The 70,409-nt window shown below is 37.9% G+C and overlaps 8 protein-coding genes across 8 annotated transcripts in view; 6 read left to right on the top strand and 2 right to left on the bottom strand.

Annotated features, from left to right (window-relative positions):
• The first annotated feature begins 17,061 nt into the window (after positions 1–17,061).
• On the top strand, positions 17,062–18,151 carry LOC6039237. Its single transcript, XM_001848822.2, has 4 exons — positions 17,062–17,250; positions 17,318–17,524; positions 17,579–17,775; positions 17,838–18,151. Exons 1-4 carry the CDS (start codon positions 17,248–17,250, stop codon positions 18,118–18,120), a joined length of 690 nt encoding a protein of 229 aa, XP_001848874.2. The 5' UTR covers positions 17,062–17,247; the 3' UTR covers positions 18,121–18,151.
• A 4,788-nt stretch (positions 18,152–22,939) lies between these two features.
• LOC6048016 lies at positions 22,940–24,105 on the top strand. Its single transcript, XM_001864944.2, has 4 exons — positions 22,940–23,077; positions 23,148–23,737; positions 23,796–23,906; positions 23,967–24,105. The coding sequence occupies exons 1-4, from the start codon at positions 22,940–22,942 to the stop codon at positions 24,103–24,105; spliced, it is 978 nt and encodes a 325-aa protein (XP_001864979.2).
• Positions 24,106–29,044: 4,939 nt separating this feature from the next.
• On the top strand, positions 29,045–30,230 carry LOC6048006. Its single transcript, XM_038264463.1, has 3 exons — positions 29,045–29,261; positions 29,326–29,924; positions 29,981–30,230. The coding sequence occupies exons 1-3, from the start codon at positions 29,106–29,108 to the stop codon at positions 30,228–30,230; spliced, it is 1,005 nt and encodes a 334-aa protein (XP_038120391.1). The 5' UTR covers positions 29,045–29,105.
• Positions 30,231–34,247: 4,017 nt separating this feature from the next.
• Positions 34,248–35,538, top strand: LOC6048008. The gene is made up of 4 exons (XM_038264832.1): positions 34,248–34,402; positions 34,492–35,147; positions 35,203–35,313; positions 35,374–35,538. The coding sequence occupies exons 1-4, from the start codon at positions 34,259–34,261 to the stop codon at positions 35,510–35,512; spliced, it is 1,050 nt and encodes a 349-aa protein (XP_038120760.1). The 5' UTR covers positions 34,248–34,258; the 3' UTR covers positions 35,513–35,538.
• Positions 35,539–46,331: 10,793 nt separating this feature from the next.
• LOC6048007 lies at positions 46,332–47,600 on the bottom strand. Its single transcript, XM_038264252.1, has 4 exons — positions 47,416–47,600; positions 47,201–47,352; positions 47,035–47,142; positions 46,332–46,937 (listed from the first exon to the last, which is right to left on the bottom strand). Exons 1-4 carry the CDS (start codon positions 47,560–47,562, stop codon positions 46,766–46,768), a joined length of 579 nt encoding a protein of 192 aa, XP_038120180.1. The 5' UTR covers positions 47,563–47,600; the 3' UTR covers positions 46,332–46,765.
• A 3,820-nt stretch (positions 47,601–51,420) lies between these two features.
• On the bottom strand, positions 51,421–55,565 carry LOC6048010. Its single transcript, XM_001864949.2, has 5 exons — positions 55,224–55,565; positions 54,672–55,140; positions 52,076–52,258; positions 51,729–51,842; positions 51,421–51,672 (listed from the first exon to the last, which is right to left on the bottom strand). Exons 1-5 carry the CDS (start codon positions 55,444–55,446, stop codon positions 51,537–51,539), a joined length of 1,125 nt encoding a protein of 374 aa, XP_001864984.2. The 5' UTR covers positions 55,447–55,565; the 3' UTR covers positions 51,421–51,536.
• A 10,385-nt stretch (positions 55,566–65,950) lies between these two features.
• LOC6048011 lies at positions 65,951–66,818 on the top strand. The gene is made up of 3 exons (XM_038260868.1): positions 65,951–66,115; positions 66,191–66,582; positions 66,638–66,818. Exons 1-3 carry the CDS (start codon positions 65,966–65,968, stop codon positions 66,816–66,818), a joined length of 723 nt encoding a protein of 240 aa, XP_038116796.1. The 5' UTR covers positions 65,951–65,965.
• A 2,508-nt stretch (positions 66,819–69,326) lies between these two features.
• The window catches only part of LOC6048012 (tRNA modification GTPase GTPBP3, mitochondrial), a 1,631-nt gene continuing 548 nt past the window's right edge, over positions 69,327–70,409 (top strand). Inside the window, exons 1-2 of the mRNA XM_001864951.2 lie at positions 69,327–69,488; positions 69,544–70,409. The exon at positions 69,544–70,409 is cut by the window's right edge and continues 548 nt beyond it. Of these exons, the coding sequence (XP_001864986.2) occupies positions 69,407–69,488; positions 69,544–70,409 (948 nt within the window). The 5' untranslated portion in view covers positions 69,327–69,406. The remainder of the gene's footprint in view (positions 69,489–69,543) is intronic.

The following is a 70,409-nucleotide window of genomic DNA, read 5'->3' as shown; positions in this document are numbered from 1 at the left end:
GCGGGTGAGGAAAGTTTGACAGAAGTTCAAACAATGATTCTTTATACACTCAACCCCCCGGTTGGTCACTTTTTCGTTTGACACTTTTTTAGTTTGTACCCCGTTGGTCGGTCAAAGTCAAACTAAAAAGTGACGAACTGTCACTTTTTACACGGCGTTCACGCACACTATCAAACAAACGTTTGGTATTGTGTGTGAACTCCGTGTAAAAGTGGTGTCAAAATAAAACTTGATCCCGCTCGTTTGACAACAGTTGGTGTCAAACCATCGGGGTTTGAGTGTATATGAGTCACTCGCGAACAAACAGAATAATTTTCAATGTTCTATGTCGATTTTTTTTATCTCTTTGAAAAAATGTTTTGTAATACCTACTAACTACGTTGTATCAAACTGAGTCAGTTGCTGATACCAGTTTAAATTGATAAATTAAGTTTTTCGATAAAGGATTCCTTTAATATAATCAACAATGACTTTTGCAGCAGTTTGTTCTAAATGTTTCACAAACAAAACAAAAATGCTGTTTTTTTAAATAGTACTTGTTTATTTTTTTAACACATTCGCTCCACCTTTTAATAAAATTGTTGCACATTCCAGATTCGTTTATCTGAAGTTCGATTTTTCGAAAAAATTAAAAAAAATCAAATGATTTTAGAGTAGTTTACTGCCCATTTTCGCATAAATGTCTCATATGCAAAAACAGCATGCTGAGAAAAATGTATTTGAAGTTTGACCTACACATAAGGCTACGTGTTAATCTTTCGTGAAAAAAAAATTGGATTTCCTACTGATTTCTCGAAAAAAGTACTGGATGGACACGATTTTGAACCAAAGTGCACTCAAAATTGATGAAAATGCTGCTTGGAAAATGAACTTCTTTCAGAAACGTCGTAGACCCGCTTTCATGTATAAATCGGCTCGAATCGAATCGAAAAACTGAACAAATGTGTGTGTGTGTGTGTGTGTGACCAAAATTCTTACTTAGTTACTGGCTTAACCGTTTTGTTCAAACTGGTCGCATTCGACTCGGTTTAGGGTCCCATACATCGCTTTTGAGTTATTTGAAATTATTTTAAATTTTGATAAGTACTTCAAAAGTTACATAAAAATGTGTTATCACAAATATCCGGATCTCACATAAATGTAAGTAAACTATGTCCGGATCTATCAACCGACCCATCGTTGGTTAGGTAATCGAAAGACCATTCAAACGAGTCTAAAATATTGATGATCTGGCAAACCTGTCTCGAGTTACGATCACTTAAGTGATATTTATGCACCTTTTTTCCGGATCTAATAAATATGTAATATGTTAGTGGCAGTGCGTGGCCGAATGGTTACGCTGTCCGCTTTGTAAGCGGATGATTCTGGGTTCGATTCCCATCTGCTCCAACCTTCCATCGGATGAGGAAGTAAAATGTCGGTCCCGGCCTTAGTTGTTAGGCCGTTAAGTCAGTCCAGGTGTAGGAGTCGTCTCCATGCCATAAGTACAAACAACATACCAAACCAAGCCTACTCCGGTGGAATCGCTGGCGGCAGTTGGACTCGCAATCCAAAGGTCGTCAGTTCAAACACTGGGGTGGAAGGTTCCTTGGAGTAGAAAGAGGTTTGGGTGCTCTCCCCATTCAAGCCTTCGGACTCCTAGGTTCGAGCAGAAACTTGCAATAGAGACCACAAAAGACCCGGGGGTCGTTAATGTGGTTGGTTTGATTTTTGACAAAGAACTTTGTCCTAAGGGCTCTATTCTGGTGAGGTGTCAATCCAGAAAAACGAAAAATGTCGCGCGTTACGAAAATGTTGCATGCTTGGTACTGCGGAAGGGGTCAGCAACGAATGAAGTGTGGCAACAATGGTGCAACATCCTCGCGTGACAGTTCCAAGAAAGCAGGAGACAGGGTTGCGAATGAGCGAGCGCTCACGGAAGGAGTGCTCGCTCCAGCTGGAGCGTGAGTTTTTATCAGGTAGCTCGTGCTCGCTCACGCTCACCGGAGCGTTTTGCGCTCACGTGAGCTGGTGAGCAAAAGTAGGTAGTTGTTTTTCCCTGTTGAAGCATCTGCCTGGTTGAAACGAAGTTTCTAGAACTATCTCAGTACAGGCAGCAAAAACAATCAAGAAAGTGGTCAAACAAACAAAAGTATGCAATGAAATGGATTTAGTCGGCGAACCGAAATATACGTTCTATTTTAAATTCAGAATTAGCCAAGGGGCAGAATGATTCTTTCTTGAGTTTTTATGTTGTAAAACAAAACAATGACAATGGCGTCATCCATAAAGTACGTCACGCTCTAGGGGGGAGGGGGGGGTTGTCGCAAGTGTGACAAAGTGTGACAAGGGGGAGAGGGGGGGTACGTGAGACTGTGACGTCACGCTAGACTATTTATCTAATATTGAACTTTTTTTTAAATATAGCTTTAAAAATTTAATGTTTGACTCATAAATCACTCATAAATCAAACACGATTCAAGGCTCTATGAAACAGAGTTTTTTATGATAGATTTAATATGCTTCAAAAAACTGTGATGGTGATTTTTATCACTACAACATTGAACAAAATTTAAAAAATCCAAACGCAACCTGTAAAAATTAAACACATTCTCGAATGAATTCCGAATTTCAAAATCATCCTTTTTATAAATCATGCCACACAGTGTAATGTGTAAATTTCGAAGCTGTGATTTCTGAAGGTATAATTTTACAGATTTAATGATGTAAATTTAACTCAATTTAGACTCAAAAAGTGTCATTACACCAGAAAAGTGGTAAAATTACTCATTTTCAGAGGTAAAATTACACATTTTTTCTGACATAAAAGATGTACTCCTTCCCAGATGTTATATTACCATGATTTTTTTACTGTGTAAAATTGTACAAAAAACAATATAGTGCGGAGGGGGGGGGGGGGTCCGACAAAACGTGACGTACTTTCTGAGGGGGGGTCAGAGCCAGCGTGACAAAGTGTGACATAGGGGGGAGGGGGGGTTAATTTTGGCCGATTTTAGCGTGACATACTTTATGGATGACGCCCATCTTATATTCAAAATCAAACCATCCACAAGTTTCAAGTTTCTGCTCGAACCTAGGAGTCCGAAGGCTTGAACCCCAGTGTTTGAACTGACGACCTATGGATTGCGATTCCAACCGCCGCCAGCGATTCCACCGGAGTAGGCTTGGTTTGGTGTGTTGTTTGTACTTATGGCATGGAGACGACTCCTACACCTGGAATGACTTAACGGCCTAACAACCAAAACCGGGACCGACATTTGACTTCCTCATCCGATGGAAGGTTGGAGCAGATGGGAATCGAACCCAGAATCATCCGCTTACAAAGCGGACAGCGTAACCATTCGGCCACGCACTGCTTCTATTGTTTTATTCAAATGGCTGATTTCAAACACTAGCAATTTGGAGTTTTTTTTTTGTAAAAATAGAACTGTTTCAACAATTTTACCCTTTTTTCTAGAATGAGAAAGAGAAAGTTAACCTTTATAAAAAAATATCAGCCGTTCCCAAGCACTGAACGATTTATTTAACGGAATGACTTTTTTAATGGTTGCTCATTCTGACCTGGAAAGGAAGTCAACAGGTGTTTAGGTACATAAAACAGTTTAATGTTATATTTTAATCAACCAAGCACATAACACTGAATCGAACTTACCACAGCATAAATCTTCTTGAATTAATTCATTGTTTAGTAAGTTTTTATAAGGTTTTCAGTCATTTTTGTTTATGCGCTCATACCCATCCCCCAAAAATTGTTTCTGCTTACCTTAACTATTATTAAGGAAAGACCGATTAATTCGAAAATATTTATATTTTCAACTCTGACTGTAGGTCTCCAATATGATTTGACCCTTGCGAATTCAATTTATTATTCAAAAACATATTTAATGAAAATAAGCTATTCCAATTAATAAATATATAAAAAAATGTCCCTAAGTGATGTTTCCACTGACATGCTGCGCCTTATGCAAAAAATCTAACAAGGATTGAAAAACAAAAACTTTCTCAAAAACGAAAAACGATTCGATTCGCGATACTTCCAAAGTGAGCGCTCAATGAGCGAAAAATGAGCGTGAGCGCGAGCGTGGGGCAAACGCGAGCTGAAAAAATCGGAGCAAACGTGAGCGCGGGCAAACGTGAGCTAGCTCGCACAGCGCTCCTCCTCACGAATGAGCGAAAAATGAGCGCTCACGAGCGCGTGAGCGCGTGAGGAACGCAACACTGGCAGGAGACCAGGCAAAATTTGCACCATGTTGCCACATTTCATGCGGACTATATAAGCTAACAGATAGCCTCTGAACAGTTAGTTTTGACTGAAAATCCGTCAGAGACGGATCGACGGTGGTAATTTTATTGCTCACACACACATACACACATACACACATTGAAAGACACAGGTTGTGCACCAGAATGATTCAAAATTCATGGTTTTTGATACTGGTGATGAAAATGGCCGTTTTGACAGGATTGGCCACACCCGGAGTGGCCATGGCCCTGAGGGAAGGTTCTACCGGGGGGACATTTATCGAACCATACGACTTGGGGCAATATGGGTATCAAAATTCATGGTTTTTGATACTGGTGATGAAAATGGCCGTTTTGACAGGATTGGCCATACCCGGAGTGGCCATGGCCCTGAGGGAAGGTTCTACCGGGGGGACATTTATCAAACCATACGACTTGGGGCAATATGGGTATCAAAATTCATGGTTTTTGATACTGGTGATGAAAATGGCCGTTTTGACAGGATTGGCCACACCCGGAGTGGCCATGGCCCTGAGGGAAGGTTCTACCGGGGGGACATTTATCGAACCATACGACTTGGGGCAATATGGGTATCAAAATTCATGGTTTTTGATACTGGTGATGAAAATGGCCGTTTTGACAGGATTGGCCATACCCGGAGTGGCCATGGCCCTGAGGGAAGGTTCTACCGGGGGGACATTTATCGAACCATACGACTTGGGGCAATATGGGTATCAAAATTCATGGTTTTTGATACTGGTAATGAAAATGGCCATTTTGACAGGATTGGCCACACCCGGAGTGGGCAGTGCCTTGGGGATGGTTCTACCGGGGATACATCTATCGAACCATACGACTTGGGACAATATAGGTATCAAAATTCATGGTTTTTGATACTGGCCATGGCCCTGAGGGAAGGTTCTACCGGGGGGACATTTATCGAACCATACGACTTGGGGCAATATGGGTATCAAAATTCATGGTTTTTGGTACCGTCCCAAGTCGTATGGTTCGATAAATGTCCCCTGTAGAACCTTCCCCAGGGCCATGGGCACTTCGGTTGAGGCCAATCCTGCCAAAATGTCCATTTTCATTACCAGTATCAAAAGCCATGAATTTTGATACCCATATTGCCCCAATTTATATGGTTCGATAAATATCCCCCCGGTAAAACCTTCCCTCAGGGCAATTGAATAAATTGATTACTCCTTTATTTGACCTCCTAGCCAAATGGTGTCTTCGGAAGAGTTGTTGTACTTGATAAGGGCTATCTTTTAAAGTTATTGACATACAGGGTGACGACCTTCCAGGGTGTCAACCAAAAACTAACTCTGTTGGATGACGTTGTAGGGCTTTGGTGTATTGCGCAAAGTTGTAGAGGAGAAAAATTCATGAAAGTTTGTCAAAGGCGCCAAATTTGTAGCTCTTAATCTACTACGTCATTTTTGCAAAAATGGTAAAAAAGCACTTTTTTGTGATAACTTAAAATGTTAGCATTTTAGCGGCCTACTATGTTCTGAAGAGTTGTTTATGACATAAAATTACACATCTTTGCCCAAGACAGCAAAATGTTGTGAGCCTTTATTGAGGAGTTATAACCGGGTAATTCTCTGCCAACTCACACAGCAGTTGCCCCGACCCCTCTTCGATTTGCGTGAAACTTTGTCCTAAGGGGTAACTTTTGTCCCTGATCACGAATCCGAGGTCCGTTTTTTGATATCTCGTGACGGAGGGGCGGTACGACCCCTTCCATTTTTGCACATGCGAAAAAGAGGTGTTTTCAATAATTTGCAGCCTGAAACGGTGATGAGATAGAAATTTGGTGTCAAAGGGACTTTTATGTAAAATTAGACGCCCGATTTGATGGCGTACTCAAATTCGAAAAACGTATTTTCATCGAAAAACACTAAAAAGTTTTAAAATTCTCCCATTTTCCGTTACTCGACTGTAAAAATTGGAACATGTCATTTTATGGGAAATTTAATGTACTTTTCGAATCTACATTGTCCCAGAAGGTCATTTTTCATTTAGAACAAAATTTTTCATTTTAAAATTTCGTGTTTTTCTAACTTTGCAGGGTTATTTTTTAGAGTGTAACAATGTTCTACAAAGTTGTAGAGCAGACAATTACAAAAATTTTGATATACATACATAAGGGGTTTGCTTATAAACATCACAAATTATCACGATTTTACGAAAAAAAGTTTTAAAAAAGTTGGTCGTCATCGATCATGGCCGTTCATGGTCACCCGCGACAGACACGGACGACGAAACAAAGAGAAACAAAAAGTAACTTTTTCAAAACTTTTTTCGTAAAATCGCGATAACTTGTGATGTTTATAAGCAAACCCTTATGTCTATATATCAAATTTTTGTAATTGTCTGCTCTACAACTTTGTAGAACATTGTTACACTCTAAAAATTAGAAAAAACACGAAATTTTAAAATGAAAAATTTGTTCTAGAAAAAATGACCCTTCTGGGACAATGTAGATTCGAAAAGTACATTAAATTTCCCATAAACATGTTTCAAAATTTTACAGTCGAGTAACGGAAAATGGGAGAAAAACTTTGTTTTTTTCGATGAAAATACGTTTTTCGGAATTCTGAGTACGCCATCAAATCGGGCGTCTTACATAAAAGTCCCTTTGACTTTTCTCATCACCGTTTCAGGCTGCAAATTATTGAAAAACACCTCTTTTTCGCATGTTCAAAAATGGAAGGGGTCGTGCCCACGAGATATCAAAAACGGACCTCGGATTCGTGATCAGGGACAAAAGTTACCCCTTAGGACAAAGTTTCACGCAAATCGAAGAGGGGTCGGGGCAACTTTTCCCGATTTCGTGTGAGTTGGTAGAGAATTACCCAACCATTTGTAAATGATTTTGAGCATATTTTTAAGTTGCAATGTTTTCGAAATGGCGAATTTTGTCGCAAAACCGAACAATGCACATGAAAGTACACACTTTCAACTACATTTTCTGAAAATATTTCCGTGTCTATCGGTGTCGATTTAGAGATACAGTGGACTCTCTCGTTGTCGATCTTCTCGATATCAATATTACTCCAGCTGTCAATAAATTTTTCAGTCCCTTCAAATAGATTGCTTTGATTTTTTGTTCAATAATTTCATAACTCCTGCTCTCGACGGTCCCTTCAATATCGAAAAGAGTTCACTGTATCTCAATTTGAATTTGACGGTTTTCAATCAATTTATTTATAATTTTTAAGCGGAATCTTATTGAAACGTGGTAATAATCGGTAAATTGAAAGGGTAAATTGATCGATTTTAATATTGCTTATTGCGAGATAAAATCACGTTTCTCCTTCGCTGTGAGTGACAAGAGATTATTGCCGCCTTATTACCGCAGTGTAAAAATCAGCAAGTTGAACTGAAATTCTGGTTGATTTGGCTGTCAACTTGGTTTGTTTTGAATATTTTCCAAAAAGTCAGCTCAAAACTCAAGGCAACCTTTGACAACAGCCAAAAATGTGTTCTGCGGTTGTCTTGCGGCTGTCATGCGACCATTATCTTGCGGTCGTATCACCGCACGTGAACTCTAATTATTGACGCCCGCAGTAAAACATTGTTCATGCTTAAAATTATGATACACATTTTAAAATTTTGAATAAATACATGTTTTTCCCAAAAAAAATGTAAGTGAAAATTTTAAATAATTGTTCGTATTTAAAATTAAGTATTTCCTTTTATATGTGGTCACTCTGGAAAGGTTGTCGTATTTTTTCATAGACAATGTAATTTCCATAAAAATCGATCAATTAACCCTTCAATTTACCGATTTTCACCTTGTATTCATTATGATTTCGAATAACATTTATAAATGAATTGATTAAAAATCGGCAAATTCAAATTGAGATATCTAAAAATATATACACGGAGATATTTTTAGGAAATGTAGTTAAAAGTGTGTACTTTCAGGTGCATTGTTCGGTTTTGCGTCAAAATGTAAAAAAAAATGCTGACGTCACTTTAAAATGGTTATAACTCTTAAATAAAGGCTCCAAACATTTTGCTGTTTTCGGCAAAGATATGTAATTTTATGTCATAAAAAACTCTCCAGAACATAGTAGGCCGCTAAAACGCTAACATTTTAAGTTATCACAAAAAAGTTCTTTTTGGACCATTTTTGCAAAACTGGTGTATATTTCGAGTAGATTAAGAGCTACAAATTTGGCGCCTTCGAACAACTTTCATGAATTTTTCTCCTCTACAACTTTGCCCAAGACACCAAAGCCCTACAACGTCATCCAACAAAGTTAATTATGGTTGACACCCTGAAAGGTCGTCACCCTGTATGTCAATAACTTCAAAAGATAGCCCTTATTAAGTACAACAACTCTTCCGAAGACACCATTTGGCTAGGACGTCAAATAAAAGAGTTATCAATTTATTCCACTTAATTTTGCCATTCCGAACACTGTGCAATGGCCACTCCGGGTGTGGCCAATCCTGTCAAAATGGCCATTTTCATTACCAGTATCAAAAACCATGAATTTTAATACCCATATTGCCCCAAGTCGGATGGTTCGATAAATGTCCCCCCGGTAGAACCTTCCCTCAGGGCCATGGCCACTCCGGGTGTGGCCAATATCCTACCAGTTTGGTCCCAACCCCATTGCCTTGAATCATTCTGGTTTCCGAGTGACCGTTCTAACAATGTTCTTTAGAACAGGATTCCTCCCAAGTTGGTGCACAACCTGTGTCCTTTAATGTGTGTATGTGTGTGTGAGCAATAAAATTACCACCGTCGATCCGTCTCTGACGGATTTTCGGTCAAAACTAACTGTTCAGAGGCTATCTGTTAGCTTATATAGTCCGCATGAAATGTGGCAACATGGTGCAACATTCTCGCGTGACAGTTCCAAGAAAGCAGGAGACCAGGCAAAATTTGCACCATGTTGCCACATTTCATGCGGAATATATAAGCTAACAGATAGCCTCTGAACAGTTAGTTTTGACCGAAAATCCGTCAGAGACGGATCGACGGTGGTAATTTTATTGCTCACACACATATACACACATACACACATTGAAAGACACAGGTTGTGCACCACCTTGGGAGGAATTCTGTTCTAAAGAATATTGTTAGAACGGTCACTCGGAAACCAGAATGATTCAAGGCAATGGGGTTGGGACCAAACTGGTAGGATATTGGCCACACCCGGAGTGGCTACGGCCCTGAGGGAAGGTTCTACCGGGGGACATTTATCGAACCATACGACTTGGGGCAATATGGGTATCAAAATTCATGGTTTTTGATACTGGTGATGAAAATGGCCATTTTGACAGGATAGGCCACACCCGGAGTGGCCATGGTTTTGATACTGGTAATGAAAATGGCCATTTTGACAGGATAGGCCACACCGGAGTGGCCATGGCCCTGAGGAAGGTTCTACCGTGGGACATTTATCGAACCATACGACTTGGGCAATATGGGTATCAAAATTCATGGTTTTTGATACTGGTGATGAAAATGGCCATTTTGACAGGATAGGCCACACCCGGAGTGGCCATGGTTTTTGATACTGGTAATGAAAATGGCCATTTTGACAGGATAGGCCACACCCGGAGTGGCCATGGCCCTGAGGAAGGTTCTACCGGGGACATTTATCGAACCATACGACTTGGGGCAATATGGGTATCAAAATTCATGGTTTTTGATACTGGTGATGAAAATGGCCATTTTGACAGGATAGGCCACACCCGGAGTGGCCATGGCCCTGAGGGAAGGTTCTACCGGGGGACATTTATCGAACCATACGACTTGGGGCAATATGGGTATCAAAATTCATGGTTTTTGATACTGGTAATGAAAATGGCCATTTTGACAGGATAGGCCACACCCGGAGTGGCCATGGCCCTGAGGGAAGGTTCTACCGTGGGACATTTATCGAACCATACGACTTGGGGCAATATGGGTATCAAAATTCATGGTTTTTGATACTGGTGATGAAAATGGCCATTTTGACAGGATAGGCCACACCCGGAGTGGCCATGGTTTTTGATACTGGTTATGAAAATGGCCATTTTGACAGGATAGGCCATACCCGGAGTGGCCATGGTTTTGATACTGGTAATGAAAATGGCCATTTTGACAGGATAGGCCACACCCGGAGTGGCCATGGTTTTTGATACTGGTAATGAAAATGGCCATTTTGACAGGATAGGCCACACCCGGAGTGGCCATGGTTTTTGATACTGGTAATGAAAATGGCCATTTTGACAGGATAGGCCACACCCGGAGTGGCCATGGCCCTGAGGGAAGGTTCTACCGGGGGACATTTATCGAACCATACGACTTGGGGCAATACGGGTATCAAAATTCATGGTTTTTGATACTGGTGATGAAAATGGCCATTTTGACAGGATAGGCCACACCCGGAGTGGCCATGGTTTTTGATACTGGTAATGAAAATGGCCATTTTGACAGGATAGGCCACACCCGGAGTGGCCATGGTTTTTGATACTGGTAATGAAAATGGCCATTTTGACAGGATAGGCCACACCCGGAGTGGCCATGGTTTTTGATACTGGTAATGAAAATGGCCATTTTGACAGGATAGGCCACACCCGGAGTGGCCATGGCCCTGAGGGAAGGTTCTACCGTGGGACATTTATCGAACCATACGACTTGGGGCAATATGGGTATCAAAATTCATGGTTTTTGATACTGGTGATGAAAATGGCCATTTTGACAGGATAGGCCACACCCGGAGTGGCCATGGTTTTTGATACTGGTTATGAAAATGGCCATTTTGACAGGATAGGCCATACCCGGAGTGGCCATGGTTTTTGATACTGGTAATGAAAATGGCCATTTTGACAGGATAGGCCACACCCGGAGTGGCCATGGTTTTTGATACTGGTAATGAAAATGGCCATTTTGACAGGATAGGCCACACCCGGAGTGGCCATGGCCCTGAGGGAAGGTTCTACCGTGGGACATTTATCGAACCATACGACTTGGGGCAATATGGGTATCAAAATTCATGGTTTTTGATACTGGTGATGAAAATGGCCATTTTGACAGGATAGGCCACACCCGGAGTGGCCATGGTTTTTGATACTGGTTATGAAAATGGCCATTTTGACAGGATAGGCCATACCCGGAGTGGCCATGGTTTTTGATACTGGTAATGAAAATGGCCATTTTGACAGGATAGGCCACACCCGGAGTGGCCATGGTTTTTGATACTGGTAATGAAAATGGCCATTTTGACAGGATAGGCCACACCCGGAGTGGCCATGGCCCTGAGGGAAGGTTCTACCGGGGGGACATTTATCGAACCATACGACTTGGGGCAATACGGGTATCAAAATTCATGGTTTTTGATACTGGTGATGAAAATGGCCATTTTGACAGGATAGGCCACACCCGGAGTGGCCATGGCCCTGAGGGAAGGTTCTACCGGGGGGACATTTATTGAACCATACGACTTGGGGCAATATGGGTATCAAAATTCATGGTTTTTGAAAGTGGTAATGAAAATGGTTATTTTGACAGGTTTGGCCACACCCGGAGTGGCCATGGCCCTGAGGGAAGGTTCTACCGGGGGGACATTTATCGAACCATACGACTTGGGGCAATATGGGTATCAAAATTCATGGTTTTTGATACTGGTAATGAAAATGGCCATTTTGACAGGATAGGCCACACCCGGAGTGGCCATGGCCCTGAGGGAAGGTTCTACCGGGGGGACATTTATCGAACCATATGACTTGGGGCAATATGGGTATCAAAATTCATGGTTTTTGGTGGTTGGTTCTACCGGGTGGTGCCATTGATTGAATAAATTTAATTAGAATTAATTATTCAGGATTAAATAAATAGGCGAAGAATTAAAAAATATTATTAAAAATAGCATGATTTTTAGAGTTTTGTACAAAGTTCTTTGTCATATTGGTCATGTAGAACATAACCACCTGCACCTTTTTTTATATATATTTTTGTAATTTGTGTTCAAATGTGTGTGTTTCATCAAGTCACCCACTGTTTGTGAACAGTGAGGAAGGGATCAACCACAAAGTTGAATTAAGTTAGTTTTTTTTGTGATTCGATTATCCGAAGTGAAGGTTTTCCGAGGTCTACAAATAATAGAGTCTGGACTGTAATATACAAAAAAAATCATCAATTTGGATGCAGAGCATTTTCAGCTCAAAACAGTATTTTTCAGGTACTTGTTCAAACGACCCTCTTCGATATCAATGCAACTTTTGTATATGGAGCACTCGAGCTCTCGAAAATGACATTTGAGAAGGGCGTATGTTATTTAAATATTTTGGTATAAGGTAATTTAAACATTGCTGTGTCTCAAAGCCGTTGCATTGGATCAAATAGTGATAAGAGACAAACTTGTAGGAAATATGACGGGCTTTTCAAATCGTTTATTAAAATATAATAATGTATGAAATGTTTGATACATTCACTATTCAATCGACTAATGTTGAACAAAAAGTTCTTTAACTAATCCCAGCCTTTTCGGAAATCATTAGCTCTATTGAGTAAAAGCCTTGTTTGCCAACGCCATGACAAATCCATACTCTCCCTACTTTCCACTTGTTTACGCTGGATCTGGTGGGTACGCTAATTGAAACGATAATTCCCTCAACAATCTAGATTACCTACTTCTGGGCCAAAGAAAACAAGCGAGCAAAAGTAAAAAAAAAACATCGTCATTCGCCCACCACCCGGCTTGATTCTTCCGCGGACGGATCAGAATCGTGGCGGTTGGCACCAGGTTGTGCAAGGTAGCAGCCAGCAGTGACGAATGGCTATAATTATCACCTTTTGCCATTCGAGGGCACTTACCAAAGAGAGAGGTTCGAACTCATTACACACACACACACCGCCGCAGTCTTCGGTCCACATTTCACCTGCTAACCAACAGGTCACAGTTCCGGCCAAAGTCAGACGAGAAAGTCGAGCACGTGAGAAATTATTTTAAATCGAGAGCTTTCCATTGCCTGCCCGCTGTGGCAGGGTTCTAATTGATGGATGAAAGCAAAGTTTTCCGAGCGGGATTTTTTGCCTTTCTTTGCTGTGCGGTATGTTTTTATTTTATTAGAATAAAATGAGACAAGTATTGCAATTTATACTTGTTTGTGTTCATTTTTAACAAACATAGTAATAAATTCCAGTGAGATCACGGAAAGTGGATCCAGCGTCAAATAAGCAAAAAGAATTCACTGGTTTGATTTTGCTAATATTTGCAGAAAAAATCGCTAATCCAGAGAAATGATTCTAGCAACCCGTAACTTAGTTTTGACATCCCAAATTCTAGCAAGAACTCTAGCAGAAATTACACTGCAAGAGGTAGCTGCACAAATAGCATTTGTCACTTTCTTCTGAAAGTTTATTAAGGCCCATTCAAATATTTTTCCAACAACGTTCTAAAACTGGGCGAATAGAGCGAATGCGTAACGTAATTTTTGAATGATCCCACTTTTTTTACATCTACAAATTAGGAAGCTGTTCAAGCACAAGCATGACTTTTTTCTTACTGATAAATAAGCTATTTTATAATTAGTTGTTTGTGTTTCTCTTTGGCTAGATTTTTGATATTTTTTGCTGGAAAATTGTGTGTGTTGAAGGTTTTCAAACGGAATCAAATCAAGATTCAGACAGCTTCTGTATGGATACAACCGCAACGACTCCATAAACAACTTCAATCCATAATTATGAAAAAATGACGTTCTCGCCTTCAACTTTTAAATATTTCTTGACTTCAACTTCAGGTCCTCAAAAGCCAAAAAATCATTCTTGAAAAAAAAAAAACATTTTTTAATGATCGATAACAATACTCTCTACTTTTGGCGAACGGTAAATTGGTTCCACTTTGACAGTTCAAAATTGAGGCCGTTTTGCGAACCACTATTCAGCACCCAGTTCTAAAACGTTCCGAAAAATAAGGTGACCATTTTTTTTTTCAAAAAATTTCAAAGCTTAGTTAGAATTAGAAGTCTAATCAACTGATGCTTTTTCCTGCGTTTAGAATCATTTTCAGCATGTGAGCAATATCCTGAGATTTCGGTCAAGAAACTTTTTTAGTGCCTTCGGTATGCCCAAAGAAGCCATTTTGTATCATTAGTTTGTCCATATAATTTTACATGCATAGTTGGCAGCTGTCCATACAAAAATGATGTATAAAAATTCAAAAAACTGTATCTTTCGAAGGATTTTTTTGATCGATTTGGTGTCTTCGCCAAAGTTGAAGGTATGAATAAGGACTACACTGAAAAAAATGATACACGGTAGCATCTGTCGTCACACTGAAAAAAAAAATGAAACACGGTAAGAAAAACATGGAGATTTTTTATTTCACTTTTTGTCACGTGATTTGCAAAAAAAACACTATTTTTTATATGTTTTAGGGGACATCATATGCCAAAATTTCAGAAACTTCCAGAATTCGCAAAAAATCTTTGACCGAGTTATGAATTTTAGAATTAATACTGACTTATTTTTCAAAAAAAAATAAATATTGATCGCAAAAACTTTTCAACTTCATTTTTTTATTAAAAATCAAATTTGCAATCAAAAAGTACAGTAATGAAATTTTTGATAAATTGCACCGATTTCAAGTATTAGTCATTTTCAAGTTACTTTTTGGAAAATAGTGCAGTTATTACTTTTTTTAAGTTTGTCAAACTTGTTTTTGCATGAAACTTCGATTTTTTCCAAAAATCACTATTTTTTCAAAAATTCATAACTCGCCGGCAGATTTTTTGACCATGTTTCTCTATGGCTCAAAAGTTGCGGATTTTTTTCCCCTAAAACATATCAAAAAATCTCGAAAATCAAAAAATACGTATTTTGGGAAATTGAGTTTTAGTGCTAAAAAAGTTGAGAAAAAAATATGCAAATTTTTTTTCCGTGTACCTATTTTTTCTCAAAAGTCCTCAACAATACCTACAACTTTGCTGAAGACACCAAATCGATCAAAAAATCCTTAAAAAGTCACAGATTTTTTAATTTTGATTTATCATTTTTGTATGGACAGCTCCCAAATTTGTATGGAAGATTATATGGACAAACTTTTGATGAAAAATGGCTTCTTTAGACGTTTCAAAATAGCTTCAGCCGCATTAAAAATAACAAAATTTAAATCATGAAAAAATACCTATTTTGTAGAGATTTGCTCGTTTGCCTTAAAATCGGACCGTTGATTTTTTCTCAAGTGTTTTGTTTGCGATATTTTTCGAATTTTCCATTACGGGGTGTGTCTTCCGGTATCACCTAAGATCGCTCTTGGTAACCTCCGGGGTACTTGTAGAGTAAACCGAAGCGCGAGGTTTTTTGCCGGGCTGATTTTTCAAAAAATACCAAACTTTGAAGGGCTGTACCGAGCTCCAGGGTGCTCCAAATTTCAATGTTATATATGCCAAAAGATGCGCAAGGATCTGGCCTACTCGCCAATGATTTTGAAATTAAACGTTTTAGAGGCCAAAATGCCTCAAAAAGTAACATTTTTGAAAAATTCTTTTTTTACGGGTTAAACCCCATTTAAAATTCAAATGAAAAGCTCATATTTTGGATTTGGGCTAAGTATGCCCACCGCAACAAACCCTTGAATACCGGCTAAAAAGTCATTTTGTTACATCCTAATGTGCACTAGCCTTTTCTGGCTTTAATTGAAATGAAAATTTCCAATATTTGGCTGGTGAATGTGTCTACGGTTATGCTGTATGCTCGCGAAAAAGAAATTGAAAAAAATTAGGCGTATTATTTTTGCGGGCAAAAATAATGTTTTCGCTGGATTGTTAGTAAATTTCTTGTTTGATATACAAGGTTTACATCACCTAAAATTAACCAAATAAAAAAAACTGGTTTGCAGATTGGTAACTGAGATAACTACAAATAAAATCGTATAAAAATATGCACTGTATTGTTTCTCTAAGTTGTTCTATGACCTTTTCAAACATAAAGAGGTGTACGGGGCAAGTGTGCGCACTTAAAATTCCCAATCAATTTTATATGAATAAAAAAAAAATATCAAATCGATTGATTCATAACAAAAATATGTTGAAACGATGTAAAAGTTGCGCCCTTGCAAAAAACATAAAAGTTTTAAAGAAATAACCCAAATATGAAGTTTTCTAAAATTCAAATTATGAAAACATTGAACTACTTGTTACAAAAAAAAAATCACTTAATTTTTTTTTGAAAAACTCTAGCAAAACGTTTTGAAGGAAATTGATATAGCTTACTTTTGATAACAAGGTCGAACAATAAACGATAAATTTCAGTATAAACCAGAACGTTGTATGTTAGGTGCGCACACTTGCCTCGGGCCACTCTAGCCCAGGTTAACAACTCGATTCCTCTGTGCTCTCTTATACTAAGCTTGCTGGTTTTCCTATCTTGTTAGCATAAGAGAGCACAGAGGCATCGAACTGCTGCAATACAGGAAAACCCAATTTATTTCAAAGACCAATTTTGATTCGATTTTAATTGAGATTTGATATATTGGATTCGATATGCTTCTAAGGTATGCATTTAGTTAGATTTTATTAATTTGAGTAATTCTGTAATAATTTGGCCAACACATGTACCAAAGTTTACATTCAAGCGAATGCATGCTGATGGACTGCATAAATCAGATAAATTATGTAAATTTTACCAAACTTATCGTACGAAATGGTGTTCTAAGCTCAAACGTTGCCTCCTAGTTGAATCGATCGCATCTTCCATCCCGTTTGCTTCCCGCTTTTCGCTCCCAGTTTTCTAGATCGGTGAATATTTAATTTCTCAACCTCCCCATTCTCAGCTTTTTTTTCCTCCCGCTCTGGACTCTGGAGAGCTTTCTGGGCGTGGGGAATCCGTTCGCGGCGCGCAGTTGAAGCTGTACGTCGGCAGCCGAAAGTGGCTGACTTGGTGCGCTTGTTTGCGCTCAACTTCTGGACGATTAAATATCAATAGCATTTATAGTTTTGTGTGCACGGCCAACTTTTGCGAGCTGGGAAGAGTAATTGATACATGCCAAAATGGTGCTCGATTGTTGGTTGGAAGTTTGTAATGGAACATAGTTTTAATGGCTGTTCACTAATTTTGCAGCAGCAGGACCAGCTGAGGTGGACTCGATGGTTGGTGATAGTTTTGGCATCGATTGGCCAGTGTTTGTCACAGGCAGTGGCCGCAAATGGCACCGATTTGGGGACAAACGCCACAACGGAGGTGGAAGCTTCACTTGGTGCCGATTCGTCGGGGCTGTTGTCCAGAAAGAAGAGATTCGTCGTTTTTCCAGAAGGTGCAAGTTTTTCGGTAAGTTTTTAAACAGTAAAATCATGATTATCTAAAGTTCATACTTTTTTTCAGGTTGCGGTGTGCATGACGGTCGGAGTGTACGGCAATCCCAACTACCAGATGTTCAGTTGGGCGTTGAACTGGGGCATCGCGTACAACTTGCCGAACCAGACCCTGACCTACCAGCAGGACCTGATGATGCCGAAGCCGATGGCCCAGCGCAGAAACCGCCGGGATCTGTACCACAAGCTGGAAGTGGCCATGAATAGGTAAAGTAACACTAACTTTTCAACGAAAGTAATCAAACACAAACTTCTCGCGTCGTCCCCAGCATGGGTTACGACGGTCGCAACTGTATCCTGAGGGCGCTGTGCGAAAGTTCGCAGTACTTTGGCCGCAAGGGAACCAACATGGTCGCGGAGATGCTCCGGTCGCTGTTCAGCTTTCCCAAGTCGAAGGTGCTGTCGATGGAGCACGAGGATACGCGCATCTACGACGCGGCCCACCGGAAGGGCAAAAACCGGGTGATGTGTCAGTCGTTGTACCCGGAGTGCGGGTTTTCGCTGCTCGAGCTGGGCCTCGGCAAGTACGCTAGCCCGTACAGCTTTATGTGATTGAGACTGAAATAAATGGTGTTTTATAGAACGATTTTGAGTCATTTTTTGTGAAATCATTTGCTGTTGTTAATTTTTTTTTTAATATGTTGAGTTTCAAAAACTGATCAGCTACGATTCTACAAATTTTCGAAATTTACTAAGCAAAGTCAAGTAGAATTTGGCTATCAGGAAAATTGTGCAATTACATAGTAGAGTATAACAAAATTGACTTTTTGGCGGGCATTCAGGGGTTTGTTCCGGTGGGCATACTGAGCCCAAGTCCCAAATATGAGCTTGATTGGACGTAACAGGAGCTGGCGCTCCGCCCTTCAATTTCAAATGGGATTTAACCCGTAAAAATACTTTTTTTCAAAAATGTCTATTTTTGAGGCACTTTGGCCACCAATGCGTTTACCAAAAACATCATTGGCGTGTAGGCCAGATCCTTGCGCATCTTTTGGTGTATATAACATTGAAGTTTGGAGAACCCTGGAGCTCGGTACAGACCTTCAAAGTTTGGCATTTTTTCGAAAAATCGGCCCCAGCAAACGCGACGCTATTTGATTTTGCCGGGGCCGATTTGTCGAAAAAATGCCAAACTTTGAAGGTCTGTACCGAGCTCCAGGGTGCTCCAAACTTCAATGTTATATACACCAAAAGATGAGCAAGGATCTGGTCTACACGCCAATGATGTTTTTGGTAAACGCATAATGCCAAAATATTTTACGAGTTAAATCCCATTTAAAATTGAAGGCGGAGCGCCAGCTCCTGTTGCGTCCAATCAAGCTCATATTTGGGATTTGGGCTCAATATGCCCACCGGAACAAACCCCCGAATGCCCGCCAAAAAGTCATTTTTGTTACATTCTATTACATAGCTTTCATGTCTTTGAAATAGTTACTGCAAATTTAATGGGAAAACTAACGTAATTTATTGAAGGCACCTATGTTTTGTTTGTGAAATATTTTCCAGAAGATCATGAAGATTTTTTATAGCATTAGTAACAAATAATAAATCAGACCAGTTGGCATAAATCAATACCATTTGGACTTATCTTCTTGATTGTTATTGGGTAATTCTCCGCCAAATCACACAGCAGTTGCCCCGACCCCTCTTCGATTTGTGTGAAACTCTGTCCTAAGGGATAACTTTTGTCCCTGATCACGAATCCGAGGTCCGTTTTTTTATATCTCCGGACGGAGGGGCGGTACGACCCCTTTCAATTTTGAATATGAGCAACTCTCTACAAAATCGGCCGATTTCGACCATTTTTATTTTTTGTATTTTTTTATTTGACTCAAACTTTGTGGGGGCCTTCCCTATGACCAAAAAAGCTTTTTTGCGTCCTTGGTTCACCCATACAAGTCTCCATACAATTTTGGCAGCTGTCCATACAAAAATGGTATGTAAATATTCAAACAGCTGTTACTTTTGAGTGAATTTTCTGATCAATTTGGTGTCTTCCGCAAAGTTGTAGGTATTGTTGAGGACTGTTGAGAAAAAAATAGGTACACGGAAAAAAAATTGAGGATTTTTTTATCAACTTTTTTTTCACTAAAACTCAATTTCCCAAAATATGTATTTTTTGATTTTCGAGATTTTTTGATATGTTTTAGGGGACAAATCCGCAACTTTTGAGCCATAGAGAAACATGGTCAAAAAATCTGCCGCCGAGTTATGATTTTTTGAAAAAATAGTGATTTTTCGAAAAAATCGAAGTTTCATGCATAAACAAGTTTGAGATTTTTTTTTAATGCAAAATTGAATTTGCAATCGAAAAGAAATCTACATATAAAGGGCTCCGTTTTCAAGATATAGCCACTGAATGTTTGATTTTAGCGAAATATTTGCAGTTTTTCAATTTTTAAAAATAGTGACCATAAGTGACTATTTCTAAAAATATTTTTTTTAAGAAGTTCAGAAAATTTGCTATAAAATTGTCTAAGAGACATTGAAGATTGGACCTCGGGTTGCTGAAATAGAGCCGCTTTAAGAAAAAGAAACACGAAAATTGAAGTCACCAAAAAACACACCATTTTCTAATGACGATATCTCAGCAAGTAATGGTCCGATTTTCAATGTTAATACATGCAACATTCGTGAAATTTTCCGATCTAGCATTTTAAATGGGCGTAATATTGAATGTTTGGCCCTTTTAAAATGTTGATTTAAAAATTTTCAAAATATTTTTTTCGAAAAGATCGGAAAATTTCACGAATGTTTCATGTATTAACATTGAAAATCGGACCATTAATTGCTGAGATATCGTCATTAGAAAATGGTGGGCTGATTGGGTGAGACTTAGAAAACTTCAATTTTCGTGTTTCTTTTTCTTTAAGCCGCTGTATCTCAGCAACCCGAGGTCCAATCTTCACTATTCTCACTATTTTTAAAAATCACACTGGTCACTATTTTTAAAAATTGAAAAACTGCAAATATTTCGCTAAAATTAAATTTTCGGTGGCTATATCTTGAAAACGGAGCCCTGTATCAAAAAATCTGTAAAGTACTTTTCGATTGCAAATTCAATTTTGCATTAAAAAATAATGTCAAACTTGTTTTTGCATGAAACTTCGATTTTTTTTCCAAAAATCACTATTTTTTCAAAAATTCATAACTCGGCGGCAGATTTTTTGACCATGTTTCTCTATGGCTCAAAAGTTGCGGATTTTTGTCCCCTAAAACATTTAAAAAAATCTCGAAAATCAAAAAATACATATTTTAGGAAATTGAGTTTTAGTGAAAAAAAAGTTGATAAAAAAATCCTCAATTTGTTTTCCGTGTACCTATTTTTTTCTCAAAAGTCCTCAGCAATACCTACAACTTTGCCGAAGACACCAAATTGATCAAAAAATTCACTCAAAAGTTAAAGCTGTTTGAATATTTACATACCATTTTGGTATGGACAGCTGCCAAAATTGTATGGAGACTTGTATGGGTGAACCAAGGACACAAAATAGCATATTTGGTCATAGGGAAGGCCCCTACAAAGTTTGAGCCAAATAAAAAAATACAAATAAAATCCATTTCCGGTTTTGGTAGAGAATTGCTCATATGCGAAAAAAGAGGTGTTTTTTCAATAATTTGCAGCCTGAAACGGTGATGAGATAGACATTTGGTCTCAAAGGGACTTTTATGTCAAATTGGACGCCCGATTTGATAAAACGTGTTTTTCATCGAAAAAACAATAAAAATGTTTTAAAAACTCTGCCATTTTCCGTACTCAACTGTAAAAAGTTTTGGCACATGTCATTTTAAGAGAAATTTAATGTACTTTTTGAATCTACAAAATCCAGAAGGGTTATTTTTTTCATTTTGAACAACATTTTTCATTTTAAAATGTCGTGATTTTTCAAACATTGCAGGGTTGTTTTTTTAAGAGTGTAAAAATGTTTCACAAAGTTGTAGAACAGACAATTACAAAAATTTTGATATACAAACATCAGGGGTTTGCCTGTAACCACCACGAGTTATCGCGATTTTACGGAAAAAAAAGTTTTGAAAAAGTTAATTTTTGCGTTTCACTTTGTTTCGTCATCCGTGACTGTCGCTGATCAACTACGAGCTTGAAAGAAAAACATGAAATTTTTTATGGCTTTAGTAATATTTCAATAAAGTCATGCTCACAAATCAAACCAGTTGGTGTAAATAAAGGAGGATTAAGGTAAAAATCCACAAACTCCAATTCATTTGTCATTAGCGGCGCCTGCCATGTCAGTTTGAAGATTTCGATTTTAAGGGACAGGAATGTTAGTAAGCGCAGGTTGCTACATTTCGTTTCATTTTGAAAGCCTAATTTTCCTATGGTTATGCAGTTTAGCATTCATTATCCTCAGTTTACCCTCACCATCAACTCTTTATTTCAATCAATTGTCCGTCTCGCCTGTCATGTCATCGCTCACTGTCTGGACAGTTCAATTATTTTCCATTTTGATTCAATGATTAAATGATGGCTCGATTGAGCGTCGGAAAGTCGAAGCAAAAACGGGGCAGAAATTGTACACCTCATCCGGAATGAATTTAAATTAAATCAATTATCATCCTTGAAAGGCTTTTCCCGCGAACGCACTGCCCCTTTTTGCCAGCACGACACGTGTCAATGGCAGATTTTGGACTGATTGAGGCTCATGGTGATCTTATGGGAGGGAAAAATAGTTTGGTCATAATCAGTTTTAATTTGATTGTTTGATTGTTGAGCCCTTTTTTAAGTAATTTTTAATATATTTGTTTCATTATTCTTCAAATCACTTGAAAATGGTGTCATTATGGAATATCTTGAAATTGATAAAAATTTAAGAATGTAATTCTTCTGAAATATTACAATCAAACGCAAGTGAAATGTTTATAAGCTACAGTAGGGTGATCACTAACCTACGCAATATATTTTGTATTTTTTATTTCAAAACAGTTTATATTCCAAGTATCAATCGGTAATTCTGAAATGAATCGGATCCATTTTTAAACAACGAGAGTTAAAAAATAGGTTTGAAACAAATTTCAGGTTGAGGAACATGAGATCATTTCTGGCCATCCTAATCCAAAGTTATCTAAATCAATTATTCAAATCGGCACGCTCCCGTACTAAGCCGAATATTAGACAATAATCAAAACAACCAACAAAACGAGGCACGAGCCCAATTAGAGCAGAGCATTTCGCCTGTTACTAATGAGTCGCGGACTATGGAAGTTGTACTAATTAAAAGTTTTACATTCCAGAAAGCAAAACAAAAGCATATTTTGCTCAAAATCCCTCCGCCCTTGGCTGGTAATTGATCGGTGGCGTTCAAGTAGCTTAGCGTGATTAAAGTGCAAAATGGCTAGAAAATTAGCTAAACTAATGGTAATCATCCTGATGGCATACTGGAGTGCAGCGGTTGAATGTGGTGAATTGAACGGAACAGAACCCTCGGGTAACGATCAGCTTCTTTTGCGCAAAAAACGATTCCTGCTGTTTCCCGTCAACGCAAATCTTCTGGTGAGTTATAAGCTGTATGGTCAAACATTGAAACGTCAAAAAGCTCTAAAATACAATATTATTCTCACAGTTTACTACTTCCGGCAACAAGGCAATGATTTTCAAAGGCCCGGGTGGATACTTTACCATACTTGAGTTGGACATGTACTACCCCCTGCCAGATTATCGCTTTCGCTTCTCAAAGTTTCGACTGGGTGAGGTGGCCATACTCCCGGACTCTTCTTCGGCAGCACCACCGCCACCATCGACAACCACAACTACAACCGCAAAGCCGGAAACTTCTACAGCTGCTCCAGCCCCGGTGAGTGAGCACCACAACGGGCAAGAGCTGTCGCCGTTGGAAGTTCAGCAGTACCTGAAAGATCATCCCGGTGCGTGGGTTCCTCCGGGGTACGGCAAAGACCGTTCCGATTGGTTCCCGGTTGAGTCCTACAACCAGCACTTGAACAATTGGCACCAAAGCAATTGGAATACTTATCCATCTCAGCAGTACAGCTATCGGTACATTCCACGGATGCAGCGTTCTTTAGGAGATTCAGAGGACGATCTCGATGAGGATGATCACTTCAACATCAGCCACCATCGTGACTGGGAGCACTTCCACCATTACCGGGAACGTCGTGAGCTGTACCACACGCTGGAAACGGGAATCGGTAGCAAGTAAGGCCAAATTGCTTTCCACGTAAAAACATTTTTTTTAACTAAGGTGTACTTTAAGGTTCGACTTCTCGATGAAATCTTGCATCATGAGAGCGATCTGTGAGGCGCAAAGTTTCCTCATGCCACCGGGAAAGTCAATGGTGATGGACGTTGTGCGGATTTTGTTCAGGTGAGGCTCGTGAATCAATCTGTGATGTAAGCTAGAATACATATTTTAGTTCGATTTTAGTGTTCCACTGAAGGAAGATTTGCACGATGAGTACAGCAAAGCGATGCGAGGGGAAGGACTCGATTGTCATGAGCAGTACGGCAAGCACTGCCCGATCAGTATATTGTATTTACTGTTGTTTGGAAAATTTGTGCTATAAATATCTAAAAATAAATTATGAAAATAACAAAAATAAAACTAATGCAAAAAAAAGACACTAAAACAATATTTTCAATTTTTAAATCAAGACTAGCATTTAAAAAAGGCCAATATTACGCCCTTTTTGAAAGTATTTTTTTAGAAATGGTTGGAAAATTTCATGAATGTTTCATATTTCAACATAGTAAATCGGACCATTAGTTGCTGAGATATCGACATTAGAAATTGGTGGGTTGTTTGGGTGAGACTAAGCAAACATAATTTTTCCTGTTTTACAACATTTCTGGAGTTTTTTTTTTTGATAAGGTCCAATAAACCAAATTTCTAGTTTTTGCTTTTTGGGTGTTTTTGAAACCGCCTTGAGTCAGGGGTATTAGAAAACACTCAAAAAGAAAAAAACTGGAAATTTGGTTTATTGAACCTTTTTAAAAAAAACTAATTTAATCCACCTATGTGGTTGATGCCTTCCTCACTTTTTACCAACAATGGGTAATATGAGTGGTTTGGACACATATTTCAGCAATATTTTTAAAGTCCAGAAAAATAAGTACACAGATATAACTTAAGTTGTCATAACTCGAGACAGGGTTGCCAGATCTTCAATGTTGTGGACTCGTTGGAAAGGTCTCTCGAATATCTAACCAACGATGGGTCGGATGATGGTTCCGGACATCGTTTACATGCATTTAAGTGAGATCCGGCTTCAAAAAAGTACATAAATATCACTTAAGTGGTCATAGCTCGAGGCAGGGTTGCCAGATCTTCGATGTTGTGGACTCTTTGGAAACGTCTCTTAATTACCTAACCAACGATGGGTCGGATGATGGATCCGGACATCGTTTACATACATTTAAGTAAGATCCGGCTTCAAAAAAGTACATAAATATCACTTAAGTGGTCATAGCTCGAGGCAGGGTTGCCAGATCTTCAATGTTGTGGACTCGTTGGAAAGGTCTCTCGATTACCTAACCAACGATGGGTCGGATGATGGATCCGGACATCGTTTACATACATTAAAGTGAGATCCGGCTTTAAAAAAGTACATAAACATCACTTAAGTGGTCATAACTCGAGACAGGGTTGCCAGATCTTCAATGTTGTGGACTTGTTGGAAAGGTCTCTCGATTATCGAACCAATGATGGGTCGGATGATGGATCCGGATATCGTTTACATGCATTTAAGTGAGATCCGGCTTCAAAAAAGTGCATAAATATCACTTAAGTGGTCATAACTCAAGGCAGGGTTGCCAGATCTTCAATGTTGTGAACTCGTTGTAAAGGTCTCTCGATTACTTAACCAATGATGGGTTGGATGATGGATCCGGACATCGTTTACATGCATTAAAGTGAGATCCGGCTTCAAAAAAGTACATAAATATCACTTAAGTGGTCATAACTCGAGACAGGGTTGCCAGATCTTCGATGTTGTGGACTCGTTGGAAAGGTCTCTTGATTACCTAATCAACGATGGGTCGGATGATGGTTCCGGACATCGTTTACATACATTTAAGTGAGATCTGGCTTCAAAAAAGTACATAAATATCACTTAAGTGGTCATAACTCGAGACAGGGTTGCCAGATCTTCAATTATGTGGACTCGTTGGAAAGGTCTCTCGATTACCTAACCAATGATGGGTCGGATGATGGATCCGGATATCGTTTACATGCATTTAAGTGAGATCCGGCTTCAAAAAAGTGCCTAAATATCACTTAAGTGGTCATAACTCGAGACAGGGTTGCCAGATCTTCAATGTTGTGGACTTGTTGGAAAGGTCTTTTGATTACCTAACCAACGATGGGTTGGATGATAGATCCGGACATCGTTGACATGCATATAATTGAGATCCGGATATATGTGAAAACACATTTGTATACATAACTTTTGAACTACTTATCGAAACTTCAAACAATTCAATAGCGATGTATGGGACCCTAAACCAAGTCGAATGCAACTGGTTCGATCAAAATCGGTTCAGCCAGTGCTGAGAAAACTTGGCAAGATTTTTGAACACATACATACATACACACACACACACATACACACACACACACATACACACACACACACAGACATTTGTTCAGTTTTCGATTCTGAGTCGATATGTATATATGAAGGTGGGTCTTCGAGCTTTTAATAAAAAGTTCATTTTTAGAGCAGGATTATAGCCTTACCTCAGTGAGGAAGGCAAAATACGTTTTTTCGGAATTCTGAGTACGCCATCAACAATACGTACAACAATGAGTACGCAATCACACCGCAGTTTTGGTGTTCTAGTTTTGGTACGAAACCGAACAAAGCAGGCGCAAAGCAAAACTGAGGTACAAGTGAACCGCGTGTGCCGCCCAGTGCAGGGAAGCTTGACATTCAGCATCTACGAAAGTGAGAGAGTCAGAGATAGCTATTTTTACAACCGCACCACAACACACTCAATCGCAATACTTTAGGTAGATAGTCATTGGGGTCGCGAGCATTGAAAACTTTGAAAACGATATAAACGATGAAAAGCTTAGAGAGCTCCTATTGGAATCCAATGAACTCTGTAAAATAAAATTACAAAATCACGACAAAATGAAGCCTACTTAAAGGTGATTTCAGGAGCACACAGGAAACACATTGTTTGTAGCCGGATGAATGTCCTATGTCACAAAAGTTTTTGCATAAACATTGGACAGTTATGCAAAAATGGATAGGGAAAAAAAATACCGAAAAGCTACGATATCTTACATGTTGTAGGAAACATCGATATATGAGCTACTACAAACGAGTATATCTCTAGCCACAACATATATGCGCCAGCATTCTCGCGCCAGTATTCGAAGCTCAACTTGACAACATGTCGACTTGGCGATGAAGCGTCGAAAATCGATGTTGTATTATTTTTTTAGCGATTTTTCCAATTAAAATTCATGCTGAATCGTCATATTTACGAAAATGAAAATGATGTCCAGCCACAAAGTAAAACCTATACCTTTCTTTAGTAAGAAAGGCAAAAAGTAAATCGTTCTAAAAATTGATCGGGATTGCCGATAGATGTTAAATTTGTTTTAGATGCTCACTCATGGTCTGTACTATGAATGTAGAAAGAAATTTCATATAAAATTAGAAACGAAAAAAGTTGGTCACCAGGTGGGCTTTTACCTTTTTTATGAGATATTTTTTCTTATAGTTGATTGATCAAATGGCTCTAACTCCAAGAACCAAATTATGAATCTCGATGACAATTTGGGAGGTTGTAGAGCTAGAAAAATGCCAAAAAACTGAGATAAATAAAAAGTATGAAAATGAAAAATTTTGACCATATTTCCATTTGAAAACTGTGTATTTTGTTGAAAAGTCTGGCCACATTCGAAAACAGATGGATAATTCGAAATTTGAGCGGTAACTCGCCTAGGTTCAGCACACTAGCTTTCATCTGCATTCAGAAGAATCAAAATCGGATTCAGGGGAGCTGAGAACGACGCGACACCAAATTTGGCAAAATTTTACCACACACGAACATCACTCGATCTCCACGGAATTTATTTTTTCAAAATTCGAGGGTTGGAGATAGACGAGTTCTGTCAAGATGAATCGATAGAGCGTCGAAAATCAATGCAGTGTGATTTTTTGGCGATTTTTCCGATTAAAATTCATGCTGAATCGTCTTTTTTACGAAGATGGCAATGACGTCCAGCTATAAAGTAAAACCTATACCTTTCTTTAGTAAGAAAGGCAAAAAATAAAAATAAAAATAATGTTTTTTTTTTATGCAAATCAAGTTTTAGTGACACAAAGCAAAATTAAAAATCATATTTTTTTTCTTTTGTTTAACGGTATTGAATTTTTTCTATTTTTTTCTTTCGTGAGTTGTTAATTAAATAGTTTTTTCCAAGAGAAATTAATTTCTATTTAAAAAACATTTTTTCCAAACAAATATGTTTTTTGTCCTTCATTAAACCTCTATTAAAAGTTTATTATGTATTTTGCTGTAATATTTTTTTTGTTCTTGTTTTTAATAAAACTCGTTGTATGTACTTAGTGATTATGTCCGTTCAACTTTTTAACCATTTTCTCAGTTTTTTCACACGACCTTATTGTTTGTAACATTTTGTTATGTGTAAAAAAGAGATTCTCCGGACGCATGCGGCGAATTAGGTAAGCGATTTTAGCCATGTTTTTGCACAATATTGTGTTTCAGTTAGAACATACCGTCAACATGGGTAACATTGGGTTTGGGGGTGAGAGTGGGTCATACAAAAATGCTGAAATTTGTGTGACCCAATCTCACCCCCTGACCCAATGTCAACCTTGACTATGGTACACAGAACAACAAAATAAAAGCATAGTTTTTTTCAAATTTTGAAACTGAACTGAATACTTCTGCCCCAATTCAGACGGTACGATGTCTCTTGATCTCTTTTTCGATACAGCACGGAGAAACAATTTTGAAAAACGTACCATGGCATTTGAATACTTTGTTCGTGGTTCCCATTTTCATGAACGCTTGTTCACGATTTTGGGAACTTTTTGTTCTCCGTGAGTTGTTAAAGAAATTGTACAAATACATTTTTATAAATTTTTGGAAGTGATTGACTATTTTCATGTAAACACATGACTGAAACACTTTAAAAATATTTTTTTTATCCATTTTTATCGCCGAAAGTTAAATTTCCAAAATATGGTTTTAATATTTTTACTGAACTACCATCATCGAACAACAAAAACGTACCCCAACCATGCGTTGAAAACTAAACTGCTCTTCTCCAAACAATATCAAAGAATCATGTCCCGCAAGTAAAAGTGAGCGTTTTGCACGTTTTTATTTGTTCACTTGTTATCAAGTTCACTCGCAGTAAATAAAAAGTACCTTTCTCGCTGCGACAACTATCCGGCAATGTATCGGAGTGCGCCCACATTTTCGTTCAGTAATGATTTATCTAACGGATTTCTTGCGCCCGTCTTCGTAGCATAGACCTGTTCAGTTTGACTGGAGTGGTGTCGAGGAAGTTTCGCGTTTCAAAATGGCTAGAATGGTTGTGTTTTTGCTCGTTGTGATAGTTACAGGGATTTTATTTGAGGAAGCAAATTCCGATGGGAACAGTACTATAACTGAAAGTGATCATCTTCTTTCAAGAAGAAAACGTTTTCTGCTGTTCCCTGTAAATGGAAATCTCTTGGTATGGTTTGATTGAACAAAAAAATAATTATACAAAAAGCAATTAAACAATCTTTTTCTTCTAGATTACAGCTTCCGGCGGTAAAGCAATGATTTTTAGAGGACCTGGAGGAAACGTTGCAATTCTTGAGTTGGACTTGTACTACCCCCTCCCGGATTATCGATACCGAATATCACAGTTAAGATTGGGTGAAATAGCCATGCTTCCATCGGTAGCTCCTCCTCCACAAAAGCTAGTGACCACAACTACTACGTCAATACCGATCGATTCTAGCGACCACCACGACGGTCATGAGGTCTCACCCATGGAAGTTCAGGAATATATTAAGGATCACCCAGACACGTGGGTTCCTCCAGGCTACGGTAAAGACCGGTCCGACTGGTTCCCAGCTGGGACTTACAATCCGTACGTGAACAAATGGCGCCAAAGTTATCCAAATTCCCAACCATATCAAAGAACATCTTGGAAACCTAGTTCAGCCAACATCCACCGGTACATTCCTCGAATGAAGCGATCCTCCAATTCTGGGGACCAACTCAAACAAGAATTTGAACAAGAAGAAGATCGCTTCAACATCAGCCATCACCGTGACTGGGAACACTTCTATCACTACCGAGAGCGTCGCGAGCTGTACCACATGCTGGAAACGGGACTTGGCAACAAGTGAGTCTAATTGCAAACTCATAAGCCACCGAACTTGGTCAATGTTGTACTTTTAGGTTTGATATCGTGCTAAGATCCTGCATAATGAGAGCGATCTGCGAGGTGCGAAGCTTCCTGCAGCCACCGGGAAGGTCCATGATCATGGATCTTGTACGAATCTTGTTCAGCGTCCCCCTCAAAGCGAACTTGAACGATGAGTACAGCAATGCGATGCGAAGTGAACGGCTCGACTGTCATGAGCTGTACGGAAAGCAATGCCCGATTAGTTTTTTGTATCTTTTGTTGTTTGGAAAATTTGTACCTTGATTAAGTGTTAAAAAATAAAATAAAATTGTTCAATTGATGACTGAACTCCGACAAAAGAGTTTAAAATTGTTGTTTGTAATGATACATCACTAGACGCTAATTCGATTTAATTTTGGCCAAAACCCGGAACTCAGAGCCTGATTTTAGAGAGCTCTTTTTCTGAAAAATTTGTGCGATGTCTGTATCCGCTCTTAAAAATTTGTTCCTTCAAAAAATTTTTACAGGCAACACATTCAAAAGTAAAAAATTCAATTTCAAACGAAAAACCATTCAAAAATATGCGCCATAAACGACTTGTGCCCAAAATTTGAAGCTTTTCCAAAATTTCCTTCCAGTGATATAGCCATATTAGTGTTGCATATCTTATTTTTACCCTATTTTTTCCTATTAAATTGTTGATTTTATACAGAACCATGCACTGAACATCAAATTTGAAGCCCCGGCTCGTTCTCGCTCGAAAGATCGACAAGTCGTCAAGTCGAAGCATAAACGCCAGCACATTCATGCTTACGCGTTTTACGCTGCACGTGTAGGGTAGGGTAGTCATCAATGAGACACTTTTGGTTTACAACTTGCAACGATTTTTCTAATTTTTTCATAAGCTTGTTTTAATGAGCTTTTTGTTGCATTTTCTTTCTTTTAATGTGTTCTAACATTGATCAAAATATGAGATCGATCCGACATCTACAGCCAGAGTTATTCAACTGTCTCATTGTAGACGCACTTGGCAGGAACAATGAGACAGCTGGGGAACAATGAGACACTCTGCAAAAATCAATACTTTTCTAGTAAAACATCACGTTTTTGTATTGTTCCATTTCAGGTGACTTACCTTGAACATTTAAGAGCAGAGAGAAACTTTAATTAACAAAAGTTATACTAGAAAGTATTTAAATTGTGTTAAATCCATATATTTATACCAAATAACTTTGTATGTTTGGTTAAATGAAGTTGAAACTTTATAAATATGCCAAAAATCACTTTCAATTCATGTTTTGAAAGATTTACATGGAATTTGTAATGTTCAATGAAGAAAAACTTTGTCCTAAGGGGTAACTGTTGTCCCTGATCACGAATCCAAGGTCCGTTTTTTGATATCTCGTGACGGAGGGGCGGCACGACCCCTTCAATTTTTGAACATGTGAAAAAAGAGGTGTTTTCAATAATTTGCAGCCTGAAACTGTGATGAGATAGAAATTTGGTGTCAAAGGGACTTTTATGTCAAATTGGACGCACGATTCAATTGCGTACTCAGAATTCCGAAAAAACGTGTTTTTCATCGAAAAAAAAACACAAAAAAGCTTTAAAAACTCTGCCATTTTCCGTTACTCGAGTTATCGCGATTCTAAGAAAAAAAGTTATGAAAAAGTTGGTTGTCCTCCTTATGTTTCTACATCAACATTTTTGTAATTGTCTGTTCTACAACTTTGTGTAACATTGCTATACTCTAAAAACTTACCCTGCAATGTTAGGAAAAACACGTAATTTTAAAATAAAAAAAGTTTGGATCGATGCATAATGTTATTTGCACGATAATTTGGCTGTGAATCACAATCAGCAAAATTGTAAAAAATATGGACGTTGGAATTTTTTTAACATCAAACAATATATATATACTTTTCTGTTGTAATTTTGACATTCTCGTGTTTAATTATTGCATTTGAAATATTTTCAGCACGTTTTTCACTTTTATAAGCAATTTCGTGCATTGAAAATTGCCTACGCTTTTTTGAAATACTGCTTTAAATTTTCACCAATAAGACCAACATTATTTCATCAAGATTTTTTTTCATAGCACGCACACTGTTTTAGCTTTTCCGGTGTTGCACTCAGATTTTTGTGATATTCGGCAGAAATCTGCCTAAATCAGAACAACTTATTAATTGATGTTTCTTTTGTTCAAGTGTTATTTCGCCAAAATTTACACCATAACTTTTCAAAATATTCTAAAAGCTTGATAATTAAAAACAATTCAAACTTTTATTTTCTGAAAAATTAGTTTCAGTTTAAAACAAAAAACGATATTTTACCATGGTTTGATAATATTTCCATAGCTTTGTACAATTTTTTAAAGGTCTTTTAATCATATGAAACACAATAGCTTATTGGACCCTTTTTTTAACTCTAGAAATAATATTATTTTGGAATATGGAATTTAATTTTACGAATTTGAAATAAATCAAAAAAATATCGATGAAAACAAAATTAATGCATAATTAAAAAATATAAAATTATATGAGCAAATCAATAAAATTGAATAAAAATTGGATTCATATGGTTTTTATTACCGAATACAATGCTACTATCATTTTCATTAAGCCCGTTGCAAAAATTTTCCAAAGTTTTTGGAGTTTATTTTACAAATCCGGAAAAGTTCTTTGCTTTTACAATCAAATTAATACTAGTTCAGATCAAATTATGCAGGCTTAGAAAATATCAAATAAGCTAATAAGTTATTGCAAAATTTACCTTGATTCAATTCTGTGCTTCAACCTATTTCATATTGATATGAAAAATAAAACATAAAAAAACTGTGTTTCTGGTTTCAACAGACATATTTATGTCTCCAAATTCAATTATAAAATCAAAACTCATTGCTGAAATAATTGAAAATTCACATAAATTAAAAAAAAAATCTTGTAACTTTGTTAGGGGCGCCAAATTGATGCTTCGCCAAGGGCGCCGTGGATCCTAGGTACGGCTCTGGTGATCATGGACAAAAGTTACCGCTTAGGATAAAGTTTTACGAAAAACGAAGAGGGGTCGAGGCAACTTTTCTCGATTTTGTGTGAGTTGGTGGCTAACTAAATATAATCATCTTGCGACAAGATTGAGCCTAAAAAGACTCGAGGCTTTAGTCCATATTCTCACTGGGTGGTAAAATAATATTTCTGGAAAATGAATTGCTGCAATATTTGTGCCAGATTTTTATCATTTTGTAAGAAAGCAGTAAAATCGGGGTTTTAAATCAATTTATTGAATAATGCAATTTCATTTACGTTTTCAGTATTTTTCTGAAACTTACCTTAGACCTAATGCTTTAGAAGACATCGTTACTTTGAGATTATACTAATGAAAAAATCCAGGAAATTTTGTTTGGAATCAGTTTGATTTCTCTTAAGCGTTGATGTTTGGAGAAAAGAAAAACTAATGAATACTAATCAAACCCCAGGCAAGAAAGCAAATGGAGCCAAACTTAACGCCACCCAAAAACTATACTAATTATTGATTATCCAAACTCCCAAATGAGAAACGCCAAATTTAGATTCGATCGGCTCGATCGTCCGTTAGTATAAGCTTTGCTGGGTTTTAGGCCACTTACTGTTGCTCCAAACAGTAATGACTAGGAAAACAGTGCTCCTGTTTGCGGTGGTTTTGGCAGGATGTTGGTGTGCCACGGCTGCAAACGGACAATCCAACGCAACGGATCCTTCGGGCAGTAGCAGTCAGAGTCTGTCCCGACGGAAACGTTTTCTGCTGTTTCCCTTCAATGCTCAAGTCGTGGTAAGTTAAGTAAAGCATTTTCCAACAATAAGATTGATTTCTACTGTCGCAAGTTGGATTTTTCTCTAGCTTGAAATGATATTTTGTCATCTTGTTTTAAAAGCTATTTTTGGAATGAAAGAGATTTAATAAATATCAAATATTTGCAACGGACAAATTTGCAAAACAGTTGCAGTTGTGTTGAGCTTTTATTTATACAACTTTTATCGAGTGCTGAAGCTGTCAATAACAACACCTTTTTTGGTTCATTGGACTATATTTGAGTAGAATCACAGAAAAGCATACATATATTATCGTTGTTTGTTAAAAAACCCAGAAATCCAGCAATCCACCGCCAGCATTTAAATTTTGGTTTCCATCAATTTGTCTGTGCATGATCTGGGTTCAATGTCTTAACTTGTTTTTGATTCTTTTGCAATCCATGTGGATCAATTTAAAAAAAAAAGATTGAGATAGGTTGAGGTATGCAATTTTTTGCACATCCCTTCAGTTTGCTCCAGGTTTTGTCGACGATAGTTTCCGGAATGTATTCTCTGCATTTGTTGCTCATTTTGGCAATCTTTGATTTGGGTTTTCACGTGAAAAGTGCAGTGGAAACCGATAGTAACACTCAAACTTTGTCTCGAAAGAAGCGTTTGCTGCTATTTCCCGTTAACGGTCAGGTCGTGGTTAGTTTTGAATTTCAAATTGACAAAACGTTTAAAAATAATTGTCGAAAACAAATATTTAAATTAAATTTATTTCTTTATTTCACCAGATCACAGTCTCCGGCGCCAAATCGATGATCTACAAATCTCCCGGCCTTGGCTTCACCGTTCTCGAGATGGACATGTACTACCCGCTGCCCGATTACCGGTTCCGTTTCTCACAGTTCCGACTGGGCGAGATTGCGATGCTGCCATCGGTGGCTCCTCCTCCACCACCTACGACGACAACCCCAAGTACGACAACAGCAGCAGCAGCAGTACCGGCCAGTTCTGGAGATCACCACGATGGTCACGAGGTCTCAGCCATGGAAGTTCAGCAGTACCTGAAAGATCACCCTGATACATGGGTACCTCCGGGATACGGCAAGGAACGCTCAGACTGGTTCCCAGCTGGAACGTACAATCCGTACGCAAACAAATGGCAGCAAAGCTATTCAAATCCAAAGTACCGCCAACCGTACAGTAGAAAAGGAAGCTACCTGTCGAATCGACGAAAAGCTTGGAGTTCTAGTCCAGCCAACAATCATCAGTACATACCAAGGATGAAGCGATCCACGGAACAACCGGAACCTGACGAAGGCCAGTATGAACTTGAAGAAGAGCCAGATCGCTTCAACATTAGCCACCTACGTGACTGGGAGCACTTTCATCACTACCGAGAACGTCGTGAGCTGTTTCACACGCTGGAAACGGGACTTGGCAGCAAGTAAGTTCGAAATTGTGAGTTTAAATACTTAATAGTAATCAAATTGCATTTTCAGGTTCGATATTCCGATGAGAGCTTGCCTGATGAGATCGATTTGCGAAGCACGTGGGTTACTTCTTCCACGGGGAAAATCCATGATAACAGACATTGTACGGATCATACTAAAGTGAGCTACGCTACAAAATAATTCTAGAGTTTATAAGTTAAAACTTCGATTAAATTGCAGCGTTCCACTGAGGGCAGACTTACAAGATGACTACAGCAAAGCCATGAGAGATGATGGTGCCGATTGTCGGGAGTTGTACGGCAGAAATTGTCCAATCAGTCTGCTGTATCTGCTGTTACTGGGGAAATTTGTGCCGTAATGCAATGAGGAGATCTTTGGATAATTGACCACTTGAATCTGTGTTGCTTGAACTGGTAACAACTGAATTGGAAAAGTAATACAGATTTGACTGCAAAATAAATGTAATATTCTAATGATTAACGCAAGATAAAATTATTATCATTAAAGATAACTAATGATTGAAAAAATGTCTCCTTAGAGCAGTACTCTGCGAAATCGGTTTTTTAATTTTATTTTTTGAATTTTTAATCCAGCTTAAACTTTTTTCGGTATGCCCAAATAAGTCAAGAATTTTTCGTTAGATTTGGTGTCTTCGGCAAAGTTTTAGGTAGGTTTGTCACTAAAACTTGATTTGCAAAAAACACTATTTTGATTTTTTGTTATTTTCTGATATGTTTTAGGTCAACTTTTCAGAAATTTCCAGTACGGAAGAGAGGAGACCTCGATTCCAGGTACATTCTTAAATTCTCGTGCCTTATGAAATGACGAAGTAAATTGGAAGAAATATGAGTTTTGGTGGTAACGCCAGCTTACGAGAGAACATATGTGTTGTCTATGATTTGGGCCGTTGCAAACAATTTTGCAAGTTTATGTTTTCCGAATCTGACCATAGGCAGAAAATAAAAAAGTTAAAAAATTTAACTACAAGCCACAGTTCAACATTTGAATGAAAAAGTGTTTGGAAATACACAAGACAATTTTCAAGCTGTTTTGCAATCATAAGTTCCAAAAATATCTCAATTGACTGGACAAAATAAAAAAAAGAAAATAAAAATTGCGATGCTGTACATTGGTATTTCAAAAAAATTGAAATATTGGAATATACCATTGAAATTTATAAAAAAACCCGATTTAATCCCACCAGGGGTGAGATAGAGCCTTTCTTACAAAAGAATATAACTTCTCTCAATTCACAACATCGACTTGATACAAAAAATCTTATGAGCAAGGTTTTTATTAATGATGTGTTTTCTAAAAGAAATTGAAAACACAATTTTCACCTATCGAATATTTTTAATCGTACAAATTCTTAGCTTCCAATGCGCAAAGGACGACACACACCGCGGTTTTGGTTTTCTAGTTTTGGTACGAGCCCAAAAACCGAACAAAGCAGGCGCAAAGCAAAACCGAGTTAACCGCACAGTAGGAAGCTTGCCATTCAGCGTCTACGAAAGTGAGAGAGTCAGAGATAGATATTTTTACAACCGCACCACTACACACTCAATCGCAATACCTTAGGTAGATAGCCATTGGCGTCGCGAGCATTGAAAACTTTGAAAACGATATAAAGCTTAGAAGCTTCGAAAGCTCCTATTGGAATCCAATGAACTCTGTTTAATAAAACGACACGACAAATGAAGCCTACTTAAAGGCGATTTTAGGAGCACACGGGAAACAAATTGATTGTACCCGGATGAATGTCCTATGTCAAAAAAGTTTTTGCAATAACATTGGACAGTTATGCAAAAACGGACAGAGCAAAAGAAACCGAAAAGCTACGATATCTTACATGTTGAAGGAAACATCGGTAGACAAGCTACTACGAACGAGTATAAGTCGAGCCGAAACATATGCGCCAGCATTCTCGCGCCAGTATTCGAAGCTCAACTTGACAACTTGACTTGGCGACGAAGCGTCGAAAATCGATGCAGTGTGATTTTTTAGCGATTTTTCGGTTTAAAATTCATGCTGAATCGACATATTTACGAAGCTGGAAATGACGTCTTGGCTTAAAGTAAAACCTATACCTTTCTTTAGTAAGAAAGGCAAAAAGTAAATCGTTTTAAAAATTGATCGGGATTGCCGATCGATGTCAAATTTGTTTCAGATGCTCACTCATGGTCTGTACTATGAATGTAGCAAGAAATTTCGAATAAAATCAGAAATGAAAAATGTTGGCGAAGGTCACCAGGTGGGCTTTTACCTTTTTTTAGGGATTTTGTTTCTTATGGTAGGTCAATCAAACGGCTCTAACTCCAGAACCATATTATGAATCTGGATGAAAATTTGGGAGGTTGTAGAGCTCGAAAAATGCAATTTTTGAGATAAATAAAAGATATGAAAATGAAAAAATTGGACCATATTTTCATTTGGAAACTGTGTATTTTCTGGAAAAGTCTGGCCGCATCCGAAAACAGATGGATAATTTGAAATTTGCGCGGCAACTCGCCCAGGTTCAGCACACTAGCTTTCATCTGCATTTAGGAGAATCGAAATCGGATTTATGGGAGCTGAGAACGGCGCGACACAAAATTTTGCAAAATTTTACCACATACGAACATCACTCGACCTCCACGGAATTTATTTTCTCAAAATTCGAGGGTTCAAGATAGACGAGTTCTATCAAGGTGAATCGATAGAGCGTCGAAAATCGATGCAGTGTGATTTTTTAGCGATTTTTCGGTTTAAAATTCATGCTGAATCGACATATTTACGAAGCTGGAAATGACGTCCTGGCTTAAAGTAAAACCTATACCTTTCTTTAGTAAGAAAGGCAAAAACAAACTTAATCCACTTATGTGGTTGGTGCCTTCCTCACTCTTTTCCAACAATGGGTGATATGTGATATGATGGGTTTGGAAACAAATTTCGTCTGATTTCGTTAAGTTCCGGAATACAAAAAAACACACATATCACTCAAGGGCTCATAAGTGGCATCTTAAGTGGTCATAGCTTGAGACAGGGTTGCTAGATCTTCAATGTTTTAGACACGTTGGAATAGTCTTTCGATAACCTTACCAAGGATGGGTCGGATGATGGATTCGGACATTGTTTACATACGTTTAAGTGAGATCCGGCTACAAAAAGTCCATAAATATCACTTAAGTGGTCAGAACTCGAGACAGGGTTGCCAAATCGTCAATGTTTCAGACTCGTTGGAAAGGTCTTTCGATTACCTAACCAACGATGGGTCGGATGATGGATCCGGACATTGTTTACATACGTTTAATTGAGATCCGGCTACAAAAAAAGTACATAAATATCACTTAAGTGGTCAGAACTCGAGACAGGGTTGCCAGATCGTCAACGTTTTAGACTCGTTGGAAACGATTTTTGATTACCTAACCAAGGATGGGTCGGATGATGAATCCGGACATTGTTTACATACGTTTAAGTGAGATCCGGCTACAAAAAAAGTACATAAATATCACTTAAGTGGTCAGAACTCGAGACAGGGTTGCCAGATCGTCAATGTTTGAGACTCGTTGGATAGGTTTTTCGATTACCTAACCAACGATGGGTCGGATGATGGATCCGGGCATTGTTTACAGACGTTTAATTGAGATCCGGCTACAAAAAAAGTACATAAATATCACTTAAGTGGTCAGAACTCGAGACAGGGTTGCCAGATCGTCAACGTTTTAGACTCGTTGGAAACGACTTTCGATTGCCTAACCAACGATGGGTCGGATGATGGATCCGGACATTGTTTACATACATTTAAGAGAGATCCGGCTACAAAAAAGTACATAATTATCACTTAAGTGGTCATAACTTGAGACAGGGTTGCCAGATTATCAATGTTTTGGACTCGTTGGAAAGGTCTTTCAATTGCCTAACTAACGATGTATAACATGATGATGTTTGGTTCAGTTTACTGCCATTTATTCAATTTCTGAAAATATGCGAAAACACATTTTTATACATAACTTTTGAACTACTTATCGAAACTGCAAACAATTCAATAGCACCGTATTGGACCTTTAACCAAGTCAAATGCGGCTGGTTTGGTCAAAATCGGTTCAGCCAGTTCTGAGAAAACTGCGTGACATTATTGGTCACATACACACATACACATACACACAGACATTTGTTCAGTTTTCGATTCTGAGTCGATTTGTATACATCATGGTGGGTTTTCGAGCTTTAAATAAAAAGTTCAATTTTAGAGCAGGATTATAGCCTTACCTCAGTGAGGAAGGCAAAAATCAAAAAATATTTCTGTTGCTTTTTCGTATTAATTATGAAGGAAGGGCGGTGGAATTTAGTTAGTTTTGCAACAAGTTGAAATGAATATTTTTCGCATTTGCAGCAAATACTATCGAAAAGGTAATTTTCAATTAAACATTTGTTTCCCCGTTTTTACTTTAGCGTCACTGTTGTAAATATGATTTTAAAAATAATTAAATAAAACATTTTTGAAAAAAAGCAAAATTTGGTTTACCCTAGGATCAATACGTCAAATGCTGTATCAAGTAGGCGAACATCTGTTTCACCCCTAATCCGACAAAATGTTAAAAAATGTTTTTTGCAATTCCGTCGTGAAACTACTTACTTTTCCTGTCATTCTTGAACGACGAAATAGCCTACTTTTCTGTACCAAAAATAACAGAATCGAATAGCAACACTTTTCAAAATAAATGCTGAAAAGTTCTACTTTTCAGCACTTGTTTCGAAAAGTAACACTTTTCAACATTTTTTTTATTTAAACGATTTATTGACAAAAAAAAAAATGAAAATTTGACATAAAATTTCACTTAGTGTGTGTTTTTTGGAATTGCAAAAAATGTTGTGTGGAACTCGTTGCAAAACTTGATTTTTTCAGCACTCTTCGTATTTATCCAACTCGGTGAACCTCGTTGGATAAATGTACGACTCGTGCTGAAAAAATCCTCTTTTTGCAACTTGTTGCATAAACTACTATTAATTCATTCTAAATGGCACTTTTTCAATCAAATTAACAACTTTTTAACTTCAAACTTACGTGAAATTTCCCGAGGATTCCGAATATGTAAAAATTGAGCTCAAAAAGTGCCGTCTTCTTGGCACAAGTTAACGCTGTCAAAAGTTTGTTACAGAAAAATCGTAAATCTATGAGAAAACTGCGATTGGCCAAAAAGAAGAAGAATGGATCAGTGTTGCGTTCCTCACGCGCTCACGCGCTCATGAGCGCTCACTTTTCGCTCATTCGTGAGGAGGAGCGCTGCACGAGTTAGCTCACGTTTGCCCGCGCTCACGTTTGCTCCGATTTTTTCAGCTCGCGTTTGCTCCACGCTCGCGCTCGCGCTCATATTTCGCTCACGGAGCGCTCATTTTGGACGTGTCGCTAATCATTTAACGTTTTTGAGAAAGTTTTTTTTTCAATTCTAGATGGATTTTTCGCGTCAGGTGCAGTAGGGCTGTGGAAATATGACTTTGTGAACCAATTTTATGATATATGAATTGGAATAGCTTATTTTGATCAATCATGTTTCTAAATAAAAGGTTGGATTCGCAAGGGTCAAATATTGAATGTATAAATATTTTAGAATTCAAAGGCCTTATTGTAGCAGAGAGGGGCGGAGGGGTATAGACGCCTAAATAAAAGGGCCTGTAAACCTTACAAAAACTTACAAAACAATGAATTGATTCAAGAGGATTTATGCTTTGGTAAGCTCGATTCAAGGTTAAATGCTTGTTTGATTAAAATATAACATGAAATTGTTTTTATGTACCTAATCAGTGTTTTGACTACATTTCCAGATTGCGGGTCAGAATGAGCTACCATAAAAAAAGTTATTCCGTTTATTAAATCTTTCAGTGATTCAGTGATTAGAAACGGCTAATCATTTTTATAAGGTTAGTCTTTATTTGGCAAACATTTTAGAAAGAAGGGTAACATTTTTGAAACAGTTCTATTTTAAACATATGCGTCAAAATTCCTAAGGATTGAAATAACCCTTTTGACTCAAATCAAATAAATTGTCAATATTTTTGACCACGAAAAGGTTGGCTCTTCTTCCAGCAAGTGGATTTTATTCAACACTTTCGCAACCAAACCTCTGAAAATATTCAATCATTCTTGTTCAAAAAATCATATATAACTTGTAATTATTACAAGTTATATATGTTTTTTTGGACAAGGATGATCGTAACTGTTTAAAAGAATATTTAAAAATAAATAAAATATACATAAATTGTCAATATTTTTGTACATAACGAAAATACAATATGGTCCAATATGGATTTGATTTGTGAACAAACAGTGCATCTCTCCACGTCAATGAATGTTTGCATTATGAAATTAGTTTTTTGTTCCTTGTTCGAAAAATGTCTAGATTTTAAATAGAACGTAAATTTCGGTTCGCTGATCAGATCCATTTCATTGCCTACTTTTGTTTGTTCGACCACTTTCTTGTTTGTTTTTGCTGCCTGTGCTGAGATAGTTCTAGAAACTTCGTTTCAAACAGGCAGATGCTTCAACAGGAAAAAACAACTTCCTACTTTGGCTCACCAGCTCACGTGAGCGCAAAACGCTCCGGTGAGCGCAAAACGCTCCGGTGAGCGTGAGCGAGCACGAGCTACCTGATAAAAACTCACGCTCCAGCTGGAGCGAGCAAGTCTTCCGTGAGCGCTCGCTCATTCGCAACCCTGAATAAAACTAATAATAATAATATCGAGACTTTAGTGGAATTACCTACTTGTGTTTAAAATGCCTAATATTGTAAATTTTTATGCATGACGAAAAATTGGCAAAATTTTAAAAAAATATTGACCAAAGCAAAAGCCAAAAATAACAATCCATTGACACGACAACAATTTTATTCTGAAACATGGGAAGAGTTGAGTGTCACGAAAGGCCGCCATCATCTAACTAGTACCATACTAATGTAAATCACCCGAAGTCAACTCGATCCGTCCGAGTGGTAAAGCCCAGTCATTTGAGTTGTCTGCACGCAACGGGGACCAACAATTCAGGCAGCTGTTTTGGGAAAGCCAGTTGTGTGTCAGCAAAAAAGAAATCACTTTCAAATGCCAAAATCGATTGTCGTCAATGGGCTAGGTGTGATGTGCGTGTGTGCGCGCTGATTTCAGGTGGGTGGGAGAAAGTGGTCTCTTTCTCACGAATAGAAAGTTTGAGAAAGTCTTTCCAATATTTAAGACAGCTTGACAAGGATTTATTTGGAGTTGGGTGGGGTGAGGCCAAAAGCGCTGTAAAGTGGAGGAGAACAGATTGAATCGCGTTTAGACACAAGCACAAAACGGTGTGACACGACGAGAGGGGCCAATTCACTCGGAATTTATGAATTGTACAATCTGTTGTTCGTCATAAATAATTCAGCACGCCGCGCGTACCGTCAAATGAATTAGAAGTGAAATGTTGTTCGACTATGCTACTTTTCACGGCGATTTTTTTTATTTTTTATTGTTTGTGTTTCTTCGTATTGGTATCTGTGCAAAATTGTGTCCTTCCAAGAATTTAATCAATTGAATTGAAAATTTTAAACGGCATTTGGAAATACGCTTAACTGTAGCAAAAGTCCATATTTTGGGCACCGTAATGGACAGCTCTGTTGATAAAACGTCTTTTTTATTTTAAAAATAAATTTGACTAAAAATTTCATAATTATTGTTATTAAATTAAGAAGAAAATTTCAAACAAGTTTCAATATTCAACATCGAACTAATATTGTCCAAAATATCACAAGTTAAAAATTGAGAATTAATTAAGTGACACTGAGCAAAACTCATTTTAACTTAAATAGGGGAAGGTGGGGCAAGACGACCGTATGGGGCAAGAGGAACAATCGCTCGTACGGTCGTAATTTTTACAGTTTTGATTATTTCCAGTATGAGGAATTGTTGCTAGCAATGCAATTAGCTGATTCTACTACCACATAACCGCCAAAACGACGTAAATGGCTCGGGGCATAAGATTTAATGAAGTTTTTTTTCAAAACCTTTGTTTTGTTATAATATTTGGAAAGTACAAAATAAGGCTTAGGGTTCATTTAAAGCTCATTTTATCAAAATGTTAATTTTCCTAGATCAGTAGTGTCACTACCAATGCCTTGCATCTATTATAAAGTATGATTTAACTTTTAATTATTCTTGTAGAGAGCTTTTAAAAATCTTGTCCAGATGGGGCAAGTGTACCCTATGGATTTTTAATATTAGGAAAAAATACGAAACATTTTTTATTGGGAAATCAATACATAAAAGTACTTAAAAACTGATGAACAATTGTTAAAAAAAATTGTCCATACAAATTATAGTGATATTATGAAATTTTACTTTTTATCATCAAAGTAATAATTATTTTTCGTAAAAAACGACCAAATTATTAGTAAAATATTATTGTTTAATCTAAAAATCAGAGATAACAGTTCAATTGTTAGCAAATTAACATGTTGTTTCCTGCATTGTTCCTCTTGCCCCAACGGGTTGTTCGTCTTGCCCTACTAGTTGAGTAGAACGTACGTAAAATCAAAAAATTTAAAATCATTTTTTCACATTGAAAAACAAGATTTTTTAAAAACTTGTTCTATCAAAGTCTTGGACCTGGAATAAGATGATTATAAAAAATCCGACAGATTTTTTACGTTTTTAATGGGTTATAACGAGCATTCCCTTAGCTTGTTACACTTGCCCTACTTTCCCCTAAACTTTATCTTAAAAACCAGTCGATCAGCGATTTAAAAAAAAAGAAAATTTTAATCTTTAGATGTTTTTATCTAGAAAACTGAGTTATTGCCAAAACATAAATTGAATTATTTTCTGTTGCGAATTATATTTGGCATCTGCAAATAAATTCTGAATTCAATATTATCGGAAAATCATAATTTTAACATGCCATTTTGTATGACCACAATGCCAAATTGGACCACAGTGCCAAGTTGTATGAAGTTCAGTTGGGACTATTTATAAAGCACGTGAACACTTTTTTCGAAATCTCAGATTCCCCCTCCCCCTCGTGAACAATTGTCCTTACAAAAAAAATCATGTTTGTATGGAGTGTGGACAATCGCAAGCTCTTGGTGTCTACGTGGTTTATGGATGGCCTTTTTTTTTAAAAAAAAAATGCAACATTCAAACCACAAACAAAATTTACGAATGTATTTCTCATTCTTAATTTCTTTTTTGAATTATTTATTGCCTTTAGAGTAGGGTTAAATTTATTGACTTTTAAAAGGATTAAAAACGGGTTGTTTTCTTGTTGGGTAATTCTCCGCCAATTCACACAGAAGTTACCCCGACCCCTCTTCGATTTGCGTGAAACATTGTCAGAAGGGTTAACTTTTGTCCCTGATCACGAAACCGATTTTCGTTTTTTGAAACCTCGTGATGGACGAGCGGTACGACCCCTTTCATTTTCGAGCCTGCGAAAAAAGATGTGTTTTTCAATAATTTGCAGCCATTTGATGAGATAGAAATTTGGTGTCAAAGGGACTTTAATGTAAAATTGGACGCCCGATTTTATGGCGTACTCAGAATTCGTAAAACGTTTTTTTTCTATCGAAAAAAACACTGAAAAAAATTCTAAACTCTGCCGTTTTCCGTTACTCAACTGTAAAAATTTTTGGATGACTTGTTTTTATGGGAAATTTTATGTACTTTTCGAATCTACATTGACCCAGAAGGGTAATTTTTTCATTTAGAACAAAAATTTTCATTTTTAAATTTCGTGTTTTTTCTAACTTTGCTGGGCTATTTTTTTAGAGTGTAACAATGTTTTACAAAATTGTAGAGCAGACAATTACAAAAAAATGACATATAAACATAAAGGGTTTGCTTACAAACATCACGAGTTATCGCGGTATTACGAAAAAAAAAGTTTTGAAAAAGTTGGTCGTCGTTGATCATGGCCGTTCATCGTCACCCGCGACAGACACGGACGACGAAACAAAGAGAAATGCAAAAAGTAACTTTTTCATTTTTTTTTGTAAAATCGCGATAACTTGTGACGTTTATAAGCAAACCCCTTATGTTTCTGTAACAATATTTTTGTTATTGTCTGTTTTACAATTTTGTAGAACATTGTTACACTCTAAAAAATAACCCTGCAAAGTTTAAATAAACACGAAATTGTAAAATGAAAAATTTTGTTCTAAATGAAAAAATGACCCTTCTGGGTCAACGTAGATTCGAATTTCCCATAAAATGACATTTTTTTACTGTCAAGTAACAGAAAATGGCAGAGTTTTAAAACTTTTTAATTGTTTGTTTTTCGATGAAAAATACGTTTTTCCGGAATTCTGAGTACGCCATCAAATCGGGCGTCCAAATTTACATGAAAGTTCTTTTTACACCAAATTTATATCTCATCACCGTTTCAGGCTGCAAATTATTGAAAAACACCTCTTTTTTCGTATGTTAAAAAATTGAAGGGGTCGTACCGCCCCTCCGTCACACGGTTTCAAAAAACGGACCTCGGATTCAGGGACAAAAGTTACTCCTTAGGACAAAGTATCTGAGCTGATTTCTGATTCGAACAAACTTTCTTGTGTTGCACTTTCCACGAAACCATTTCAATCGAACGCAGATTGATGGCGGTTTCATTTTCAATTTAATTAAATGAAATTCAGGATTATTTACATCATAATGTAAACATTTCTATTCCCTTACACTGAAATAAAAAAGTACCGAATTCTTAAATTCTATGAATTTCACCTCCTTTCCTTATTTAGTAATCCAAAAAACCCAATCACTAATAAAAGAAAGGAAGCAAATTTCCTAGAATTCATTAATTTGGCACTTTTTTTATTTCAGTGTACGAAACATGCATGCAAATTGCTATCGAGATGTTGAAAGTGCAACAAAATGAAGTTAAACATTCTGTGAAGCTTCTTAGATGATTACTATGACATCTGCGAATAATAAAATAATAAATCTGAAAAAAAAAATCAAAATTATCTTGGAACATTTCAAATTTGAACGTAGATTTAGAACCAGCGGGTGAAATTTAAATAGAAACACATTTAAGATCTTAATAACGAAATCAAATAAAATGTATGTTGAGAATGTTAAAATTTTCTTTTCATTTTTTATTGTATGGATTTTTACGGTATGTTCTCATTTTATTTCTTAAGACTTAGAATAAAGATGCACTTTATTCTCTAAAATAAATAAACAAAAAAAAAACTTCTCTATCACAGTGTTAACCTAACCTCACTTGCAATCTAAGACAGGCGCTGGCGTCATCAACGTTATCGATACTAATCGGATGCTCTCCAGTCAGTGGCACAGCAATTACGGGGATGGCCAAAGTGGATTGCAATCCGGGTGCGCTTCCTTCTTGAATTATCGACAAGCTGTTGCTGCTGCTACTGCCGACAACCAACCTCCTACACACAATTCCTGACTGCCTGACAGTTATAACTGATGGATCCCATCGCCCATCTCTACCAGCATCGCGAAAGTGATATTTGCTATCGGAACAATCCCCGGAACCCCGGAACGGCAACGGTGCGCTGAAGACGGTGTAAATAGAGTAAATTGATAGATGATACTGTTGATGATGTGGCGGGGCGTCGTTTAAGGATGTTGCTGGCTGAGAAGTGATTTTCGACTCTCATCGCGCGCCAACGTGGTTGTCTTCGACGGGAACCTCCAGCTGGGAGATTGGGCAGTGCCGGTCTAGCTCCTCGCAGTCGCCAGATTTAAGGTACGGAAAGTACGACTCATCGCCCTCGGGTAAACTGTTGGAACCGGTGGAACTAGCGTCAGTGGCAGCTGCGGAATGGCTGGATACACAACATACATTGTTAAATCAACAAAAGGATAAGAGATTTATTAGCACGGAGACCGCAAGACTGCAAGAAATTGACGAAAGCAACTTACGTGAAGATTTTCCTGAACAGTTTGAACAGCATTCCACTTTCGGGGGTCACGACTTTGGACAGCTCGCAGAATGCTCGCAAGATGCAAGCTCTGCCATCGAAGCCATGACTGCAAATTGAAAATAATCAGCAAATTGTCACAAGTTATGAAAATCGAATCTACTCACTTTTCTAGCAATTCACCAAGCGATTGATGCAGGTCACGCTTGGCAATCTTTAGTCCCGGTGGATTGTTGAACTCGACGTTCCAACGGTATCCGATGCCCTGGGCCCACACGTTGGTCGAGTCAACCATTCGATCCTTGATGTTTGCACGAGCCTGGAAACAAATACCTGAATCTTCAAAACATCTCCTCCACAAATGGCGCTCATTTCAACTCACAAATCCTCTTGAATAATCACGGAAAATAATGTACCGCTTTCGGCGTGCCAACACCTTCGTCGAATTTCCAGAACCAAACTCAACATTCAACTCGGCTAGCACCAAAGTCACGTGCACCAGCACCACCAAAAAAGTAAACCACTTCATTTTGGACGGATCGGGTCCGACGTTGGTTGGTCGGTCAAGTTTACCTCAACGCACTGGAAGCCGACCAGGGCCGAGGACAACTCTTTATGAGGTCGTTGTTTGCGCATCCCATTGACGGTGCACCGTGAAGCGGACACTTTCACTGCTGCTCCGCCAAGTCGAACTCGACCGGAACGATCGGCTTCAACTGAGGTGAAATTCGAGGACGTGGGGGGCAACGCACTTTCGAAGTTGACTCGGCCAGCAATCAGGTGGAAAGGGTGTTTTTTGAGCTAATCAAAGCGAACTTAAATCGTTTTTAAAAGGGCAATTCTCTACCAATTCACACGAAATCGGAAAAGTAGGGGGAGAGGGAGTAATATGCACCCCCGGGGCAAAATGCACCCCTTGCTTTTCTCAGTATTTGGAAGATTTTTCTGGGAAAAAAACATAGAAATTGGAAGCTTAACATTGTAAAACCATGCTGGAAAAATTTTAGCGTCGTAGTATAAAAAAAAGCTTAAGTTATTTGCAAAACATTAAAATATTGTGTTTTCATCAAATTTTAATTAAACTTTCATTATGATGTTTTGACAATATAAAAAGCATTTATTGTTATTGTAAGTTTTGAGGTATATTGTTTTTGCCATAATTTTCTTTATTCAGTAAGATGACTCCAAAAACATCAAAAAATGCATTTTTAATCAATTTTTTTGCAAAAAGCGTGGTCGGGGCAAAATGCACCGCTGTGAAGCTCCTTTGTCAAAACAGCGGTGTTATCTGGTGGTGACTAGGGAAAACTGCTTTTACCCGGTGCGTTTGGCCCCATGTTGTGGTGCATTTTGCCCCGCATGGTTGTTTGAAATGAATCAAAAATGTATTTAGAAATTTGACATTTTCGAACAATTTTGAGATTTTTAAAGACTTTTTGTATATGATTGACGAAGAACAATACATGTTTTAAAGCATTGAACAAAATTCTTCCACAGTAATGCTGTAATTGTTGAGAAATCACAGTTTTTCCGTAGGGGGTGCATATTACCTCCTCTCCCCCTACTTTTTGCGTTTCTCTTTGTTTCGTCGTCCGTGTCTGTCGCGGGTGACGATGAACGGCAATGATCGACGACGACCAACTTTTTCAAAACTTGTTTTTCGTAAAATCTCGATAATGATGATTAGAAGCAAACCCTTTTATGATTATATATCAAAATTATTCCCATATTGTTTTGGTAACCGAGAAATGATATTTATTAAATTTTAATCGAACTATTTCGGTGATAATTGACACTAATTTGAGAAGAAAGGTGATTAAATTTTAGGTGGATAGGTCGACTAAGAATCATAGAAGAAGATATAAAGGACAGAAAACTAAGTCTTCTAAAATTTGTGTCAGTTTTCACCGAAATAGTCCGATTAAAATTTAATTAACAGAAATTTTTTTGAAATTTTCTCCTCCACAACTTTTTAGAAAATTTTTACACTCTAAAAAATAACCCAGTAAAGTTTGAAAAAACACGAAATTTTAAATATAAAAAAATTAAATTCGAAAGGTACATTAAATTTTCCTTAAAATGACATGTTCAAAAAAAATGACAGACAAGTAACGGAAAATGAGAGAATTTTTGAAATTTTGTTTTTTTTAAATGAAAAATACGTTTTTTCGGAATTCTCAGTACGCCACTAAATTGGGTGTCTAATTTTACATAAAAGACCCTTTGATACCAAATTTCTATCTTATCACCGTTTCAGGCTGCAAATTATTGAAAAACACCTCTTTTTTCGCATGTTCAAAAATGAAAGGGGGCTCCTCCGTCACGAGATATCAAAAGACGGACCTCGGATTCGTGATCAGGGACAAAAGTTACCCTTTAGAACAAAGTTTCACGCAAATCGAAGAGGGGTCGGGGACACTGCTGTGTGAGTTGGCGGAGAATTATCGTAAACCGGTGTGACATTGATAGGATTTCAATTTATTTTTAGAATATTTTCCAACTGTTAAGGTTTTTCTCAAGATTATTATTTTTAAAACATGTGCTGCGGTTGGCCAAACAAGGTCCATACACTATTTTAGAAAAAAAGTTTTTTCAATAGTGTTTAAAAAAAATAGTTGCGTTGAAAACTCTTATTTTAAATTCCGGAGTGACTTTTATTGTTGTAGTTTTTCTTGTTAAATTCAGATTTAGGACGTTAAAATTTATTTTTTAAGCCAAAACTTATGTTTATACACCCAACTGGCAGTCGCATGATTGTGATGCATGGCGGCATGAAAGTATATCGGAATCTGCATGAAATCTGTCCTCATGCATTTTTTGCGATATAGGAGTATGACATTTTTGCCCGTTACCGACAATTATCGACATTACCGACGGCTTTTTGATTGTATTTCACAAAAAAAAAACACTTAGCAGAACGAGGATTGAATCACCAACTTCTTGGTTATTGATCCGACACGCTACCACCGCGCCATGGACGCTTGATGAAAAGTGAGTGAAAGAGCACCAAGATATGCTTCTCTTTGGAGTGTTGCTCGGGGACGGGCCAGCTTTATATGTGTTGGTGAGAACTGCAGATCGCTGAAATTTTTACACGCGGGCAAAAATGATTTACGGGCTTGCTGCAAAAAATGTTATAAAATATGACATTTTCTGCAGCAAATCCAATGTTGCAGATTTTGAGATATATTTTTCCTTTGGGTGTATTTCGTTTAGTATGATTATAAGCTTTATAACAAAATACATATAAATGTTTAGTAAAATTGTTAAAAACTCAAAATTTTGCCTAGAATTCATTAAAACTAATTTTGTTTATAAAATTATCGATTCATATTGAAATACGAAGCACAAATGAAAAAAATCATGAAATTAATTCTACTTAGATGCCTATTCCGTTTTCCGATTTGAAATCATGTTCATTGAAAAATCATGACACTTTGAGAATATTAAAAGAATTCTATTCATTAACATTTTGTTAATTAAAGTTAACTGATGATTTAAACTTGTCCACATTTTATGAACATTTCTTTTAGAAGTACTTTGAACACTTCTCTACTATGGCCAGTATGATTCCATACAATTACCTAGCAAAGGGGTGACTTTTACGTGAAGTTTTTCGATTCAGTCATCTTTGAAAAGAGCTGAAAGGGCTGCAAAACTTTTTTTTGCCGATAAAAAAATTTTAGGCTTGAATTCAGAAAATTTCACAAAAGATACATTTCTTTACATTGAAACTTTCAAGATATCGTCACTTGAAAATGAGGGCTTATGGTGACACTTATAAGGGCTTTGATAGGTATCTTTCCAGGTCGGCCATTTGGCGGCCATGTTTGTTTTAGAAAAAACTGATAATGATTTTCTTTGTGTTGTTTTCATTTCAATTTACTATTTTTGAACCCTGAATTTAGAATCATCATGGACAGTCATTTCTCAAAAATGAATGACACCATCTACGACCTTAAGACTCATTTTTACACTAAATTTTAACGTTACAGCCTTTACAGCAACCTGCAGTTGAATCAATAAAGAAAATTTAAAGAAATGTTTTCAGAATTTTTGGAAAGGGGCGTCTTTTTAGATAATCAGATTCACATCCCTATTTAGAATGACTTGTAAGGATAAAGTAATATTGCAAAATGCCTTTTTTTTCCGACAGTTTACTTGGGAAGCATAGTGATTTACTCAGCTGTATGTTGGTTTCCTTAGATCAACATTCAAAAGTTCATGGGAAATGATTGAAAAATTGGAATTAAAAAAAAAACACTTTTATGAAAGCAATATTTCTGATGTATCGATGTCGTTCCGCCTTTTGGATTTTATGTTTTTTATTTTCTCCAAATGGCATGTGGCTCGCAGGTTTTCTTTCAAAAATAAAAAAGGTCAATTATACAAACGTTCTTCCTATTTATTACACATATAAAATCCACTTGTTTTTAAAAATATTTGGCACCAATAACTGACAGCCGACCGGCGACTGCGCCCGGCCAAAGCCGTCAAAAACCGCTAGAAGATGAAGTTGTCCGACCAAATGCTGTCCGCGCAGAACGAGTACCGCTCGGCGCAGTCGCCCACGTGGGTATGGGCCTCGTCGTACCTGCGGTGAACGTGATGCTCTGGGGTCTCGTGCGTGCTGGGCAAACTACCAGGGATTGGAGTTATTAAACGAAACAGATTTTGGAAACATGCCTCACTTACCTAAAAACGGCCTTCAATATTTCTCGTAGAAAGGATTCCGGCTCGTTGGCGTCCCTTCGTTGGCCACTTTCACACAGGGCCCGAAGTACACAATGGTGGCCATGTTTGCCCTGACTAAAAATAAATACTCAGTATAAGCGGTATACGCACTTCGCAAGGAACCGGTCAAGAAAAAAATCAAATGGACAGCAGCGGCAGCGCAAGCAAGTCAGAGAGGGTGAAGAAAAGCCCCAAGAAATCGCTCCCTCCCCTTTGTTCTGCTGTTCATAAAGCTGTTTCTTGACCCCTTTCCTTCCGATCAGCGTACTAGCCTATAACAATCAACGCAGGATTTTGCACAAACTTACGCTTCCAGGAACTTCTCAATCTTCTGGTACAGATCGTGCCGCGTCGAACGGTGATGGTTCAGGAAGAACTTGTCCTCCGGGTGGGTGTGTGCGTCGATGCTGCGCTTGCCAAACACCGGATAGAACCGCCGCCGGCCGAACTGGAAGTTGGGCGGATGGTTCCGCACCCAGGTTTGAAGGTATCTGATGAATAGTAATTATATTGTTCAATTACAGTGCATTCAGTGATTCAAAATCGTTAGAACCTCATCATTTCCAATCAACTATTCCAACTTGTAGAGAATTCAAAATATGTGGGAGGACGGTAAGGGAGAAGAAAAGTACAATGTTCTAGAATTATGTACGGATTTGACTAAAACTCGTCATACAAAAACATTTTTTTTTAAATGCTCGCAAAATCAAATTAGGTACATTTTATTTGTTTAGAAAAATCGTATTTTTTCTAAATACGCCAATTGTTTAGTAAATCAATTTGTTACTCCCGTTACGCATTTAATTGACCCTGGATTTTTTCTGGAATTTTTATTATTTTATGTTTTTATTTTGATGAAACTTTGTCCATGAATTCCCTTTTCCAAAAAAAGCTATTTTACAAATATACTCGAATATATTTAAATATAATATTCAAAAATTTGTATCTTGAGAAGGGATTTTCTAAACGATTTGGTGTCTTCGACAAATTTAAAGTGATTTTTTTTATTTCAATTAAAATAAAATAAATGAATTCCTAAAATTGGTATTTTTTTAATTCTGATAAGCCTGGAACTATTGGTTCGATTAGTGAAAAGTGAAAGTTTAATAAAATTTTCTACTCTTTTCTATAGTTATAACAGAGCAGTAACTGCAACCCAAGGACCAATCTTCAATGTCTCTTAGACAATTTTATAGCAAATTTTCTGAACTTAACAAAAATTGGAAATGGTCACTCATGGTCACTATTTTTAAAAATCGAAAAACTTCAAATATTTCGCTAAAATCAAACTTTCGGTGGCTATATCTTGAAAACGGAGCCCTTAATCAAAAAATCTGTAAAGTACTTTTTGATTGCAAATTCATTAAAAAATAATGTCAAACTTGTTTTTGCATGAAGCTTTGATTTTTTTCAAAAAATCACTATTTTTTCAAATATTTATAACTCGGCGGCAGATTTTTTGACCATGTTTCCCGATGGCTCAAATGTTGTGGATTTTGTCCCCTAAAACATATCAAAAAATCTCGAAAATCCAAAAATACGTATTTTGGGAAATTGAGTTAAATTGAGATAAAAAGTTGATAAAAAATCTGCATTTTTTTCCGTGTACCTATTTTTTCTCAAAAGTCCTCAACAAAACCTACAACTTTGCCGAAGACACCAAATTGATCAGAAAATTCAGTTAAAAGTTACAGCTGTTTGAAAATTTATGTACCATTTTTGTATGGACAGCAGCCAAAATTGTATGGAGACTTATATGGGTGAACCAATGACGCAAAATTTGGTCATAGGGAAGGCCCCCACATAGTTTGAGTCGATTCAAAAAATACAAAAAATAAAAATGGTCGAAATCGGCCGATTTCGTAGAGAGTTGCTCAAAAGCATTTTATAATGGAGTAATTCTCGCTGAAAGTGGACCACTATTTACACAAGGTGCTCAAAAATCAAAAGCAATGTACTTTTCCAATAGCCCCCACCAAGTTATGAAAGAAACCATGTTTGGTTGGTTGAATTTGTCCTCACCTCGGCGCCACGAAGCTAAAACATTTTTTTTAATTGGTAATTTTTTGACTTAGGCGCGTCTACAAAATTGCTAATAACTTTGCAAAACTTCAACGAACCCTTGATGTTTAGGGGTGTTTCGGAAAGGAAATGAGCAGAGCTTTCGAATGCATTTGTCAGAAAAATACCGTTCCATACATTTTTTAGCCATAAAACAACAATGTATTTTTAAAAGTCATTTTTGAAGGCCGGCGCCCCGCTTTATCGAAAAACTGACAAATCCATTCGAAAGCTGAGACGATTTCACATAAAGGACCAATAAATCTAAGGTGTATGTTCCTCCTATTTTTTTAATCTTATTTTGATTCTGAGAGCGCAGCGCTCCGTTCGTATTTCGGGCGCCCAAAATGTTGCATTAGCTTGCCCCAATTTAAGGTTTTGTCAAACAATATAGGTGCTCACTTTTTAAATGAAACAAACATTTATGAGTAACTTTGCAAGGGAGCGTCCATATTCGAAGCAACTCTTATGGAAATTTAAATAACAAGCCATAGTCTGAACATTTGAATGCAAAAAGGTTTTTAAAATGCATTTCACACTAGTTCAGTTGTTTTGCCATCATTAGTTTCAAAAAAATGTGAGATTTGACAGAAACAAAAATTTCAATGAAAAAAAGTTTTAATTTAAAATTGTACCAGCCTAAGTGGAAATAAAATCGAGCAAATTATTACAGCTTTTTGATGTTGATCACACAGCAAATGTGTTTCATTGCTTATTATGCTAACAAAAGAGTTCATACACTTCCAAAGCTTTATTGGCTCAGATTGATTTCAACGACACACAAATGTTTCAATTCTGCAACTCATGTAATTGTCAACTACAAACCGTAACTCAAGCGCATACCTGTTCACGACGTTGCTCCAATCGTTTCTGGTCCAGTTGTAGGGTGACAAAAAATTGGGCGGCATTTTTCCAAAGTCTGGCCCACCGGTGGCGGTATTCGGTGGCCACGTAGGACCACTGCTACTCGTGTAGTAATTAACTCGATTGGACAGACCTGGCTGTTGGTAATAGCTCAACATGTTTTTCGTCCCCGTCGATCCGACCGGGTACGCTCCGGGACTGTTGGCGGTGTAGTAGTACGAGTGTTTGTTGTCCATGTCAAAGTGACTCTTGGTGGAGTTGGTATCAATCAGGATGGTCCCAGTGACGTTTTCGTCCCTTCGACGTCCTAACGCTAACGTGGGATCATTTTGGAGCATCTTGAAGATCTCTAGCAGGGAAATGCTGGGCAGTTGCCACGCCAACGCACACGTGACACCCACCGTGAACAGCAGAGTGCTGCCGATGATCGGGATGGTTTGATCGTACACTGGAGAGAACGGAATGGATTAGAATTGGTTCACAGATGAGCAACGCCTTCATGATTTCACTGGTATATTCCCAAGTACTAACCAACTTGAAAGGAACTTCCTTCCGGAAACTGTAGGAAACGTCTTTTTCGGGAAAGAACTACACTTTTGCTTCCTCCTCCATCGTCCGGAACTCCCGTGGAGTCTTCTTGGTTCACTACACTTTGCACTCCTTGATCAAGTTCTTCCGCTGCCCTAAGTTCAATCCAATGTCCAATTGCGATCAACGCAATGCAATAGACACACGTACTCGATAGATTCTTCATGGTTATTTTAATTGAAACTACTTAAAATTATTGTACTAAAAATTAAGCTTAACTAACAAAGGTCTACGAAAACGCCGCAACCATTCCTAAAAGGTTCTAACTGTTGTAACTCTGGCGAGATTTGCTCGCAGACTGCCACCAGGCCCTACGGTAAAGTAAAATTTTCTGGAGCATTTGACGTGAAAATGTCCAAAGCAAACATAGCGTTCCCGGTTTTGGTCTGCGGTCTGGAGTGGCTCTGTAAATTTCCAGCTAAAGCCTGTATTGGGCATGGAGTTGCTGCTGCGTAAACTAGGTGGGAGCCACATTAGCACACTGTGAAATCTAGAACGGCTCGTGGAGAAATAAAAAAAAACGCAGCAACGTTGAACGTGATGCTGAATTTGGGTTACTCGAAGATCAGCTTGGAGTTCAAAACATCACGTTGAGTGAATGAATTATAAATAGGGGAATCATGTGCCTTTCCAGTCAAAGCTGTCCCAAGCAGCATCGCGCAACATGCTAAAAACGTCGAAGTCCAATTAAGTTGCAACAAAGGAGCTACAATGTTTCAATTTGCGAAAATGTAACATCGAAACATAGCTCTTCATGAAATAGTTACCATTATCTGCTGTGGCAACTATTTGATTTTGTTTATTTTTGCAACGTTTCGGTGACATTATTGTACCAATGTTGAAACAAAACAAAACATTTCTTCATGTTGAGCGACGAATGTTGTGAATTAGTTGCAGCAATGTTTCCTTGATAACGACATGAACGCAACTTCAGTGAAAAAATAGGAATTTGCTGCAGTTCGTTCTTTTGCTGCACGCATCGAAACAAATAAAAACAAATCACAATGGAAATAAATGCTGAAAGGAATGAGGTTTAATGCGCTTAAACAAATTGAATAGTACAAAAAATTCCGTCCAAAAGGCAGTTGGATATAAAGTCGGCACTCTGCACACAAACGGGAAGCGTATTTAGGTGTCCCGAGCCGCCTACCCGTAGCCACTGAGCTTCCCACCGGTGGACAGCTTTGCCCATCAGTTTTGCAGACGAGACTCTTTCCCGGTTCCGACCTGGGCACCAGGAGGTGGCCCACCACCAAACACAACATCCTCCGTGGGTGCGGGAGAGCCGAAATCAGCGTCGGGCTGACAGTACACGCGCCCGGTTCCTCGCCCCACTTGCTTTTTACAAGGAGGAGGGGAACCACGCACCAAGAACCATCCGCCATCGAGAAGTTTTATTCTCAGATGCAAATAACATACCTAATACACACAGTTCTTTTCAAGGACTCGTTAAATATTGTTATCACTCGCTAAAATATTCATCAATTACGAGAATATTTTGCCTTCCTCACTGAGGTAAGGCTATAATCCTGCTCTAAAAATGAACTTCGTATAAAAACGTCGTAGACCCACCTTCATGTATACATATCGACTCAGAATCGAAAACTGAACAAATGTCTGTGTGTATGTGTGTGTGTATGTGTGTGTGTATGTGTGTGTGTATGTGTGTGTGTATGTATGTATGTGACCAACAAACTAGCTCATGTTTCTCGGCACTGGCTGAACCGATTTGACCCGAACTTGTTGCATTCGACTTGGCTTAGGGTCCCATAGATCGAGTTTTATACAGATTGAAGTTTCGATAAGTAGTTCAAAAGTTATGTATAAAAATGTGTTTTCACATATATTTGGATCTCACTTAACTGTATGTAAACTATGTCCGGGTCCATCATCCGACCCATCGTTGGTTAGGTTATCAAAAGAACTTTTCAACGAGTCCAAAACATTGAAGATCTGGCAACCCTGTCTCGAGATATGGCCACTTAAGTGATATTGATGTACTTTTTTGAAGCCGGATCTCACTTAAATGTATGTAAACTATGTCCGGGTCCATCATCCGACCCATCGTTGGATAGATTATCAAAAGACCTTTCCAACGAGTCCAAAACATTGAAGATCTGGCAACCCTGTCTCGAGATATGGCCTCTTAAGTGATATTGATGTACTTTTTTGAAGCCGGATCTCACTTAAATGTATGTAAACAAGTCCGGATCCACCATCCGACCCATTGTTGGTTAGGTTATCAAAAAACCTTTCCAACGAGTCCAAAATATTGAAGATCTGGCAACCCTGTCTCGAGATATGGCCACTTAAGTGATATTGATGTACTTTTTTGAAGCCGGATCTCACTTAAATGTATGTAAACTATGTCCGGGTCCATCATCCGATCCATTTTTGGTTAGATTATCAAAAGACCTTTCCAACGAGTCCAAAACATTGAAGATCTGGCAACCCTGTCTCGAGATATGGCCACTTAAGTGATATTGATGTACTTTTTTGAAGCCGGATCTCACTTAAATGTATGTAAACTATGTCCGGGTCCATCATCCGACCCATCGTTGGTTAGATTATCAAAAGACCTTTCCAACGAGTCCAAAACATTGAAGATCTGGCAGCCCTGTGTCGAGATATGGCCACTTAAGTGATATTGATGTACTTTTTTGAAGCCGGATCTCACTTAAATGTATGTAAACTATGTCCGGATCCACCATCCGACCCATTGTTGGTTAGGTTATCAAAAGACCTTTCCAACGAGTCCAAAACATTGAAGATCTGGCAGCCCTGTCTCGAGATATGGCCACTTAAGTGATATTGATGTACTTTTTTGAAGCCGGATCTCACTTAAATGTATGTAAACTATGTCCGGGTCCATCATCCGACTCATCGTTGGTTAGATTATCAAAAGACCTTTCCAACGAGTCCAAAACATTGAAGATCTGGCAGCCCTGTCTCGAGATATGGCCACTTAAGTGATATTGATGTACTTTTTTGAAGCCGGATCTCACTTAAATGTATGTAAACTATGTCCGGGTCCATCATCCGACCCATCGTTGGTTAGGTTATCAAAAGAACTTTCCAACGAGTCCAAAACATTGAAGATCTGGCAACCCTGTCTCGAGATATGGCCACTTAAGTGATATTGATGTACTTTTTTGAAGCCGTATCTCACTTAAATGTATGTAAACTATGTCCGGGTCCATAATCCGACCCATCGTTGGATAGATTATCAAAAGACCTTTCCAACGAGTCTAAAACATTGAAGATCTGGCAACCCTGTCTCGAGATATGGCCACTTAAGTGATATTGATGTACTTTTTTGAAGCCGGATCTCACTTAAATGTATGTAAACAATGTCTGGATCCATCATCCGACCCATCGTTGGTTAGATAATTGAAAGGCCTTTCCAATGAGTCTAAGACATTGAAGATCTGGCAACCCTGTCTCGAGTTATGACCACTTAAGTGATATTTATGTACTTTTTTGAAGCCGGATCTCACTTCAATGTATGTAAACTATGTACGGATCCACTATCCGACCCATTGTTGGTTAGGTTATCAAAAGACCTTTCCAACGAGTCCAAAACATTGAAGATCTGGCAACCCTGTCTCGAGACATGGCCACTTAAGTGATATCGATGTACTTTTTGGAAGCCGGATATAAAAATAGATGAAACTTCTGTACAGCCATTGTTGTGAGGAAGGCTCCAACCACATAGGTGGATTAAGTTAGTTTTTTCGTTTGACAGTTCTCCAGACAAAGAAAATGTTTGCAAATGTTATGTTTCCATTATGTTACCACGACGTTACACAAATTGGGATGTTCGATATGCATGTTCAACTTTGTTGCTACATATCTAAAACGTTGCTGCAACAGAAGTGAAATGTGGCAATTTGCTCAGAAAGAGATAAGCAGGGACGTACTAAGGGCGAATGATTCAGAAAGCTTTTCACATTTATTTATTTTATTTAATAGGTTAATAATGATTATCGGTGGGAATAAAAGAGGACTCGCAAAACAAAACGCAACAACAAAATTTAAGTTTTAAGGAAGAAAGGGTTTAGCCTTAAATGAAGTAATATTTTGTCGAACATAAAAATAACATAATAAAAATCATAGAACTTCGAAGTTTGGCATCATGTTTTTCGATACATTATGAAAAAGGCTATGGATTATAAATTTTATTTAAAGTGTGTTGCCTCTCACTCAGTCAGCCTGGGTTCGATCCCAAACGGTCCCGGTGGCATTTTTCGAGACGAGATTAATCTGATCACGCCTTCCGTCGGACGGGAACGAAAATGTTGGCCCCGGTCTAACCTAGATGTGAGGTCGTTAGTTCAATCCAGGTGTAGGAGTCGTCTCCCTGGATCCTGTCTCGGTGGAGTCGCTGGTAGGCAGTTGGACTCACAATCCAAAGGTCGTCAGTTCGAATCCCGGGGTGGATGAAAGCTTTTTGCGGTACTGTGCATCGAAAATTAACAAAAATTCAGATGACTTTTGAATAAAATCAAACATCCTAAAAACTATTCTAAACGCAGAAGAAATAATTTTCAACATATTTCAGCTGATTGCACTTAAATTTCCATTGAAATTTTTAAGTTTTCTTGAAAAAAAAAATCTTTTTGCCCCCTGATTTTTCGGGCCGATTTTGAAGGGAGTGGTGACACAAACTTTTGAAAATATTTGTACCATCCTTATTATACAGCCAATCTTCGCCAAACAGGAAGTCTTCAAATCAAAAGTGCTCCGATTGGCTCAAATTTGGAGTGGGGGTTCTTTGGCCCAAATAATTCTCGAATTAGTTTTCAAAAAGCCGTAAGAGCCAATGGTAAACAAAACCTTTTTTTCCTCGGTATTCGACCTACTTACGAAAAACCAATTTCAAAAATGCTTAAGATTGTTCATCTACACGTCTTTCAAGTGCCCCAAACTAAAAATAAATGAAATTTTGCTCTGATTTGAAGAAAAACGAATATTAGTGTCGGAGGTGGCGGTGGCTCTTACGGCTTTTTGAAAACTCACCCCAGAATTAGACCTGTATTTTTTGTACGGTGATTAGGGTAATTCTATCCAAAATAGGGGTTTCCAAAAAAATACGTTTTTCGTTGATTTTCGCAAAAACCACATTTTTCAAAAAGTCATATCTCCGGAACGGCTGGAAAAAAAGGTTTTTAGTTGTGCTTTTAAAGATAAATAAATGGAGGTCCTAGCTAGCTGAATATTTGAAAAGGTCCTATGAAAATTTTATTTGCCGATTCCAAGGTCTCGAGACCAAAAATCCCATGTCTGAAAATATTTTTCCCTAATTTCTTGTAATATTTTACATAACATATCTACAAATTGCGAATATCTATTACCACGATTCGCAAAAATGGGAAAATTACGAAAACGAGTAGTTTTGGTTGCGTATTTCAATAACGAAAGTTTTGGTTTCCAAAAATGTATAGGTATAGTCGCGTTTAAAAAAAATGTGGTCATTGCGAAAATCGACGGAAAACGCAATGTTTTGGACCACCCTATTTTGGATAGAATTACCCTAATCACCGTACAAAAAATACAAGTCTAATTATTTGGGCCAAAGAACCCCCACTCCAAATGTGAGCCAAATCGGAGCTTTTTGATTTGGAGACTTCCAGTTTGACGTGGAATGGCTGTATATATAAGTTCCTGGCAACAATATCTAAGGAACATTTATTAGAGAGAAGTTGACCAAATTGGGCACTATTTTGATGACATTCAGTTAACTTCTCCCCATACAGTAAATTTTTGAGTAGAAATCATGCCTTAGAGACCGCCACGACATGTGAGTTGTAGTGCAAATGGTCTTGGTGTGGCAGTAAACCTCGTTGCTATGTAAAGAATATTTAATCAATAAACACCGAAGCTTTATTAACTTAACTTATCTTAACTCTCGTTCACAACAATCTTTATAATTACTTGTTTGGGTATTTGCATGGGTACAAACATGAAAATGTTTAGTAGACTTCAAATTTCTGATTTTTGTTAAGAGCAAAATGAATTAAATGGGATGCAAATTGGAATTTTGTCTTGATTCCTTGATTATTAAAATTATTCAAACAACAATTTTCATACAGCTTATTTTATTAAAGATTCCTGAATACACCCCTGTGCGTACACAGCGCCATGATGGTCGATTGGAAAAAATATTTTTACAGTCAATTTTCAGCTATTTTAACCCAATTTGTATAATTTTTTGATACAAAATTGACATTCTGCGTAGCTAGTATTAAAGCCCAGAAAATTTTCAGAAATATTAGCCAGCTTTTAAAAATTTGATACAAAATTTGCTCCAAAAAGATAACAAATTTTAAAAATATTAAGGGCGCATGAAAAAATCACGAGTAGAATGCAATTTTACTCGGTAAACTTGAAATGGCCAAAGAAATACACCTTCTATACCATTAAGAAAAACAATTTTGTTTTTTGTCGACGAAAAATGCGACTGGTTTATTTTTCCAGACTTATCCATTTTTGTTTTGTAGCGAAACCAAAGCGGAAACATATTTATTGAGAAATTAATTAGAAGTTTGTTGCGCTTGAAATCATGTTGGGTACACGTTTGATTTCAAGCAACCAAAATTTCACCATAATGGTAACATATTTCCAACATATTTGTTACATTGTTGCAACACCATCAATTTCTCCTACTAATATTAGCATCGCATAGGAAACATTGCCGCAACACGTTCACAACTATCTGGCTATTGTTGCCAATCGCGTTGTTGTCGTGCGCTTTTTTTTGTCACCAGGAGTGTTGCGTACATGTTGCCTGAGCAATATTGGATTGTTTTGAATAAGTTGCAAATAAGGCTTGGCGACAATAAATGCTGCTTGGGGTCCAAATGATGATCGTTCCGGAATCGATTAGTTGGATGGACAAGAGAAACAGTAACAATGTAACCAAACATTGAGATCATTGCGATTTAAACATAAAATTCAGTTTAAATTTTACCTTCCAATTACAAGTCAGTTGAGCAACAAGAAGCATTGGTAAATATTTGCTTCTCCTATTTATTTTGAGTTCCTTCAACTTCAAAATTCTGCCAACATAAAAAAAAATCGTTTGTTTGGCTTTGACAAATTTACTGTCAGAAGAATACGTTAACGAAAAATGTGTAAACATACATCTTGTTATTTGTAATTGTAAACATGTTCCACATAACTTGAGGTAAAATTACGTCATAAAAGAGGTTTTATTAAACCATTAAATAATTCAGCGGTTGATGGCCAATTCCAAAATAAGACGGTGTACATTTACACTATTTTCAGTAATAACTTGATGATCACAATCCACAAGTCTCCTCTTGTCCTGGTTAAATTGATAAAATTGCAATTTATTTTTTACATATTATCAAAACGGTTAGACATTTTTCAAGATATATTTTTTTGAAATTTGTACTGAGGTACAATGTACAATGTCCATGTTTTTTTTCTTAAAAGCTTTTTTTTCAGTGGTGCTTTAAAACAGTGTTTCATTAATAAATGTCATTCAATAAAAACTGAACTGTCTTTTACAGTCCAAAACACATTTCTTACGAATATCGCCCAAATTTACTAAAAAGCTTGTATTACTGAATATGCCTTTCAATCTAAAGATATTTTAGAAATCAAATTCAATAACCTTTCTGGTTTTGGCGAGCAGTCTTGTCGAAAAAGATAAACAGATTTTTTCTCTACTTCACCGACGTTTCGGCTTTTATTTTTGAGGTCTTCTTCAGGGGTTTATAGTTTTCTGTTTCTTGTAAAAAAAATATTATAAACCCCTGAAAAAGGCCTCAAAAATAAAAGCCGGAACGTCGGTGAAGTAGTGAAAAAATCTGTTTATCTTTTTCGACAAGACTGCTCGCCAAAACCAGAAAGATTCAAAATAATGAGTCGTTGCGAATCCGGATCAAATTCAAAAACAATTCCTTGGCGATAAATCACTAATTTCATTGGTTTCAATAGCACAGTTAACAACTATGAAAACTTTTCAAAATTTGTTGAAAACTTGGATGAAAATATTTCTCTATCAAGATCAGTTTAGTTCCACACCATTCATTTTTTTTAAATTAGTATTTTACATTTTGTAAAAGAATACTTTCTCAACACTACAGAGCTTGAAAACAGTCTCTGAAACAACTTTTGACAACTTATTAAAAACCTGCACCAAAAAATTCCGATTCAAGAGAATCGTTACCTCAAAGTTAATTGAGAGCTCAGTGCCACGTTAAAAAAAATAGTTCATTCGTTAATTAATACAATAAATCTCCAACAAGTATCATGCATCGACATCTGACCACTCCTTAGTCACCAAGCTGTGATGGCCGAGGCAGTTAAGTCATTGGGTCGGTATGTCCAAGGTCTGTGGTTCGTTTTCCGTAGTCAACACTTTTGTTTTTAAGTTTTGACGAATGAACTTTTTTTGCAAATGAACCTCGAGGGAATAATTCTCTCGTCCATCTCGAGCTATGTTCTCTGCGTCCGTAAATGGTACCATTATTCTCTCGTCTCGAGGCCATTATTCTCTCGGACTAGTGCTGCCCAGTTTTGGGTGTAGTAAAAAAACGACTATCTTTGAATTTAAGGAAAAAGTTCATTGCATAATACGATGATTTCAGTGGTTCTGTTCTTTTTATGTTACACTAATTTGAAATCAAATGAAAAATAAAATAAAGTAATAAATCTTTGAAAACATCTATGCAACCTGAAAAATTTAAAAAAAAAAGTCGGAATTAATTTTTGAGAAAACACATCTTGAAGCATTAAGAACACACTTTTTGAAACCTGTTCTCAGAAATTTTAATGATAATAATTGTCAAGACCGATTGCCGCGCCCGGTGATTTAGTTGTAAGCGTGGTTGCCTTTCACCCAGTTGGCCTGGGTTCGATCCCAGGCAGTCCCGGTGGCATTTTTCGAGACAAGATTTGCCTGATCACGCCTTCCGTTGGGCGGGGAAGTAAATGTTGTCCAACCTAAAGGTCAGGTCGTTAGCTCAGTCCAGGTCATGTCCAGGCAGTAGGACTCGAAATCCAAAGGTCGTCAGTTCGAAACCCGGGGTAGATGGAAGCTTAGGTGTAAAAAGAGGTTTGCAATTGCCTCGACAATCAAGCCATCGGACACCATGTTTCGAGTAGCATTCTTGCAATCGAGAACGCCAAGGCAATGATGTTAGGTGAACAAATTTTTTTATTTATTATTTGTCAAGACCATTTGACCTTGCGTTCGACGGGTCATCTGGAGCGAATCGGGCTACAGTCTGAATAGGGTCAGCGTGTTTTAAATCACTTGAAAGCGTGAAGTTTGGAAATCGAAGCACAAACTGTTCTATCCGGAAACAATACAAAAATCCAAATATTGTGCTGTAACAAGGCTGAAACAGTTATCCCATTTCACCCCATGTGTCCCGATCGCGGATGATTCTGGGTTCGATTCCCATCTGCGGTCCCGGCCTTGGTTGTTAGGCCGTTAAGTCATTCCAGGTGTAGGAGTTGTCTCCATGCCATAAGTACAAACAACACACCAAACCAAGCCTACTCCGGTGGAATCGCTGGCGGTGGTTGGACTCGCAATCCGAAGGTCGTCAGTTCAAACACTGGGGTGGAAGGTTCCTTGGAGTAGAAAGAGGTTTGGGTACTCTCGCCATTCAAGCCTTCGGACTCCTAGGTTCGAGCAGAAACTTGCAATAGAGACCACAAAAGACCCGGGGGTCCTTAATGTGGATGGTTTGATTGTCCCGATTCGCTCCAGATGACGTAATACATTTTGAAAATTTTATACTGCCTTACAAAAATGTAGTCGCAGTAGGCCAATTTTTAACAAGTTATTTTGGAGTCGGATTTGGAATCGGTAAAGTGTGGTCTTTTGGGGAGCAAGAGTCGGAGTAATCAAAACTCCCGAAATTGGGTTTTTTTTTCATTATTCATCAAATTTTTAGAAGCCGGGTCGTCAGAGTCGTTTTAAATTCTACCAGACTCCGTAGCCCTGAATTGCTACTACAGATAAATTAATCAGAGTGAAAAAAAAATAACGAAATAAACACATAAAATTACTCAAAATGAAGGTAGAAAACACAAAGCAAGGAAAGTTTGACGTTAAAAATCACGATTCCGATATAAACATTGGAAGTAAAGGGTCGAACACTTTCCCTAGGTAGCAAAAGCATGTTTGCGAAAGAATTTACACATTTCATAAAGCAGCACCTAACTAAGAAAAGGGCTTGTCAACTTCGATTTGCACGTGCCTATAGTTAGTTCAACTTCTGTCATCAACCATGAAATGTTGGCGATTGCTGTTTTGGATGATTGCGGCCAATTCGGTTGCACCAAGTTCAACCTCAAACTCAACCGTTCTAATCCCAGATGATCATCGACAGGAACGATCCCTTCTGTTTCCGTTCTTCTCGATGATGCAGGTAATTCACTTGGCTTGACGTCATCCGAAATTCCGCGGTGAAATTTAAACGATGTTTGTTCAACCATTTAGCGTTGCTCGTTTCTGAGGATCGCCGAAATATTTTAGAAATCGAAATCATCAGTGCATCAAGTGGGAGAGAGTGTATTGTGGGTTTTTTCCGTAACGTTCGACTTGATCTCGTTAGCACGTCTTCGTCGAAGGTATGAATTTGGTATCCCAAAAACGCTCGCGGGCGCCTCTGGATATCTCAGTTTGTTGAACACCTCCAAAGATGCGTTTTCTGTTGAATATTACCGGTACCGTTATCCTGCTATGTTTGACCATCAGTTTCACAGATGGGTCAACCTTTAACGAAAGTAGTTCACGTGGCGTTGAAGAGGGACGGGGAGGGCTCGTTTTTCCTACCTTGTCGATTATGCAGGTTTACCTTCGGGACCAGTGAAAGTTACTACTCTAGCGGACATTTAGCAACTTAGACGCTCCCTTCTTCTTCCAGTTTTCGCTTTGCACGAGTTCGGGAACGCCCCTCTTCAAAACCAAGAAGTACCCGTTCCGTCGTCTGGGTCTTAACCTTGGCTTCCAGGTGAACTACGCGCTGCCGTACCGGCTGATGGACTTTTACAAACCGCCGACCTGGGCCCGCGCCATGGTGGACATCGTCAAGGGACGGTTCATGCCGACGGAGGTCGTAACGGCGAGGGCCTTCCGGCGGCGTCGCTCGAACCGGCACCTTTCGGCCGGGGACATCTACAAGGCGGTCGACGAAACGCTGCAAATGGCGGGCTACGAGCAGGATTGTCTGCTCAAGAGTGTCTGCGAGTTGGCTCACAGTCCGCTGCACAACGTTCAGGAGGATCTGTACGCGGAAATATTGCAGTTTATTCTAACGTGAGTCAAGCTGAAATTCAGAAATCATCATGATTTAAACACCTTCAAATTTCAGACCATCGGAGCATCAGGGATTCGATACAGGGGAACGCAAAATGCGCATCAGATACGAAATGGCGGAAAAGTTGGGAAGAGAGGGTGCAGATTGTGATTTGCTGTACACGAAGTGCAGCAAATCGTTTCTAAGTGATATCACAAACTTTGTTGATGAAAGTACAGATCACGTTATATTCTGATACGAAATATGCGCTTTTTTGGTTCCGAAAACTACCTTATTGACTCCAAATATTTGTGTCCAAGAGTGAGATTCTTGTAGGAAATTCAAAATTCCCTGCAGTGTTCTACAACTTTGTCCCAAAGTGTAAAATCGACGTCGTCGTGCTATCTTGTCGCACACGCCATTTTGACGTTCCGAGAAAAATGCGTTTTAATGTTTGACCTTGAATATTCAAAAACGAGAGCATGCAATGTAAACAATAACAAACACGTTTTGTTTGGCTCACCATTCTGTGCATTGTCCCAAAGTTTGGTTGAAGTTGGTTGCTGGAGTCCCGAGTTATAATTACAAATGTTTACGGTAGTCTAGTTTGTACGTGCGACAAACGCATCCTGACTTTCCTGGCCTGAAATCCCTTTGGCTTTTTGTCGCACTTACATCAATTTTCATGGAGTGACAAGATAGCACGACAAGATTGAAACTGCTTTCATATGTAAAGTGACAAAAATGCACGGTGTTTTTTCGGTTTTTGTTGAATATCTCAGGATTGAAATCGAATTTTGGGGATCTGTGAAGGTCAAAAGGTGAGGCATTGTGAGCTGCACAAAATGGCGTTCTTAACTCAATTTGGCCCAAAATGCACGTACGACAAGTTAGCACAATGGCGACGAAATGTTCCAAGTTGATCCTGATTTTAGAGTTTTTTTGTTCAAAAAGTTTTTAATTATGCCATAAACGTTTCCTAAACTTCAACTCGGATATTTTGCACCATTACTGTGTTAATGGTTTTTAAACCAGAGAAATTCTTTCACAAAACGTTAACACGTTGCCTTATGGTTTGTACAAACTTATAAAGCTTTTTTCTCCAATTGCTAATTTTGCATATGAACAGTTCTGTAGATTTTCGCAAAAAAATATTTTTATTTTTTTTTGTATTTTTTGAAAGAAGAAACTTTGTCAATTCGATCCCAACATTTCAAAAAGCATCATGTACAAACAGTGCGTTTTGAGAAAAATGCATTGGAATGTTGAGCATCCATTCTTAATTCCCATTTTAATATAAAAGCAAAATAAGATGTTCTAATGATAACAAAAGATGAAAAACGTTGCTTTTATTGATACTTGATCATCCAAATTCAATAAAACATTATTTCCGTAATTTTATTTGAGAAAAACTAACAAACAACGTCTATATCACCCTGCTGTCATTGAGGGGGACGCATTGTAATGACTCGTTTTTCTTCGCCGAATGTATATGGCGCTTTTTTCATGATGCTTTTTTTTCGTCACGAGGTTCATGTAGTCTTTTGTTTGACAGGTTGACAGGGCTATATAAACAGGGACTGCTGATGGCAGAGATTTTGTTTATGTTACTTTATTTAAAATCATGATTAAACAGACTTTACTGAAGTAACTTTTGCTCATTTTTGGTGGAGAGGTAGCTTATTAGGAGTACTTATTCAGTACTTTGTACTAAAAGTGCCAACTTCTGAGCTATAGGGAATGTCGTACTTTTTGTTTTTGTTTACTATTTTTTTTTTTAATTGTGAGGTTTTAAAAATATCGTACATTCGCACTAATTAAAAAGTACTCTTGTCATGACATTAAAAATCTGAAAATATTGTTTGCAAAAGGTCCTCATCTCACTGAGGAAAGGTATAGCACTCAAAAAATTAAATTAAATTCCAGGAACCCACCTTCACTTTAGCATCCAAAAATGACTTTTGAATTGTTTCGGGGAATTTTCGATACTTCTCAAAAATCACTTTTATTGAAAGAACATAGCAAGCGAAGAGCTGAATGTCCGTCAAATCCTTTAGCTCAATAGATGGCAATTTTTATCAACTTAAAAACAAATAAGTAAATTTTAAAATATTTTCTTAAATATTCCACAATAGATTTTTTGTGACAAATATGTAACTCAAAAATGAATTATTAATACAATATTGATGTTAGTGCAAAGTAATGCAAATTCGAATTTATTTCACCTAGGCGTTGAACAGCAAATAAAATCCAAGGTTCTATGTCGTCGGTTCTATTCTTTACTACAATAAATCGCTATCTAGCTGTTCAGTAGGACGCAATAAGTTCATACACTCAGATATAGGTGTCACTACTGTTCGTTGTTGACTGATGATATGTATACTGGTTTATTGCAAAATATATTTAGAAAAAATATGCTCTATTGGTTCAAAAAGTAAATAGATATTAACAAAAAAAAAATCAAAAATATTCATTTCTTTGTATTTAATTAAGCATTATTGAATTGTTGTCAAGCATCAATCTTTCTAATTGGAATATTTTTAGTAGTGCACATGCGCAGAAGCTGTCAAATTGGAACTTCCACTCGAAAATGAATAAGTTGAATAGTAGTTTAATATATCAATAATCCAACTATTTCCAATTACAAACTAAGTTGTACAATAAGTTTGTTGAAAATCATGTATTTTTTTACCTAAATAAAGTTATTTTCATATTTTTTCAAACTGTCAATTCAATTTGAACAATACCTATGCATGTTGCGTACTTCATGAACATTCAAATCATAGCAATATATCAGCTGTTTGCAAATTCAAAACAAACAAATCTCATCGAATGTGATCGAAAATGTTTGCGCGGGCAATACGAGCACCGCTGAAACTGGCAAGATATTACTCGTCGAGAGGAACAATCTTTGGACTGTCCTCAGGTAATTTAGAATATTGTTTAAATAACTCGGCAGTAAATTAAATAACTACTTTTAGGAAGTGGCAAATGTGGCGTTGCGGTTATTCGGGTGTCGGGCGATGCCAGCAGCGATGTTGTTCACCGGAAAACAAGCTCCAACAAACTTCCTGCGGCTAGACAGGCCGTACTTCGGCGGATCGTTCACTCCCGCACGGCGGAAATGATAGACCGTGGCCTGGTGCTGTGGTTTCCGGGTCCGCACAGTTTCACCGGTGAAGACTGCGTCGAATTTCACGTACACGGAGGGGCGGCTGTGGTTAGTGCGATGTACGACAGTCTGGGATCGATCGATGGAGTTCGGTTGGCCGAGCCTGGGGAGTTCACCAAGCGTGCGTTCTACGCTGGAAAGATGGACTTGACGGAGGTCGAGGGACTGGCCGATTTGATTGAGGCAGAAACCGAAGCTCAGCGAAAGCAAGCTCTTCTGCAGGCCAGTGGGGAGCTCTCGAAGTTGTACAACGAGATGAGAAGCAGACTTGTGCGATGTATTGCGAACGTGGAGGCTTACATAGACTTTGCTGAGGATCAGGACGTGGACGATACGGTGCTGCAATCGGTGGGTGAAGATGTGGCCACGCTGGTTCGGGATATTTCGACTCATTTGAATGACCACAGGCGAGGAGAGAGGTTGAGGGCTGGAGTTAGAACTGCCATAATTGGAGCTCCGAACGTGGGCAAGAGCAGTTTTGTCAACCTGTTGAGCAATCGGAAGGTTTCGATCGTCACCAACGTCGCTGGTACGACGCGAGACATCATCGAAAGCCACCACGATATCGGAGGATATCCGGTGATTTTGGCCGACACAGCTGGTCTTCGAGCTAGTACGGACGATATTGTGGAAAGTGAGGGCATAAGTCGAGCGAAAGACTACTTCCAGCTGGCC

This window comes from Culex quinquefasciatus, chromosome 3 (genome assembly GCF_015732765.1).
Source record: "Culex quinquefasciatus strain JHB chromosome 3, VPISU_Cqui_1.0_pri_paternal, whole genome shotgun sequence".
Lineage (NCBI taxonomy): Eukaryota > Metazoa > Arthropoda > Insecta > Diptera > Culicidae > Culex > Culex quinquefasciatus.
Note: the sequence above shows the minus strand (reverse complement) of the source record. Positions and strands in the feature narration are given on the sequence as shown.

Bases quoted from the DNA above. Each gene is read 5' to 3' on its own strand.
- LOC6039237 (XM_001848822.2), top strand. The intron at 17,525-17,578 runs GTAAGTTTTTAA...ACTTTTTTTCAG, and splicing joins CAGAAGGTGCAAGTTTTTCG to GTTGCGGTGTGCATGACGGT. The intron at 17,776-17,837 runs GTAAAGTAACAC...CGTCGTCCCCAG, and splicing joins CTGGAAGTGGCCATGAATAG to CATGGGTTACGACGGTCGCA.
- LOC6048016 (XM_001864944.2), top strand. From the start codon at position 22,940: ATGGTAATCATCCTGATGGCATACTGGAGTGCAGCGGTTGAATGTGGT. The intron at 23,078-23,147 runs GTGAGTTATAAG...TTATTCTCACAG, and splicing joins CCGTCAACGCAAATCTTCTG to TTTACTACTTCCGGCAACAA. The intron at 23,907-23,966 runs GTGAGGCTCGTG...GTTCGATTTTAG, and splicing joins GTTGTGCGGATTTTGTTCAG to TGTTCCACTGAAGGAAGATT.
- LOC6048006 (XM_038264463.1), top strand. From the start codon at position 29,106: ATGGCTAGAATGGTTGTGTTTTTGCTCGTTGTGATAGTTACAGGGATT. The intron at 29,262-29,325 runs GTATGGTTTGAT...TTTTTCTTCTAG, and splicing joins CTGTAAATGGAAATCTCTTG to ATTACAGCTTCCGGCGGTAA. The intron at 29,925-29,980 runs GTGAGTCTAATT...TTGTACTTTTAG, and splicing joins GAAACGGGACTTGGCAACAA to GTTTGATATCGTGCTAAGAT.
- LOC6048008 (XM_038264832.1), top strand. From the start codon at position 34,259: ATGTATTCTCTGCATTTGTTGCTCATTTTGGCAATCTTTGATTTGGGT. The intron at 34,403-34,491 runs GTTAGTTTTGAA...TTATTTCACCAG, and splicing joins CCGTTAACGGTCAGGTCGTG to ATCACAGTCTCCGGCGCCAA. The intron at 35,148-35,202 runs GTAAGTTCGAAA...TTGCATTTTCAG, and splicing joins GAAACGGGACTTGGCAGCAA to GTTCGATATTCCGATGAGAG.
- LOC6048007 (XM_038264252.1), bottom strand. From the start codon at position 47,562: ATGAAGTGGTTTACTTTTTTGGTGGTGCTGGTGCACGTGACTTTGGTG. The intron at 47,353-47,415 runs GTGAGTTGAAAT...ATTTGTTTCCAG, and splicing joins GTGATTATTCAAGAGGATTT to GCTCGTGCAAACATCAAGGA. The intron at 47,143-47,200 runs GTGAGTAGATTC...TTCAATTTGCAG, and splicing joins CTTGGTGAATTGCTAGAAAA to TCATGGCTTCGATGGCAGAG.
- LOC6048010 (XM_001864949.2), bottom strand. From the start codon at position 55,446: ATGAAGAATCTATCGAGTACGTGTGTCTATTGCATTGCGTTGATCGCA. The intron at 55,141-55,223 runs GTTAGTACTTGG...CGTTCTCTCCAG, and splicing joins AGGAAGTTCCTTTCAAGTTG to TGTACGATCAAACCATCCCG. The intron at 51,843-52,075 runs GTAAGTTTGTGC...ATTTATTTTTAG, and splicing joins ATTGAGAAGTTCCTGGAAGC to TCAGGGCAAACATGGCCACC.
- LOC6048011 (XM_038260868.1), top strand. From the start codon at position 65,966: ATGCGTTTTCTGTTGAATATTACCGGTACCGTTATCCTGCTATGTTTG. The intron at 66,116-66,190 runs GTTTACCTTCGG...TTCTTCTTCCAG, and splicing joins CTACCTTGTCGATTATGCAG to TTTTCGCTTTGCACGAGTTC. The intron at 66,583-66,637 runs GTGAGTCAAGCT...TTCAAATTTCAG, and splicing joins ATATTGCAGTTTATTCTAAC to ACCATCGGAGCATCAGGGAT.